General features: G+C 41.2%; 1 protein-coding gene across 1 annotated transcript; it reads right to left on the bottom strand.

Annotated features, from left to right (window-relative positions):
- Positions 1-18,039: 18,039 nt before the first annotated feature.
- TPH2 (tryptophan hydroxylase 2) lies at positions 18,040-67,679 on the bottom strand (the record flags this gene model as incomplete). The annotated part of the gene is made up of 11 exons (XM_082003704.1): positions 67,496-67,679; positions 64,125-64,277; positions 62,175-62,358; positions 61,966-62,066; positions 58,120-58,187; positions 53,495-53,691; positions 51,591-51,726; positions 46,065-46,191; positions 25,705-25,800; positions 18,301-18,434; positions 18,040-18,214 (listed from the first exon to the last, which is right to left on the bottom strand). Exons 1-11 carry the CDS (start codon positions 67,598-67,600, stop codon positions 18,040-18,042), a joined length of 1,476 nt encoding a protein of 491 aa, XP_081859830.1. The 5' UTR covers positions 67,601-67,679.
- Positions 67,680-72,089: the final 4,410 nt, after the last annotated feature.

Here is a 72,089-nt window from a genome sequence, read left to right as displayed (position 1 = left end):
ATGTGCATTTGTTACAAAGGTACCAAAGCTCAAGCACACAAAACTACAGTATTTGTACCAGAAGCGTTAGAAAAGAGACCTTTCATAGAATCATAGAATCATTTAGGTTGGAAAATACCTTTAAGGTCATCAAGTTCAATCGTTAACCTAGCACTGCCAAGTCCACCACTACACCATGTCCCTAAGCACCACATCTACATGTCTTTTAAATACCTCCAGAGATGGTGTCTCCACCACTTCCCTGGCAGCCTGTTCCAATGCTTGACAACCCTTATTAGTGAAGAAATTTTTCCTAATCTAAACCTCCCCTGGCACAACTTGAAGCCATTTCCTCTTGTCTTATTGCTTGTTCCTTGGCAGAAGAGACCAACACCCACCTTGCTACGGCCTCCTTTCAGGTAGTTGTAGAGAGCGATAAGATGTCCCCTCAGCCTCCTCTTCTCCAGCCTAAACAACCCCAGTTCCCTCAGCTGCTCCCCATAAGACTTGTGCTCCAGACCCCTCACCAGCTTCGTTGCTCTTCTTTGGACACGCTCCAGCACCTCAGCATCCTTCTTGTAGTGAGGGGCCCAAAACCGAACACAGTATTCGAGGTGTGGCCTCACCAGTGCCGAGTACAGGGGCACAATCACTTCCCTACTCCTGCTGGCCACACTATTTCTGATACAGGCCAGGACGCTGTTGGCCTTCTTGGCCACCTGGGCACACTGCCAACTCATATTCAGTCGGCTGTCAGCCAGCACCCCCAGGTCCTTTTCTGCCGGGCAGCTCTCCAGCCACTCCTCCCCAAGCCTGTAGCGTTGCATGGGGTTGTTGTGACTGAAGTGCAGGACCCGGCACTTGGCCTTGTTAAACCTCATACAGTTGACCTCTGCCCATCAATCCAGCCTGTCCAGATCCCTCTGTAGAGCCCTCCTACCTTCAGGCAGATCAACACTCCCACCCAGCTTGGTCTTGTCTGCAAACTTACTGAGGGTGCACTTTATCCCCTTGTCCAGATAAAGATATTAAACAGGAATCATAGCCCCCAAAAGTGGCCACTTCTGTCTCATTCTGGCTACAGACCATGAGAGGTGCTTAGATGGAGAGTCCCATCCAAGTGACGTGGAGAAGACCATCTGACTGCAGTGTATTGAAAACCCCTGGGAAAAGGTGAGGGGAAAAGCAGGGAAGAGGGGAGAAGAGGAGCTCTTCTGCAAAAACACCTGAGCAGGGAAGGAGCCACTGTGATGGAAATGAGGCCAAACACAGACTGGTGCTCTTTGGATACAGGGCAGACAGAAGGTCTGAGCATCTGTGGAGCCTCTGGGTGTCAGTGCCAATGCCAACGTCTCCAGTTAACAGTGCTCATACTCACTTTAGACATACTCACACCGATCTCCATGATGGCTCAGATTACTAGAGCAGAAAGAGTGGGACAAGACAGAAGGACAAGAGGCAACCAGCTTGCTTTGCAGGAGAGACAATTTCAGTTGGCTTTGGGGAAAGGTTTCCGCCTTTGGCAGCAGTGCAACACATGAAGGCACTGCCCTCAGGAGAGGTTGTGACAGGTGAGACGGCCAGAGATCCAACTCCCTTTTGCTCTGCAGTCACCAGAGGGGCTCAATCCATCACCCACATGCAGAGGATGGCTGACGCCGCCTTCTTCCTTTCTGTATCATTGCTCTTCTTGCTTGTGTGTTTCCTTCCCTGCATGTCCCAACATGCCCCTTCCAAACCTTCAGGTAAAGCACTCAGCAATAAAGCAAGTGGCACTGACATTGAGTGAAACCAAGGAGTGTGGAGCTGGCACTTCACTGAGAGAATGGGGTGGAAAGTTCACGCTTTTCTGTTAAGGCTGTCTGCAGACTCAGGCAAACATTACATTAATTAGACTGTGGGAAGTTTTCTTGGCAAACAAAACAGAAATTCACTTGTTTTAACAGAAGCTTAGATTTGCTACTCTATGACACAGACACAACAGTCTTCTTAACTCATCAAATAGCTGAGTCTTGGACACAAGGATGTTATTTTACATGGGATTACAGAGAAAAACTGTAGCTTCTCCCTAAACAAAAGGAACTTTTCAGACAGCTCCAATCCATGCTCTTGTCTTCATAGTTCAGTACTGATCTAAGAGCAGTTCTAGTCTGAGGATTATCTTTGCAGAAAATAGCATAGTCAGACTCCATATTTACAAATTTTCCAGAGTCTTCCAGACCAACACACCTTATAAAGTAGAAAGAACTTTTTTTTTTGCCCCCCCCAGACTACTTGTCCTCCAAATTCAGCCTGGAACCTAAAATTCAAAAAAAGGCTACTATAGCTTTGGTTTTCCACTATCTCAGGAATCATCAGTAAGAAGTATCTAAAACATAGTCAGGAGTTTTAACCATCTTAGTCATTACTGTTGTTGTCCCAGGGTATGCGGGAAGACTACAGCCAGCCTGTAGGTCCTTTCCATATGGTTGCAAGGATGCATGTGTGGTTCTGCTGTTGCTGTGCCTGCCTGCTGCCGCTTGCTCTTGTTAGCGCCCGTGGGGCCTGGTGCACGTAACGTCACGGAGCCTGCCGTATTGACAGCCACACTCCTTTTCCCTGGCTCTAAAAATAAAGAGTTACCCTTTCCTCCTTCATTCCTGGCTGGTCACAAGGTGGACTCATCCAGCTGCCAAACTGCCAGTATCTCCATGAAACAACATACAGAATTCACTTTTTTTTTTTAATCAGGGTAAGACAGTTTTCATGTTAATTCAAATTCCCACTGTACCTCTGAGAGGAATAATCACTCTAAGCAGTGGTAGCTAAGCTAAAGGAAAAGAAGTAGAACCCAAGTAACTACGTCCTAACACCAGGCTTCATCTTGCCCCCTCCAGTTCTTGATGCACACTGCCAGAGTTCTTAGCAGAGATGGACCATGCATCAGTGGCTGGGATGTCCAGCCCAGATGAGAGGTGCCGGGCTCTCTTCTTTCAGGCAGAAGACCTCTTACGCTTTTGATCAGTTCTGCTTCCAGCTGGCTACTGTATTTTGGAGGGGGAGGGGACTTTCCCTGACTGAGTTTTAAAAGGGAAAGATCACACACGCCTCATTTTGTGAAATTAGTCCTCCTGGTTCCAATCAACTTTTTCATTACTTTCGGGAGACTTGCTCAGGGAAATGCCTGTTTGGGAATCACAGTCAGACTTATGCAGTCGCCTAATCCTGCAATGGCACTTCTGGGTCCTTCCAGAAATTTAGGCACCAGGAAATTCCAGAGTCAAGCTTTGTGGCACTTAAGGAATTCAAATACCTCTAGGGTGTAAGCAGGAAAGGAGATGGAATTTTCCATGCTTTTCGACTTAAGTGTCTACACTTCGCCTAAACTATACTTTCACACCCTCTATTTTGGCACTGATGCCTAAATTCAGGAAAAGACCTGTTGAAGACACAAATATTCTCCTACCAACTGGCTACCACTTTAATTAGCTCCTACATGAACAGAAAATTGACAGCCTGATGTCAATGCTGATGACATTAAGGTTGACAATAAGTGCCTCTCCATTCCGTAATGAGACTGATACTTTATTCAGTGCCTGGTGAAAGCTAGAGAACTGGCCAGATTAGGCTGGTGGAAGATGAAAATGTTACTGGGAGAAGCAATCAAGGAACATTATAAAGAAGCTTTGGATAGGAGCATTACTTTGGTTTGCAACCGAAAGGCCTGGTTAGATGCCCAGCCAGCACCTGACAATTATGTAGCTGCATTAGCTGGCATGGGGTCTCTCAACTCCAGCTGGTCAAGAGCTTGCAGAACTACTGTCGTTACATTTATTATCTCCTGATTATTCTATTTACAACACGTTCTCCCCAGGGAGTCCCCTGGAGGCCCCTGGAAGAGCTGCTGCAGAAGCACCGAATGCAGCAGTTGTACTGTGGAGGTACACGCCTTGGGCATTCAAGAATCTGCACTGGCAAGCTGTTAGTTTTCACCTATAATTACCAAAATGGCTTGGGATCTGCCTGGCTGCGAGACATTTCTCTCCCCAGGTGATCAGACTGTCACAGCGGCACTCGGAGGATGTGCTCAAGCTGTCGCCTTGCCAATTTAACAAAGAGCAGGACCTGCTTGCGATGATTTTGCTGAAGAGGGCTCCGAGCTTTGAGATATTTCCCCTTAGCTAGAACAGAAAGGTAAAATTCCCTGGAATCTCTTGACTTTCACAAGTACCCTATAAAATCTAACAAAGCTTTTACAGTGATGATAGCAGTAGTAAAGAGGGGCGTGCAATCAGTATTTGTGGGTTGGACAGATTATTGTTTACCTACATTTCACTACTCAGCACTTAGTCTGTAAATAAAAAGGACACCAATGGATTATGCATCCAAACTGGAAAAAATGAAGGACTGTATCTGTTTTGAGAACTTTAAGGAGAGTGGGGGAGGAAGGGAACACAGGTCACTGACAGAAACGAATCAAATTGGTGGTAAAACTTGCACTGGCAAAGAGGTTTTACATTTCAGAGCGAGACACGAGAGCTCTCCACATTTTCATTAACAAAAGAACTCATAACCTAGTATTTTCAAACAACCTGCCCACAGTGTTCAGATCAAACACCCAAACTATCAACACTGTGGGAACAAAAAATGTAGCTTGAGCTTAATTTGGTTCATTTTTTTCCTTTGTAAAGCACCACACATGTTAGCCTGATATTCATTTGCCCTACAACTCTCTACCTGATTTACATTCATTGATATACCTGCTATCAAATTTGCTCACACCATTTCCTTGTAGACCCCAAGAGCTGAGCACAGAAAGTTAATGCTGGTATTCAATGCCATGAGAGGGAAAATTAAAAGCTGCTCTCCTGGCATGAAATTAACCCCAGCTTGTTTGAATATGAAGTATATAGCAAGGGGTGAGTCCTTTAATCCTTATCAGACAAGTGAAATATAATCACATATACAGATATTTAGATTAGCATGAATTTACATAAAAACTGTGTGAACAATACAAGTACACACTGCCCACGGGCAGTATTCAGTAGGAATGGTCACATTTGTTCCACAAGATGGATGAACAGCAGATTAACTGACAGTGTTTTGACACTAATTTTGAAACAGATCCTTGAAATTAGGTGAAGTCTAGACAAAGAGGTCAAAGAGATTGAGTATATGAGCTATACTGAGTCCAGATAATAATTTTCTCAGTTTTTACCCCATTCATAAAGCCATATCCCTGGTGTACGTCCTACTGTGCCGCCTCCAGAAGTTCAGGAGAATGAAGTCTCATCTGTGGCTCTGTGGAAGTTCCCCTAACCCAAGAGATTACCAACACCCTCAGAGCAGGGTAAAGTGACCTGGCCTTTGGACTTTGACACCCAAAGCACTAAGAAAATTCTGCTGATCTTAGTCCACAGTGGGAGGATCTTCACAGGATTTATTTGCTGAGCTGTAGGGGCTGTTAACTCTGAACTCAAAGCTGCAGCTCACGCTGAGTTCTTATAAGAATAAGCAAGCAACAGGCTTACAAACTAAATGAGCTACAAGTTGCTGCCTTCTTTTGCAACATTGCATTCCTCCATGCAAAACTTTGTTTTACTTTACCTGCTTAAATTTGCTTTAGCCATTTATGGGAGACCGGAAGAGATCTTACTCTGTTGGGAACAGAGCTTACTGGTTAACAGCACTGTGGACCCTTCCACAAAAATGAGATGCAACCTGCAACTTGTCCACATTTGGCTTAGAAAGAGATGGCAAAGCTTCTGATGGAATTACTATTACAATGTATTAGCAGCATTTGTGAAATGTCCTGGTCACAGTGTCTCAGCGTAGTTGAGGCTGGAAGCGATGCCTGGAGATTGTCTGGTCCAACCCCAGCCCAGAGCAGGATCAGCCAGAGCAAGTTGCTCAAGGATGGGTCCTGCCAGATTTTGAGTACACTACTGTCCCTGGGCACCCCTGAGAGGAGTCTGGCTCCTTCTTCTTCATTCCCATTTCCCATCAGGCATGCGTACCTATCGATAAATACCCCCAGAGCCTTCTCTTCTCAAGCTCTTTTGGTCTCTCTCAGCCACCAGATACTCCAACTCTTCATTTTCTACTGATCCCACAGCAGTGTCACCACTCTGAACAAGCACAAGATCATTTGATGATGCCAGTATCTGTATATATGCCATATATTTGTTACACTTGCCCCATGCCTCACTTTGCTCCACTGTGTGCAGCACTGGTCGGTCCAGCCCTCAGCACCCTGCTGTGCCCCTGCCCCATGCAGAGCCTCCCCACTCCCCGAGATGGGCTTCCCTCCTCCTCCTCCCTCTGGGACGAGATGGCAGCCAGCCACCAGAGCAGGGCTGTCACCTCAACAGGGTCGGTGAGTGCTGGGAGACAGCCTGTGCTGGAGTTGTACTCCACATGAGGAGTGTACTCCACCCAGGGCATCCACGTGAGAGGGCGGAGAGGAGAAGGAATTCCTGGTGCCACCCTGTGCTATGGCACCTACCATGGGTGTAAAACCCATCCTCTCCTTCCCCCTCCTGCCTGCCCAGACCAGGACCAGACAGGGAGCAGGAACTAAAACGCCACTCATCCTCCGCGCAGGTACGGCTGCATTGACAGTTTCACAACAGCAAAATACAGCCCGTGGCTCTGCCCCCGCACGCTCCCGCACACGCTCCAGCCCTGAGATGTTGCTCAGGCCAGCATTTTCCTGGCCTTGCCCCACGCGACCGACTGACCTCCAGGGACTCCCACGGGAGAGGCCCCTGCGCACAGCCTGAGGCCACGAACTGCTCCTTGTCATCAGCGGTTCCCTCGGGTTAATTACCTCCCTTTAACAGATGAGCTGTAATTTTTTCAGGATTTTATCAACGATGCTTGTCTTCTTATCTATTGAAGTTCCAATCTAGCCCCTCATCACCATACTTTCTGGGCTGTAATTATAACATTATTAATGGTTATCTATCCTCTGTGAAGTAAAGTAATCTTGACTACACCAGTTAATCAATACTTGGACAAATGAACTGAGCTTTTCCCTGGGCTAGGACAAGTAATTGTAATCATGAGGTGTGATCAGCTGGTGAAGTACAGTTAGTAACACATGCATTTGGCAGAGAAGTGGTCTTAAATATCTATCAAAAGTCTCTGGTTTCACAGAGACAGCATTTCTTTAAGTCGAGTTAAGCACTTGTCAGAAACCATTAGCTTTAGCTAATCAGTTATCATCCTTCTGAGGAATGACAAGCAAAAGTCTACTGGACTGGCTGCTGAGATCCCTTGCTGGCACCACTGTCCATCTGTCCGTGCGAGCACTGAGCAGAAGGCATCACATTCGCAGCGAGGTCACAGGGCATCAAAGGGAAAAGCATCAGAAGGCAGAATGGATACGGACCAAAGAAAACAGTAATTTACTGCGAGTCTTGAACACTTTGAGGCATCTGGTAGTCAATATGGGTTAGTTACGTTATGTTTGCTCTCTTTTCTGCATGAGAATCACACGTGCAACTTCACAGAACCCTGGGCAGCAATTATGACATAGGAGACCATGGAAAAATCTGCTCGGAAAACAATCTGTCCTCTTTTTAATTTATGCATACATACATAGGCACACTGAAAAACTGTATTGCCTAACTGAGGAGCCACACACAAGATTAATTAGGGCAAATGGTAATTTAAACACAGAAGGGAAGGAGGGCAATAAAATATCAGTTTGCTTGCTTGCTTTAATCTTCTAAAAAGACTAGAATAGGTTAGTTTTGCTTAGGGCTTTACAGATCCCAGTACTGGGAAACGTCCAACAGTGAAGGGTCTGTGCAGGCTGCAAGCACTTAGGCAAATGTGTGAAAGTAGATGTACTGTCTGTCATCTTACAACAAAACATTTTTCAGGGATCTGCAAGAAATAAAGGTCCTTTCTGCAGTAGCAAGGATGAAGCCATCTTCTGAAAGGGAAACAGAGTCACCTTTTGCCATGCTGCAGTGCCCCAGGAAACTGAAAATAAGGTTGCAAGAGGGAATCACAGGGAACAAATTCTGTCTACAACAACTTCTGGTGTGAGAGTGCCAGGGAGGCTGGAATTGGAGCAACCACTCTCTTGAACTTGGTGCTGGAAAGGGAAGGTTTCTGTTTGCACCACTTGCTTACCAACAGAGGAAAAACACTTTCTGCCAGTTTGTGGTTTCTTTCCCTTCTGCTATGCCCAGTAGAAAGCAGAAACTCAGGACTTTAAGGGAATCCAGAGAAATCTGCTATAGCACCCCGGTCACAGCAACAGCTTTGTGCAAATTCTGCCCAGACTTACTTTAAGACAGCCCTGGGGCCACTGTGTTTTATACTTCTTAGCTCAAAGAGTTACCTAACTGCCAAGGACCATCACAGCACGGTAAAACTCCAGGCAGATTCCTCCTGCTCCTCCAGATATGTGATCTATTCCAAAGCTAAACAAAATGGAAGGTTTCACTTAGATTCAAACCACTGCCAAGGTTTGCCTGGAACTTGCTAAGGTCAGAAAAACACGGGGTGAGAGCCATCCAACCGAACGGAGACACCTGCTGATGCTGCATTTGCAGTAACCTACCCAAGGCTAACTTTACAGAGAAACGCATCCACAGGTTACATTTCATATCGTCCTGAAGTAAACACCTTACAGGAGAAATCTGCCCCTATTGCCCCGGATTGACTCCTGCAATCCAAAGGGAATGCTCATTTCTCCCTTTCTCAGGGCGCGGATTAGCTGTACCACCGCAAATCCCAGCCGTGAGGCCAGTGCTGCTGGCTGACCCCGCGAACCCAGGCCCTGCTTCCAGCGCGGGCAGCAGTCAGACCGCCCAGAGACTTGGCAGGCATTTAATCAGGCACCTCTATCCCAGAGTCACTGAGGAAGGTAGCCCTGGGACTGGCTCTCCTCCTGGGCACGGACAGAGGTACCGGTAGCTTAGGATTTGTAAGAAACTAACAAAAAAGGGCATTTTTCTTCCGTAATATGCTAAGTTTAGGTAACTCTTCTGCTATTGATAAGCTTAAATCTCTCTCCCCTACCAAAGTTATGTAGGCTGTTTTTGTCTAACATTCTCTCCCTTCTCCATTATATCAATAGGAAAAAGGCAGATACTTTCCCTCTGCTATGCAGAGTTGCCCCTTGGGTCTCCAGGAGCAACGTGCAAAATGGGTGCTATGAAATTTGTGCTTTTCAGTTGCTCTGAAGCCACTGACGGGTGCCATTACCAAGGCAGGTCCCCTCTACTGCCTGCCCTACCTCCTCAGTAGGATCCCAAATTTCAGCATCCACATTGACTGCTGCTGCTGCCATCAATGTAAGTGGCTTTCAGCCTAAAAGCATTTTTAACATCAACTTTATACTCATTGTTTATGGAGAGCATAAGTGGTAGACTCAGATTCTTCCATGAAGTGAGTCTTATCACCGTCTAGCAGAAAGGGCTGCAACAGGTAATTGCTGCTACTGAATTCTATTTTTTTTTACATTTTAGCTATGCAATTTGAAATAAGACTCCCAAATCCTCAACTATGCAGGTTGTTAGCCTTACTAATAGTTTCCATAGTCATCTTTATAGCCATCACCTTCCTCCACCCAACCCATTGACTCTCACTGGATTTTAAAAGCTCTACTGAATTTACACTTTGGGACAGGGACTGCCCTTTTACAATCTCCTTCCAAATAGCCCTGATAAGCACTACTGTATCTTAAATAGGCAATACTAACAATTAATTACACTCTTCTGGAAGGCTTTTCCATTCAAACACCCTGGTCCCACAAGCAAGAAATTTATGCGGTCAGGGCTGGCTCAACAACATTTCCAGATTAAAAACTGAAACTCCTTATAGTCCAAGTGATTTCTGTTCTCAGTAAAACTGGGGTTAAAGGCAGAAAAATGCCATCCTGCCTTGTAAAGCAGCTTAGCACATTTACCAAGCACCTCTGGAGAAGCATCCCGTTTTCACCAGAGCTTTATGTGGCCAATTCAGCTGTAACAGTTCTGGCTACTTTACTACCGACAATTTGACAAGTGGACTCAAACAGGAAATGTTTTGTGATCTCCTTTCACAAACCTGGGTGGGGAAAACGTTAAATAGAAATTGAAAACTGAGTTCCATTGGCATTTTTCGTTTGGACCTATTTTCCCAGGGAACTTAACTACATTTTTAGAGGAGTGTTCTAATGGACCGCTGGAAAGATAACACTTGCTTCATTTCCCTTCTCTCCAGCCTTAAACAACCAGGATTTATAAAGTTATTTTTATTCTTTTCAGATACCACTGCCTTGCCTGTTTAGAAAATGTAAGAGGTAGACAGATAATTGTACTATTTCACTAGTAAACAGGGAACTGAATATGAAACTGAACTCAGAATTGGAAACCCTGTCAGAGTGTTGGTGAATCATTGTATGAAACAAATTGTTCACTTTCTGTTCAGTCCATTAGCTACAAGGATGGAAAGAATTTCTCTCACAATGCATAATGCTGCAATTTCCTATATTCACTTAGCACTTCCCCTTTCCCTTCTGCAAATCAGAGGCATTACATTTGAGATTTAATTCGCTCCCTCTAACCACATTTTCATTCCCAAAACATTTCCCACTCAGACAAACCAAGCTATTGCTCGGTGAAAATGCCACAGCTTTTACACAGCATTCATGAATAGAGTGCTCTTCCTCTCCTTTGGAAATAAGTTAATGGCAGGAAAACAGAGAATTACATAGAGGGGCCCGTGCCTATCCAGCTGCAAACAGACCCCCTTTTGAGTCTCCTGAGCTTTTTGAGAGATGGCATATCAAAACTGAATTCACATGAACCCCATGTCATTTGTATGCCAGATTTTGTGCTGACGTTGTGATGAGAAAACCAGTATTTGCCTACAGGTACCACACGGTTGACCATGCCCTCTCCTCCTATTTGGAAGTCTGGGGGAGCTGTTGACATTTTTAATATTCCCCAAGTGTTAGGCTTCCTAAGAAAGCTATTTAAAGCAATCCTGCCTCTGAAATGGGGCGAGGAAGATTGTATTGGTACAACAGAGAGCCCTAACTCTGCCGGAGGGCTTCACAGCAGCGATGAGACAGGGCTCGCCGCCCCAGGCGGAGCGGAGAGCTGCCACGCTCTGCTCGCCCCGAGACCCGCGCAGGGCTGCCCGTCTCTGCGTGGCCACCTCCTGCGGGGAAACGGCCCAGGGCGAGCGCAGCGGTGAGAGCTCACGCAGCCCTTCAGACCCACCATTCGCCGTGCCCGGCCTCAGAGAAGAGGGGGGCCACGCCGGACGGCTGAGAATGACCACCCGCACAGGCGCTGCAGCGTGACTGCAACGGGAGCCAGGCCTGGGAGGGACCGCTTCATCGTCTCCGCTCAGTATTTACAGGGGTGGTGGCTGGTGGGCCTCTACCGTGCATTTTCTGCAAGCAGAAGCCGGGTATGACAAGGAAAGGTTTGAAAGGAGAGCTATGAAATAAAAGTCTTGGCACTTTTCAACCTCTCTACTACTCTTCTTGCACATGTGACAGCATACATTAATTGATCCTGCTACACGGACACCACGGACAAAGCCTGAGGAGTTGCTCTGTAAAAACAAGTCACGTAAGACAAACAGTGGTCATCTGAGGCCACAGGAGCAGCTGGGAGTGGGAGCTCTTCTCTGGGACTCAGGTGGCTTCTTAACTTCTGTCAGTCAGCATGGGCCAAGAGTCTTCCCTTGGCTGCGTCAGCTGTGCTGACCAACACAGGGAGGAAGAAATGAGGTCTCAGAATTCTAAGATCAGACCTGCTTCACCTCCGCACCTTCTGCACACTGCATTTTTATTCTGGAGACAACGTTGCAAAAGAGGCTTTTAAAAAATGCCCGCAAATGAAATAAGGAACAGGCCCTGGATGTCTGACTTACGGCTCTAGCTGCTGCCCTAGCAGACACAGATCTACCTCAGAAAACAGCGTCTGGATTGAGAGCTGTAGGTAAAATGTAGCCTTTCAGTCCTGCATCTATTTTGAGCTACTTCTAATTGAACTGACTGGCACTGGCACTAAAATGCCTCTTGGAACATGTGCTGGTTTTGCAGCAGTTGAGATTTTGACTCCTCAGTTCCCATCTAACATGAGACGCTTGCTTTTTCATAACTTTACCTGCAAGTGACCTATGAGGGATAATCATTAAAAGGGAATTCAACCAAACTGATCCTCCAGACAGATTCTGCTAGAGTGGCAAATCCACCGCGTGCATAACCTGAAACTCATTTACCATTAACTGGCCTCGTTCACATCTCTGAAGTTAGGAATTCACTACAAGGAGGGACGGTGAGAAAGGGTAGCATTTTAGGTGTACCCATCAGTTGTCAAGCCCTGGGAAATGACAGCATCACATCTTCAGCATTACACTACTTTCATGTGAAGTAGCAAGACTGGGTAGGGAGTTTGGTGGCAAGAAAAGCTTGAGGCAGGAAGTGCTAAGAACATTAACCATTCCATAATTAACACATCTCTTCATAATCCTTATGGAAAAAATAAAATAGTAACACATTTGAAGAGGTATTTTTGCAAAAGAAATAGAAAAAAACCCTGATTTAATAGGAAATAAAAGTGATTTTATTTGTGCCATGCTGGTCTCAAATCACCACTTTGTCTCCTGTGGGGAAGCAGGGCTGTTTGGCTCTGGAGTGCTTTATTGCTATCAGAATTTAGTGCTTTATTGTTATCAGAATTGTATTCACGCTGGAGCTCACACAGAAGCCAGTGATGTAGGCATACTTGGGTTGTGTTTCAGGTCATGTGCCAGTTTAACATGGACTGAAATCTACCTCCTCCTGCTTTGCAAACGCAACTGTTTTCCTCCACAGGTGGAGTGTGGCCACAACAGCTTCTTCTCCATTATTTTTCCTGGACATTTGAAATTTCTGACTACCTTTAAAAAATGTCCACCTGAATATCCATCACCCACTTGCATTTTAAAGCACATGACTATGTAACTCATTTCACACTTGTTCCACCTGAATAGTCCACTCCAGATGCCAGCACTTATTTTTAGTCTCACCTTAACATCTCAGCTGTTGGCAAAGAAATATGAATTCTTACTCTAAGGTGTTGAAGAGCCTTTTTAAACTAAACATAGTTATTGCAAAATGTTTTGAATAGACATCACCGAATTCTGATTATTTTGTGTTTACCTACCTTTTCTCTAGGACCAGATACAAAATGAAACAACACAAGTTTCATGGAGTATTTCAACTGAGCACGACATTATTTAGCCTCCAAGCTCAGTTAAGTTACAGGAAATTGCCACTAAGGATGCCAAGGACATCTCTACAGCCTTCACTACATCAACTAGAGGGACTCATTACTAATAAATATTTGCTAGTATAACCAGAATATCTCTCAGCTCTGTGTCTTAAACATACTTTGAAGCCCAGAAGAGGAATCTGTCACTGTTGACCTATTCTTCACTGAGAAGGCAAGAACTTGTCTGTGAAACATCTTCAGAGTTGGAGTGATTGATACCACAGAGTATAGCCATTATATAACAATACCAGAATTACTCCCTTTGCAAATTATTTGGAAATATTACAATGGTTCCTACTGAGATAGAAGGGAAGCTGCTGTATTTCTAAAAAGCCATAGACCGTCCTGCTGAAACAAGAAGAGAGGATTCCAGGTAGGGGTGGAAAGCTGCTTTCCTGAATGGAAAAGCATTGCATTGATCCTCACCTGGCCTTTAATGTGACACTGGGCTGAGCAGCAGGTGCGGTCCCCAAGTTCCCTGGTCAGCTATGTCAGGGGCCTGAACCAAAGCTCCCTTCCGGACTACACCAGTGGGTCTCTTTCCCTTGGAAATCAGGGGACATAGGGAGAACAGGCTGCTCTGTGCCCAGACTTCACCAAGACACAAGGTTGATGTGTGGCTGGAGCACTCAGGCTCAGGAGCTTGGAAGAGCTCCAGTTCTCCAGACCATTCAAGGGAGCACACTCTTCCTGACAGCTCAAATGCAGGCACAGATAGGATGAAATATGCATTTCTATTTCGTTTCTAAAGTTGAGCAGCTTTAAACTTGTTTACAAAAAGGATAAATACTGGTTGCTCACTATCAGTCTTCTGCCTCTGGGTAGCTGTAACTAGCAGGTAACTCACACAGAGCTCTCTCAGATGGCCTCTGAACTTAAAATAGAGCACCATAGTCAGCATTTGGGGCTACACTCAGACTATGGATCCTATTTACTCCGTAAGGGAAGACAGAAAGATGAAGAATCACCCTTTAGGGTTATTGAAAAACTGAAGGAGGAGGCAGAGGGGCAGGTGATGTACAAACGCTTGGCAGTGGTGGCTGTTGACCATTACTGCTTTTGTGACCCAGCTGGAGCCCTTCCATGAGCAGGCTGAAGCCTCTTCCAGGCAGTTGCTCTAAGGGACTTCAAGATGTTGTATAGCCTCTCCCCTGGTCTCAAGATGGTACTGACTGTGCTAACATCATTCCTGAGAGATAGCAGCCTAACCTGTTCTCTTAAAAAAACAATGGAGGCTCTGCTGTCTCCCTAGGCAATCTGCCCCCATGTTTCACTGTTACATAACTTAATGCTCCTTTCCTGCAATTTAAGTCCATTGGTTCTTGAGGCCAGAGAACAATTTGTCCCTTATGCTTCTCAGCTACTTTTATGTGTTTAAAAAAGGTTGTAACACCTCCCCTCAGTCTCCTTTACTCCAGACTAAGCAATCCCAGCTTCCCAGTTCATCACACAGAAGCCAGGCTGCTGCTGGCTGGTGATAGCTTTCAGTAACTGCTGACTGGGCTGGATTTGTACCAGCAGCCTGTAGGTGAAAGCCTTCAGCAGCTTTCTGAGCTTCAGCTCTCTGAGCCAGGCTGTCCTTTCAAAGATGTGAAACTTTCTTCTGTAATCCATTACAGCATATCAGTAAATATACATTACAGTACAGTAAATTTCTGGAATTTTCTCCATCACATTAGGATATCATAACAAGAAGAAAGGAAAAGACACCCTCTTTCATTAAAGTGTACTGAAGGCCTAAACTTAAAACAGGGTTCTAAGCAGGTCTTGAAGTATAGAGAGGGAAAACACAGTATATTGTGTCAACACATACCCCACTCCATCCCTTCTGCTGAGCAAATGAAATGAAATGCATGAACCATGTCTTGGTTTGCAAATGAAACTTGGTATTTGTATTTGCTGCAATGTCTCAGTGTTGTTTTTCATTTTAGACTTTGCGTGGCAGTAAACACTGCAATGCTTTACATTCATTAAGTTCGGGCCCATTTACTCTGTGCAGGCAAAGCAAGTGCATGTCTCTCAGACCCATAAAGCATCAGTTCAGAATTACACAGGAAATAAACGAGCTCAAGCCAGAAGTCCAATTTCCAGAGTCCAGCTCACTAAAGCTAAACAACCACCTTAGATAAATATGGGCTATTTTAAATGAAACGTTAGTGTAATTTGATAACTGTCAATAATTCCCTCATTATGCCTAAATGAGCTTGTCATCCAAGGAGATTGCTGCATGGCTGATCTTAATTTGCTAATAAAAACCACAGAGAAGAATTTCAGCTAAGCTGGAACTATTTGATTCATAAAAGTGCAACAGTGCACTTTTTAAAGCGTTCCTTCCCAGTCCTGGCTCCTGACTGGCTGAAGCCCAAAGCCACTTTGCTCTGCAGCCTGTAAGAAGGCAGCTTTGCTATGTAAGAACAATGAGCAATTGCCTCTCTAAATCACTATTATTCCTCAGCCCATTATATTTAATTTATTTTTAATCATGTTGTATAATAGAAATAAAATCACTGGATTAAGCATATATCTAGCAGCAGGAGCCCATTATCCTTTGACAATGTTCTGTTTCATTGACATTATATCTTCATTGTAGACAGTTTCCTTGCCATCATTAGTTCTAAAATGACTATTGGATTTCAAGGGTTTCTCCCTAATCCATAATAAGATTTACTTGCTAACAGCACAAAACAAAACACAGATATGCTTCTATTGTTTTACTGCTGTGAAATTCTTATTTTAAGCTATTCAGAAAACTCAAGAATCAATCCAGATATAAGTATTTAAAGTTTTCCTGTGTAATTCTGATTCAAGGGACAGCCTCAGTAACTTTGCAAGCTTTGGATCTTTGTTACTCATTGTGGCTTTATTTTACTTAAGCAAGCAACAACACTTTGTCAGTTCTTGAACTGAGTAAGAAAGATTTACTACTCCTTACACAATGATTTTTTCAGACCAGTTAAAGCAAATCTCAGTACAGTCCATTTATTCCAGAAAGGGTTACAAGGGGTTCCATCAGATCCCATGGGAAGAAAGAGGGAGAAACTTCCAGGCCAAGGCTGCCAGCGATACCTCTCTGGTAAGTGCCAGCTAACGGAGTCAGCACAAGTGTCAAGAAGTTAAAAACTACTCCGGCAAGTTGATCCCCATGGGATAATTCAACAGCTCTTCATTTGTACCAATGGCAGTCACAGTTAAATCTAAAACCAGATTTTTCCACACCCTATTAACAGCAGCATTAGAATGCAGCATGGATCATCTAGAGAAAAGAGCCTTTTCTGTTATCTCATAGTTATCTTTGAGGAGGTGGCAGATTTCCCTGTGAAAATTATCCTTATAGATTGCCTCTTATTTAAGGATATACTGGTACTATGAAGTGGTGCTCTTTTTATGCTGAAATTGCTAGCAACACTTAAGAGTATCTGCATGACTCTCTCAGCTGGCAGAGCAACTTCAATAGATACCTATTTTCCACATGTGTAGACAAGCTATGACACTTCCACCCATACTGACATGATCTGCATAAGCCATGTGGTTTTCATTAAGAAGGGTCCACACAATATAGTCAACTCTCCATTATCTTGGCTAACAGGAGAATAGAATAACCCAGTTAAAGAAAAGACATGCATAATTATTGCTTCCAGATAAGAGCCGGCTCAAATATTTCTGCACTGTGCTGCCCAGACAGAGCTTGTACTTCTGTCAGAGCTTGCTAACGTAGTTTATTAACTCAGGCATTACCTGCATCCATCTGGTACAGCTAGGCACCTTGGGTGTCTCTATGATTTAATCACCCCACAAGTAATTTACTAACTGATAATCGTCATGGCTATAATTAAATAACAACTTCCATATTCACTCCTTTATATGTGCTGATACTGATACAGCGTAGAGCCAGTCATGCATAGTCATGTCAAGGTTGAATGTGGCATAATGAGGAAAGGCAAATTATGCATGAAATGCAAGGAGTACGTTCCAAAGACAAGGGAATGTGGAAGGCACACAGTGATGTAGAAGGGCTTTACATTCACATCTAACAACCCAGAATTAACACAAGCACTTCCACTCTTATTCCCAGATAGCACTCACAGAAGAATTATGCTCAGGACTGACACAGGTAACACAAGCATGAACTAGAACTACCTTTCTGCATGAATTGTCAGAGGGTGGTTTTTTTTATTGTGTTGCAATTATTCATCCACGTTGAACATTTGTCAGTTGTGATTTCTCATAATCTGTAATCCCCACAGATCTTTTAGTACTGATACATAGCCTTCCTGATCTCAGCGCTGGTACATAAATTGCATTGTTCAGTCACTGGAGACACTCAGTTCTGTTACAGATATGCAGGCAAAACATTGCCTTCACTGCTATAGAAAGAAATACAGATTCTCTTACAAAGAAAATGTAAAGTGTTGCAAATAACGTTTTTTGGATTCTTATGAGAGGAAAGGTATTAGAAAGAAATAAACTCAGACTTAATGAAATCAGCAACACCATTTCTTATACATTGAAGTGAATCCTCTTAAGGAAACCAAACCATTTTCAGGCAAGTTTTTAACGGTGTACTTGTACATGACATTGTGTTGAGGAATTGATGATTATATTCTGCCACATTCCATGCTGCATTTACAAATTAGCATTTCCTTGGTTTGTCTGCACATTACAATTAGACAGAGCTACACAATGATGCAAGCCACAGGCCAAGCTGTAAAGGGAAAATTGATGGGTTTGAGAAGTTAGCCATATCATGTGATGTTACTGGACTGGCTACAGAAAAAGCAGCTGACAGCAAATCACAGTGCCACACATATCAAATCCCTAAATATCTGTTCATTTTGCTTAAAGCATCACATACAGTGTTTAGATCACTGCGGAGGTCCTGGACGACATTTTCTATACTCCTGGTATCCTTCAGAATCTCAATGCTTTGCGTATATGGATTAAAGTACACAGAGAAGGGACGATTGATTGATTTGGCGAAGTCCCTGAAAGAAAAAAGAAAATTAACACCTCTTTTTTCAACCACTCCAGAAGAGAAAACTAGATTTTTGAGTCAAGGTAAATAATTTACCTCATCTTTTCTTTGGCTTCTTCGAAACTTTCTGAAACAAAGTAAGCTTCCTGGAAAGTAGTGATGAGGCATTCTTGCAAACATGTTGTCTTTGGATCGAATGTTTTCACATTGGCCTTGTCAGAGAGAGCATGCTGCAAAATACACCACAGGATCTGTTAAACCATATTTTGATACTGCTGTGTATCTATACCATTGTACATATAAACAGCTTTTATATCACTGTGCTGCATGTTTCCCATTAGCTGGTAGCCTCTCTTGTTTTACATACAGTGTATGCTTTTAACAGAATAAATCATTTGTTACTTAAAAAAGCTCTTTTTTATGAGCAATTTTTTTCCCCAAAAATAATTATTAAAATAATGAAGAGATTAGAAATGCATCTGCCATATAGGCATACAGACTTAAATCTTCAGCTGGAAATGGGAAAGTCATCAAATAACCATTCCTGAAAAATTATCTGTACAACTACAAATACTTATGCCCCCCAAACGTCACTTTACTGGCAGAATTGATCATCATTTTGGTGGGTGAATTGAGTCTGACCAAACCATTCATATAATCTGTGCTTCACATTTCCAGGCAAAAATCATATACTATTTTCCTGACAGTGAGTTTAAGAATGAAACTACGTACCTGAAAACCCATTAAATAATGCCCATTTATTGCATGCTAATGAAATGCATTACCTTTCTGCCACATACACCTGAGCAATAATGCTCCATGGAGTATTGCAAGGAAAAAACTAACTAAATAAGGAGGCATAGGTAAGTACAGAGCAAGCACTGGGCAGATGAGGCATCAAATGCTGCTACCAGAGAAGAGATTTCCGATTAGCCTTTCTCTTTACATGACTGGCACAAGCCACTAGAAAGGACACAGACATTTCAAACCTGAAAACCAGGTACTGAGACATTTTACAACAGAATCTTTTTGTAGTTCCCCTTTCCACTTGAATACTTGTGTTAACTTTTGGATCTACCTTAACTGATGGAGCACACATATTTTCATTCTCAGTGCTCTGTACAGCAGTACAAGGTAAGGAAGGAGAGCATATTTAGGTCAACTTTTGACCTTCTTTAGTTCCCTAATATCTATCCATAGTGACGATGTACATGAAAAGCATAGAGAAATGACAGGGAGGGAGCAGACCCCTGAGGCCTGAAGGTGCTTCTTATTTCTTCATTTTCTTTCTGCATGGACATTCTTTACAGCAGAGTAAGGTATTAACCTTAAGGTATTCACCATACCTTTTATCTGAGCTCTTCATTATGCTCATTCCTAAATCCCTGTGAAGGGCTCTGAAAATATCACAACGGGTATCAACCTGCAGCCTCCAAATAACAGGACATAAAACTGGAACAAGAACCTCTTCCTCCCACTTCCTCTCTCTCAAAAAATAAATACATGAAAAATTAATGCATGGTGTCTTAAAATGTCAGGGAATTAACTTTCTTTAGTACACGTATCTTTTCATTCTCACGAGGTTTGCTGTTTCTAGCCAGCCATCAGTTAAACAGCTTTGAAAACCAAAATCAAAAATGGTGTGTCTTAACCAGCAGCCTCTTCTAAATGGACTGCAGGAACAAGCTCACCTTATTTGGCCCCTGTCTATGTCCCTGCTGTCACTTTCTCCTTGCAGAGCCATGATGTGGTTGAGTACCTGTAAATTTAGGCTTTACCTCCTTCTATTAAAATGAATTTGTTTTTCTTGACTGGGAATTATAATAGGCTCCCTGGGAGGTTAAATATAGATAAAAACAACTCCTCTTAAGGTGCCTTTGTACTTCCAGGTGAGACATGGTGCCTCAAATGTTTAAAGAGCAAAGTTTTAAAATACTGAGTGGATTGAATGAAGCCCTGTGCAGAGAATCAAGAGAGTGATACCGGACACGTTTTCCTAGGATCTAAATCAGTAGGTGACCACTTCTGGCTCATGGATTCTTTCCTGTACTGTGACAGCTTCAACAGAAAGAGTGACAATGTTGTCCTCTCCTCTTCTCCTCCACTCACTAACAGCCTCAGCTGGGCCAGGCCTACTCCTTGGGATTGAAGCCATCAGAGGCGAGAAGGGGTTCAGCCTATAGCTCCTACATCATGAACAACTGCTCTAATCACTGAGCCCTAATTTTATAAAAGGGGAAGAGTTTAGAGAGAAAGAAAAGCTAATTCTTTATCACAGTGGATGTCCTCTAAGAAAGCCTTTCTCGTTGTTCTCCTAATGACTCTAACTTCTGGATCCCAGTTTCATTCACACACGAGCAGAGCTGTTGCTTCACAAAGCAACTCTGCAGAGACTGGGATGTGCAGACACCAGGAAACACACAACCTGGAAACAGAAGGTAAAGAATTCAGACATGCCCTCAAAGTTAGGTGACAACTGATCAGTTGTTCTTAGGATTGCAGTTTGGGAATAAAGTGCCTAAATTCTGATGAATTCCCACCCAAGATACCCATCTCCCTTCTAGGATATCGTCTTTTGGCTCATGGATCAAGTAGGCATTGTCAGGGCTACCAAAGCAATGGGAAACTTTGCAAATCTGGATAGTGTTTTCAAATTCTGCAGCCTGGCACCTGTAACATCTACTATTGAGTTGATATGCTGACACCTGCAATGCCAGAGTTCAGCAACTGAACTGACCCTGCAGACAAACCTTCAGACAGACCATAAACTGCCTGGTGTGCACTAGGATGGTCAGGACACTGACTCAAAGCCAAACTAGAGGTTTTTTCAGAAGCATTACAGTGCTCTACAATGTTGGTCCTTGGCACTCTCAACATTAGAAAGCACAGAATCGCAACAAAAAACTTCATCTGATGAGTCCAAAAGCTTTCAAACTCGGGCCTGTATTTTTTTTAATGAATGCTGTTCACTTATGTTTTGGTTGGACATTCAGTTCTTCAGTGAACTCAAATGAGTAAGTATGGATTTCTCCATCAGAAACTTCTTCAGTTATCCACCTCCATCGAGATGTCAAGGCTAACAATCACATGGAAAAGAGCTTTTGGTCATCTTGTGAATTTGTGATAACTGTATCTAATGGCCCATTCATACAAATTGTACTGCTGATGCTAATACAGTTGTAGGTGATTCTCCTTCAGTTCAAGCAACAAGAGTTTAGAGTGAAACTTCCAAATGAATCCTCACTGATTCACAAGAAAAGCAGCAGTATCAGACAACTGGACAGCTTAAGAATTAGACAACTATCCATATTGGAAATAAGCATAACACTGAAGAAATGCCTCCACTCCCACATAGATCAAAGGTTAAGAGAGTGATTCAGGTACTTAACCACAGGGTGCATCTGTACAGGGATGGAAGATAAAGCCCAGGACTTAAAGCCTTATGTGCTTCTGGAGTGGCAGCTGCAGAGCTGGTCAGATATACTGGGGCATCTCAGATGGCACCAGGCATTTACACTGACCAACTGTGAATCACTTCCTAAGTGACCACTATCACTGACGCATGAAAAAAGAGCTTAGTCTTGTAATTTGTCCTCTGAGTATAAAAATTGAGTGTAATAACAGAACTCAGAGCTTTTCAGTTTCACAAAAAAAAAAAAAAGCAAAATCTTCAGCCATCAAGGGGAAAACTTGAGAAGAGTTATAAATACTGCACTGTCTGAAGAGTACAGAAGGGCAGAATAAGAACACAGGTGAGAAGTTGCCTGTATGCCAGTACTTATTTTATAGCCTTGTTATTCTGTGGTACAACACAGAGTCTTGGAAAACCTGCTCTTAAATGTTTTTCTGCTTATCTATGACACAGGACACTTTCAGATTTATGACTTGATTTTACCACAACTTTTTTATGTTATCTGTATAATTTTCTATATTGTAAAAGACTCACTATTTTTAAAAAAAGCACTAAAATGAGCATCTGGGATCCAGGAGTTTTCTCCATCATCTTCATCTTCTTCATGAAACAGATCCAAAATTTGTATTTGAATCTTTTTGGTTATAAAGGCTAATGTTGCCTCTTCTTAACATAAACTATCATCAAAACAAAACATGATTGGATATTGTATTTGACTTAAAAAACCTATATAGAAAGATTTGAAGTCTACCTCTGTTAAATATAGAAGCATGTAAGAGGGACTTGATCTACAGCCAACTGAAGTTGACATGAGACTCCTTTAATGAAAGAGTTCAAGAGAACGACATACAAAGTAAATGGATTAAAGTTTCCAAACATTTGGACTGCCTTTTAGAAAGAGTTTTAATAATTGAAATGTATATTATTTCTACCTTATCTCTAAGCCCCAAATATATACTGTGTGCTAGAGTTAACCTGACTATATTAGGCAGAACATTTTATAACTACTTATTGTATTATTCTTTCCCCCTCCCCAGGCTTAATTTTTAATCTTCTTTCTCCTTATTTTTCTGTGCTTTTAAATTTTTTTTCTTGACGCTTCCATAGCACGCACATCAGGAGTTGCATTTTTCAGTATCCAAAATTCAAAGTCTAAATACTGAGTGGGGGAAAAAAAACTTGAAGGGAATCCTGTATTGACAGGCTGGTGCCCACATTTCTCTAGCTTTTATAGCTCTTTGTTGCTAAAGCTGTTGACCAGATTCGCAGAGTGGAGCAGTGTAATACAGAAATAGGGATGACTGAACAAGCCATTCACACATTTGAAATTCCCAAATACTTCTGGCCACTTCCATCCTGCAAACAGGGCAACTCATTTTTTTCCTAGAAATTTCTAGAAATTACACATAAAATTGGCCACAGTTCTGTTTTCTGTGAATACTGTTGCATTGAAAAGAGAGCAGGGAGGGAGGGAAGCTGGAGAAAGGCTTTTCTTCTTGCTGACAAAAGCATATTAATATCAAATGCCTGTAAAGTCAAGGTAGCAAAATTCAACATTGAAACAAGATCCACCTTCCTAGTGATGAGTATAAGTAAATATTTTAACTTCTTCACAAAAGGGACTATGGGCCCACAATCACTGCTGTCAAAAATGGCAGTAGTTATTTCTGAAAGGACTTCTTCACTCTGACTCCTATGGGAAGTATGGGGGTTGCACACATACGGGTCAGACTTCACGGCTGTGCAGTCTGAGGCTCCTACTCACACCCACTCACCACAGAAATAGTCAGTATTGTTCTCATAATTTTCAGAGCAATTGCTGCCATCCATTAGGATTTCAGTTACAATCAGGATATTGATATCATCAGGATCTCAACTACAGTCTATTATATTAGCATTATCTTTCAAGCACCTTCAGGTCAAGGGAGACATTTTCCCTCCCAATAGGTGCTAGGAGATAAGGGAGGAGGTAAGGGAGGTTGCTTTCCCAGGAAACATCAGAGACTGGCAATGGCTTGATGCAAGGCTGTGCACCAACATCATGGGTGCCCAGACGTTCTCCTTCCTAAGCACCTGCCTGATGTATCTCATTGACAAGAAGCACACTCACTGCCAGGTTTCTGGTCTAGAAAAAGCTTCTTCCATGGTCAGATTAGCAGAAAATTTAGTAGGTTTTTTGCATTTTTTTTTCCTTAGCTTTTACCTTCTTTTCTACCCTGGAGCACTGTCCCACAAAGACTTTGTGAACATTTTTCACCTTATCAGTTCCTTCATGGATACCATGGCTATTTGTGGTATGGTAGCGTTCTGTGCCTGCAGCACACAAGTGCTTAGTCTCTCAATAACTGACATGTCTAACTTAAGTCCCTAAGCTCAGTATATGCAAGATCTGGTGACCTTTAATAGCTTATGATACACAAGAGGTCAAACCAGATGATCTAATAGTCCCTTCTGGCTTCACATCTATGAAATATATATGTAGTGTAATAGAAAAGTGTATCATATTATTGATTTATGGCAAAAATTATTATGATATATATATGTCCATACCTCTGAAGCGGATCAAGTCCATTAATGTGCACATTATTTAATTTTTACTGTTGCTTTTCAAAAGGATTATTCTTTGCATTTATACTCTGAGATTATTGCCGAGTGGAGAACACAGATTTGGGATCACAAATGTGTGGTAACAAAATATGCAGACTTGACAAGAATAATGTGCTTGTTTATGACATTGATGTTAGAAGATTTATTATGTTCTTGACTATTCATTTCCTCACTTTTACGCCCTTAGATTTTGTAAATGATGTGATAGGTATTTTCAGGGTTATCGCCTAATGACCGCAACAGTTATTTTAAATAAAAAGCTTGATTCTCTGCAGAATCTTGCATGGAGTTTGGGACTCAGCACTCAGTGTTGCTGGGCCAGAGGAAAACAAATGGGACATGTTCATCTCTTTGCGTTTAACCACCTTTGCACTGTGGGTATAAAATGTTGCCAGGCTGATACAGAATGCTTCTGCGGCTGAAGTATGCACTGAACTTGGGAGAAACTGTAATGCAATCAAAGGAAAAATCTTGGAGAAAGTAATTTTCTTTGACATTTTTTCTACTAATCAAAGAATAGCAATTTGACTAATGAGCTTCACTATTACAGTTGAAACGAACAGCAAAAAGAGACTGAAATACTTCTATTAAACTGCCAGGTAGTTCACTGAAAGCCAGCCCAGGAGGGTGGGAAAATGTTTAAACCCAAATAAACAGCAGATATATTGCAAAACAGTTTGTAAATACTATTCTGTATATGCTTTCTAAAAACCAAATGTTTACCTGAAAAGCCATCAAGAGTTCATTTGGGTCCCAGAAGCATAGTACTCCTCCCTCTCCTTCCCCTTCCCTCCCATCTAGCCAACAGAGAGATGTAATATGTCCCAAAATACTACACTTGCGACAAAGTACCTTTTGACTGTTCCCTATGTTTTTAGGCATAAAAAGAGGCAATAAGTGATCCACTAAAACTACTCACACCATACAAGGTTAAACACTTTCACCTTTATAAGAATAGGGCTCTATGTACTGTCACATAGGCATGTACTTCAAGTCTAGCATGAGTTTATATGCATTCCTTACTTTTAAATATGATTAATCTACTGAATCAGGACCTTAATAAATGTTGTTCTTTTAATATCAATAATTGAAATACATTGGATTACTTACAACAGAATAGTGTCTGATTTCAAAATTTTTTTTTGTCTATTAAAAGTATATGCTTTTCTGTTAAAGCTTTCAGAGCCCAAGGCACCCTTACCTGTTAGAAGGTATAAGCCTCCTTTTACAAGAAATGCAAATTCAAACAGAAATAAGTTTTGTAGTTTATAGTTGCTTTGGCAATTCAGTCCTTAAAAATCCATTTCATGCTTCAAGTGCCAGCTGATATTTCAAACAAAGCTTTTAGATCAATATCACATTTTTACAGTAAGCTTTTTAGCTTGAGAACTTTAACTGTTATTTGAAAATCAAAATATTTACATCCAACTATTATTTTGACAAGATTAAAAGAGAGTTGATTCTGCTTTAAGGGCACATACCTTTAATTCACCAATAGAAGACAGAAGTCCTGCCCCGTAAGCACGTAGTTGTCCTTCTTGCTTGCAAAGGCCAAATTCAATTGTAAAAAAATAGCACTGTAAAATATACAGGTATACAGATACATATAATGTAGTTGCAAACAGGCACTTCAGCAATGACAATCGGTACCATATTCATTTGATTGTCACACTTCTTCAGAATTTCATGTCTTTAATATAAATTCAAATAAAGTATCTTATTACTGCTAAGTACTTTAAATGTCATAATCTGCAGTAAGGGAGCTTTGTAATAAAATGTGAGATTCTGTTTTTTTCCTGGGCACCCCAAGCACTTCACCGGAATGGCCAGTTAGGAACAGACAAGCAAGTTCATTTAGGTGTCAAAGGTCCTGACAGTAATCTGCAGAGATTTTTGAAACTTTCTGAAATAAATGAGGTGCCTTAAAATAAAATCCTAGAAGAGAGTCGGTCTGCCTGTCTAGGAACCTCTGAGATCTAGTTCAGAGCACTCAGCTGTAAGCTCAAGATGATGCCACTTTAAAGTCTGGCATGTATTTAAGTGCTGTCTTGAGTTAGAATGAACTTACTTGTATGTATGTGCTTAAGAGTCTTCCTGAGCCGAGGCATTAGTCTTCACTAGATTTTACTCTGTCATAAATGAAGAACCAATATGCCACTTAGCTTCTTAAATTACAGAAAGAAAATTACAGTCAGTCAGTCAAATGAGTTCACTTGACCAATCCATTACAATTGTTCTTTAGGTCTACATTCAATCAGGTAACATATCTGAGCTGTAAAACTGATGAGAAGCTGTGAGAGAGATGTGCTAAATCAGCATAACAGTACTGTATCTAACTTTGCTGTATCCAACCAACAAAGTTAAATGTTAGGAAGACAGTAAGAAGCACAGTTAGCTAGCCCATGGTCTACTAAATGCAAAAGATGACAATCACTTCTGCTGCTATGGTACTGAGTTTTAGTTTGGTTTTGTTATGACACATCAAGTTTGCTTTTTGTTGTTAGATCAAACAGATGAGATTACACTAGTAGTTATTTCACAGAATCACTAGGTTGGAAAGGACCTTCAAGATCATCAAGTCCAACCATTAATCCAGCACCACCATGCCCCCTAAACCATGTCTTGAAGTGCCACATCCACACGTTTTTTGAACACTTCCAGAGATGGTGACTCCACCACCTCCCTGGGCAGCCTGTTCCAATGCCTGACCACCCTCTCAGTGAAGAAATTTTTCCTAATATCCAATCTAAACCTCCCCTGGCGCAACCTGAGGCCATTTCCTCTTGTCCTATTGCTGGTTACTTGGGAGAAGAGACCAGTGCCCTCGTCGCCACAACCCCCGTTCAGGTAGTTGTAGAGAGCAATAAGGTCTCCCCTCAGCCTCCTCTTCTCCAGACTAAACCACCCCAGTTCCCTCCCTTCATATATCTATATATGAAGGTTTTAAGAAGTTGATTTCTAACCTATACAAAAATACTGCATATATACACACACACACACCCATATATGTGTGTGTTTATTATATTATCTGACAATTTCAGGTTTTGCACAAAGGGACATAACTCCACTGAACTTAGCAGATTTACATGTCTTTGCAGGAAATAGGAATTTAGGATAAGAAACAACCCAGTGTTTGGTACTAAATCTTAAGTTTTTCTGAATAACTTGAGAATGGATCCTAACACAGTAGGGGTTTTTTGTCCATTTCCTCCTTACAACCACCACTCTTTCAGGCTGAGTATCATACTAAATGCAAAAGAGCAGAAATTAGCAGCTCTTTTAAGTTCAACAAATGTTTAGAAATTGTGAAATGATTCATTTCTCTGCCTCTCATAAAAGTTCCTGTAGAGCTAGTGATCCATGCAGCATGGCTCTATGTAGAAGTGTGTAATAAAAAAAGAATAAAAACATGAGCCCTGTGTCTGATCCAAACCTGCTAGGTCATCTAGGAAGAAAGAAAGGTTGTAGTGACTTCAAATGTCTTGAGTCAGATTCCACCACAGCAGTCAAAGGTACAGATGTCCACAAGAGGAGGTGAAAGCACAACATTATCAAACAAAAATATCAGAGTTCCACCTCTGGCTTTGCTGTTGTCTTGGATAAGCCAAGCTGGCATACAATTTTTCATTAGATGCAATGAGCTGATGTCACCACTTCGAAGGCGGCCAAGACAACTGGTTTCCCAAAGAGACGTCTCAGGAATAGATACACAAAATGACACAGGCATTGCTGTAGGAGTGATGAGTGCAGCTGAGACCTACCACCAAGAAGAGTACAACCTTCACTTCCCTTCCTAAGTATTTTGCCAGAAAAACCTTCAGGAGGCTACAGTCCTGGTTCTGTCCACGCTGCCTCTGTCAGTAATGAACCACTCAGCTTTACCCTTAATTTCCACTAATGTCTTTGAATTTGTACCCTCCCCCTCAGATCTCTTAAAAGGGCCCATCAGGTTCTTATGCCTTAAACATGAACACCCTGACAGACACAGCAGGACTGAGCTCCTCAAAACACAGTGATCACCGTCATTTTCATCCTTAAACAACAGCTAAAAAAGGGGGGGTCTGGTGTTTGTCTGTTACAGATCTGTAAGAGCAGACATGACTTTGTCCCCATTTGTGGGACACCTTTACTGTGGACCTTCCCCATGTTGAGGAGGACCAAAGTGATGGCATGCTGCTGCCAGGAGAATGCCCACTTGGCAATCTATAAGGCCAGTGGAGAGAGGGAAGAGAAATGCTCTCCAGTTCCCTGAGGATGTGCACTCACGGGGAAGGAAGGGGCAGAAGGCAGAGAGCTAACATTGGCACAGGAGAGAGCAATCTCTGCTGCCCAGGGGTAGGGTGTTCACAAGACAGAAGACCTCAATTTCACTTCCTCCTTGATGGATAGACAGCACAAAAGAGGGAGCTTTTTTTAATTAAGTTGGAAAATTATTTATTATTGTTGTTGTTGTTGTTGTTGTTACTATTATTATTATTAAAGGGAGTCATATTTATGAGTCAACACTTGCTGATGAGAGCCTATCTTCAGTATTGATAAGACTTGCACTCTCAGTATAACTCAAATAAAATGCATACAAAATGACCAGATAAAATACATCTGCCTACTAGTAACTTGTGGTATTAAGCTATAGCATTACGAAAAGCCCTTCAAATGAAAAGCTGATTTTTTGATAAATTTGCCATATGCAACAACTACAATTTCTGTATTTGAGACCTCTGCTTAGCTAAGAAAATGAGATAGCTCACCCAATGCTGCCATCTTCAGATCATTAGTCAGCAATACCCAATTCCTCGCACCCTCCCACCCACAGACAGACACGCAGAGGCAGCTCCCTGCATTATGAGACTCTCCAGCCTTTGGCAAGCTGTGCTCACAAGTCTACAAACACCAAAGCATACTGATAAGGAGGTTAAATATTAACTATATAGAAACATTTTTTATAGCCCAGACACATAAATACCTGCTATATGCTTCTCTCTGTATGGCAAACTGCACTTGTTATATACAGGATAACTGTGCTGGAGTGGGAATGGCTGAATGAAGAAATAACTGTTGAGATTAAAAATTTTTTAAAGCCTTCCCTAAAGGTAAATAGCTGGCTATTACACTGTTTTTAAGTGTAGGCTGGTGAATGTAAGTGCAAATGGGGGCATGTGGGCTCTCATGTTCTGATTTCACATCTTGGACCTGTCTCCAGCATAGTCCCCAGCCTGCGGACCCAAACACGTCTCCCTTACAAGCTCCAGCAGTGACCTGTCATCTGCCTTTGCTTCCAGTTCCACCTCATCTTTGAGGTGAAGCGTGGCTTTGCTACAACCTATAGGTAGGCTCTTGAAGTAGGAAAGGTGACTTTCAATGTTGTATAAATTCTGTATTTCTTGAAAAGCCTTCCACTGAAATGCCATTCTGTTAGCCAAATCAGCAAAATAAGATGAAGAATCAAAAGGCCAAATGAAGGATTAAAAATAACTTTTAAGCCAATAGACATCAATGTAATAATCAAGACTGCCAGGAGCATGAGACAGTGTAGGATATAATTTTAAGTTATTTATCTTATTTAACTGAAGTATATGAAAGCTAATTTACAGTCATGCTCATGAAACACTGTCTACATCAGTTCAAAAATTATGAAATGGATCCATGGAAGAAAATCCTATTAAGGGCTATTAAATACTAATATAGCAGATCTCTTCCTTCAGAGTCCTTGAATCAAAACTCATTGGCAACTAAAGCAGTATACCAGGCAAATATCACCACTGTATGGCTTTAGATGTCCGCAATTTGCCAGTGTCAGAGACAAGATACTGGGGTATCTAGTCTGGCCCAGTACATGTACAATTATAAGAGTCAGATCAGCTGTCCTACTATTGACAGGGAAGATACAGAACAGCTCATACCCTGACAAACTCCAAGCCTATTCTCCAGGGTAAACACAATGTCTGTTCTCCATGTTCAGGCACTGTCCTGCATTATAAACTGGACTACAAAAAGCAAAAAAAAAAAAAAAAAAAAAAAAAAGATCAGTGACAGCTATGACAGCTAATAAAGAAAAAAAAAAATCATTATTCAAGTGTGTTTAGAATGTTCAAAGGCAGGGAAAAGCTCAACTCTGCTCAACTGGCTGGTTTCCAAGACTTTGAAAAATCACTCTTCATATCACATCATTTTGCGTTTGGGAATCTCCCTCCCGGGACTTGTGCAAAGAGCTTGCGCAGGGTGTTGGGTGCTAATGTCACAGAGTCAGTACTTCAAAATCTGACTTGTCCATAAAAAGGCCTTTCAAGCCATTCCACTTCACTTAGTTTTCTTATGGTATAGCTTAGAGACTAATATTTGTGTTCACTTGGCAATTTCCAGCATGATGTATAACATGAAATTTTATCTGTTCTCTAAAAGTACCTTGAAAAGATGTTGTCAGAACGAGTCCTGAGAACACCAACCATGTCAAGAGCTGATTCACTTGCACTCCCTGTTGCAAGGGGGAAGAGGGAAGGATTGAGTAACTGCATGACTGCAACCCCAGCACGTGAACAAGAATATTCACCACTACAGGAACTGCTAATGGGATGGGGCTACAGCCCCAAGCTGACACATAGCAGCACAATCCATCACTTTATTACACGCATATACAAAATTAGTGGCAATGAAGACAATGCAACCACCAATGTGTCTAAATACTTGCAAGACCAGGGCCAAATAAATATCCTCAAGAAAATGTCTTTACATTCTTTCTACTGGATTTATTATTTCAAAGGATATTTGAATGGACCACTCAATTCAGATGTGTGTGATATGGTCACAATATGCAAAGATTAATTCCTTTTTCTTCAGGAGAGAAGGAAACCTTTGATATTTTAGCTCTAAAATTATTCACCTAGAGATTAAATCTCTCATCTAGTTGTAATTTTCTTGTAAGAAGATAGTTATATACAACTGAGAGATTTTTAAAAATCACATTGTTAGCAATTAATCCTAAGAATTAATGAAGTGTTTTCTTTCCCCCTTTAAAAGTTGCAAATACTGATTCAGATATATCAGTGACTCCATTTGTGTTTTCTTTCTTCATTCAGAGATGGCACAAGTAAATTTGTGAGTAGTTGCTTATTTTTCAGTCTCAGAGATATCAGTAGTCACCAGAAGAAAAGCTGGCATTTCACATTTGACTGAATTATTCAAAATTCAGTCTGTTGAGTAGTATCAAGAAAGCTCCACTACAAGAAACAGATAGATATAACACAGGTAACCCAGGCAACTAGCCAATAGAGCCCAATGTTGGAGTCCAAACATCAAGCAATACTGTCTATTTGACAGCTATTCATGCGGGAACATTATTGAGTAGAAATGCAGGGAGACTTTTGAACAACAAATAAATCTCATGATGAGCTTGTGAATAGATCAAAAGCAGAAAAAAAGTAAAATTCAATGGCTAAGTCTTTCATTATAGATGATTCGCCTACATCCAAAGGCAGTGACCCCATTCACAGCCAACAGCATTTCTAAATAAGAAAACAAAGATTAATTTTTCAGTTACCTTCCTGAAGTATTTTGTCTGCCACTTTGAAATGTATTTAGGCTCACTGAAATGAGGTTTATTTTGGAGATTTCAAAGTGTATATATTTAACAATATTCCCCTTTTTCCCTCTGGTTTGCATTCAGACCTTTCACCAAGGGTGAATGCTTGGGAAAATATCAACAGAACTTTGAGTAGATGTGGTGCCACTCATTAGACCACTCTGGAGTAGATGCATACCAGCCTCCACATTTCTGTTGACAGCCATAGCATACAGTATCACTACATGCAAATTCTGCTAATGCAGAGGCTTGACATGCTCAGAGAAACCATGCAATACAGTGAGCACAGTGGGGCTTAACCCCTTGTGAATAATTTGAAATTATATGTTTCTTTTTTCAAGAGTTTCTGGAGAAAAAGTCATAATGGTCACCAAAAAAAAATTGTCATCCTGAGTTTGTAAGGAAGCAGAAAATGTAGCTCAAGGAACACAGCTCTACAGTGGTAGCAGTAAGGAGATAACTCTATACATCGAACGCTGGGGAGCCCAGCCAAGACAAGACAACATGTATGGCGGTTGCCTACCTTGCAGATGCAATCCATTTTCTGGAATAAGATCTGGAGGACATTCCTACTAACCTTTGTGTCTCTTGAGAGAATGTGTTATTCTGCTGTCCACTGTCACATGAAGGAGGCCCTCTTGCTACTCTAAAGAGCGGGCAGAGAGAATGGAGGATGAAGCACTTCTGGGATCTTTCTGCTGCTGCCGCTCCAAAAGAAGTTAGTGCCCACAGAGTTGGAGCCACTGGAGATATCCCACTCCATGTTTGAATTACTCCTAAATAATCTGAATTTAGGCTTGCTCTGCACAAAGCTGATGTCTGTTCATGCCTCTCATTTTATCTCAGTTGAAAACCTTAGAAGCCCTTGGAGCTGCAGAATCGGGAACCTCAACACTTCAGCAGAAAGTGTTTCTGTGTAAAAGGCTGGTGTTTCCTGGCAAGGCAGAAATTCCCCTCCGTGAGAGCTAGTAGTCAGAGATGATGTGAAAAATAATCCTACAAAAGCACACTTGCTCAACACTGTCAGGGAAAAAACTCCTGTTTTTTTCGACATAATTAACTAATAGTGCTGAAGCTTAATATGCAACTATCAGATGAGACCACTGAAACTAAGAACTGCTGCTTAGATCATTTGTTAAACATAAGGCACTGAAGCCCTAATGCTTTATCCTTCCTATTTCCCCTTCCCTATCATTTGACTCTTATCTTGAACAACTTCTAAAACCTGGGGTGTTAAGGTTTATTAATTTCATATGGAGTTATTAAGAACAAATGATGTGCAATAATGGGCCATTCCCTTTCCACTTTATTTTACAACATGTAACGTGAATTCATGTTCAGCGCTCTCTACGGTAGCTGAAGTGAGTATTTGCTCATTTCTGTTGCAAGCTGTTGCTTCAAATTTCAGCCATCTAGAGGTTTCACACAGTTAACATGAGAGGCACAGTCAGGTCTTTTGACATGTTTAGCTGGGTCTCGCAAGAGGTGGGGTCCTCTGAAAGTCAAGCTGAAAAGAAAAGTTAAAAAGCTGAGTAAACATATGTCACCACCATTCCACCACATTCCTCAGTCTATGCTGCCTCATGTGGCACACTTGATCCACCATGGTACTTCATAATTCACAGGCTGCAAGCAAGGACTGTCTTTAGGCCTCTGCCATTCCTGTTTTCCAGATATTTGTTCTGCTACTCTTTCAAATGAGGACTTTGCATTAACAAAACCTATCAAAGCAAAAACATTCCTGATTTTATACACTGCATGGGCAAGGGCTGGCACCCCAGAAGTGCTCCCTCAGCTCTGTGGCTTATGCTACAGCTTGGAGAATATGACTCCTTTAGCAAAAGGCCAGGTACTTGAACACCAACAGGCTGGCATGACCCAAGCAAGAGCAGAATTTGGAACAAATACACGTACAAGAGACCATTTAGCTGTCCTTCACCTGACAGCATCCCCATTTTGTGGGGGGTCATCAACCCTAGGACTGTTGCCCCAGCTGTGAACTGCATTGCTTGGAAGAATACCCAGAAAACAGACAAGAACAACCTCAGACACTTTTCTTCCTCCCACATCCAAAGCCAGCATCTCTATAAAAGCCTAGAAGACCTGTTTCCCACAATTACCCCAGCACTGGTCCAACATAGTTTCCCCTTCTCTAAAAAGACCAACTTCCACTCTCCAGCAAGCATGTTAAGAAGGAGACTCAGAAGAGAAGGCATCAAGTTGCAACGTTCCCTGAAATACCAAGAAAACCTCTCCAAGCTGAGGAGGCTGAGCCTGTCCTTTTTAACACGCTGCAATGCTGTAAGGAAACTGCGTAACTGCAAAACTGGCACCGGGGCCTCTTCCACTTATCTGGGAGACGTTCTTCATAGACTGGTAAGGTAAATCCACAGATAAAAAGAAGCAAAGGTGCAGCAACAAATCACAGTACAGGCAATCCTCATTTTATAAGCAGAGAGTTTACTGAATCACCACCCTATGCCAGTCCACTGTCAGAATTAATTTCTGCGGGCTGCAAGACCTCTTTAATATCTTTGGCCAGCCCAGAGGCAGACCCCCAATGTTCTCCCTGACTAGCATTCCCCTGGGGAATGCACCAGGCACATGTGGTGCTTCTCATGATGCCATTCCCTGGAGCAGCCTGTGCCCCATCTAATCGCCAGGCCAGTTACCACGTATGGCAATTGCACTGCAGGGAGTGATGCAAGAGAGTCACTGAGCCCCCCATGACATTTTAGCTGAGAAGGAGTATGAGGTTCTTGTGTACATGATCAGCAGCAAAAGTCCTAATGTATCTGCTAATGAGGGGAAGTATTATCTTCAGAAAGGGAGGCAGCCTCCTGGGGCTGGAAGGATCTCAGAACTTTTGCAAGCTCTGAAACTGTGGGGGCAGAAACACACTGAAGAGACAGGGACAACTGGCCAGTGAAGGTTTAAAATTCTCAATTCAAGGAAAAAAATGCACTATTTCTTCACAATCATAGCCATTTCAAATTAACGTTTGAGGAGCAAAAAAGGATAGGACTTAATTCCAAAAATAACAGCATCTCCACTAATTTTCTAAACATTTAAAAAAGGAAATTAACTTTTTGCATGTATTTACTGAACACTGATTTAATAGCTAAGACTTGTTTTCAAACTTCACTGTTTCCAACAGCAACACTGCATTTAAACTCAATGTTCTTTTAATCACATAAATGCAAAGAGACTCCCAAAAGCTTTTGTGGCTCTTGATGCATTTGCTTAACCTGCCTTGCAAAAAAACCAAAAAAAAAAATAGTAGGCATCAGCACAAAAGTGTAAGTTCTATTCATGTCAAGCTGACAGACAGATCAAAGAAGAAAAGGAGCTCAGGGAATTTTAAATATCTATTAATTTTGCTACTAAAAATACATCCAAATTGAAGATGTTTTTCACAGCCCCAAACAATCTTTTTCAAGTATAGTTGAGCATCTCCTTGTAGCTCCCTGATTCTCAGCAGTGAGGGCACGTAAAATGAATCTATCATAACCACAAAGTAGTCAACTGAGTCACCACTAAGTTACTTGCCAGAAGTCTGTAAACACAAAGCAAATCACATGAACACGTATTCAGCAAGGTGGACAAAAAGTTATACTGAGCAAGTACCTGTGAGCAAAGAGATCACAGCTCCTCACTGAAGTCCAAGTAATTTACAGTGGCTGTGGTCTAGGAGTGACTTACCAAATGTGGAGATCACTCTGAAATGGTCACTAGTGATCAGGATTTCTGTGTTTCAGGATTTTAAGATTTTTGTGTTTATATAGGTCCTAAATTCATTGCAGATATATAGTATGGATGTATACATAAGGTAATATGTTTATTCAAAGTCAAAAAACTAATCCTATAAAGATCTTTACATTCTAGAAACATAAAATATCTTGTTAAACTATAATTCCAGCCACTTTTATATAATATATAAATATAATATGTAATATATATTACTATATATTATAATATATTATAATATAATGTATTGCTATATTATTATATATAATAATATATAATATATTGCTACATAATTGTAACAATTACAGCCTACAGTTCAAGGGAGAGAAGAAAAACCTTTAGAAAAAGAGTAATATGTTTTATGGGGGAAAAGGGATAATCTGGGAGTACCCACTCTTTCCAGCATATCTTGAAAAAAATCTCTGCATTCAAACTGCTTTATCTAGTACTACTAGTAGACAACATCTTTATCAATGCCAGAATGATGATCTATAGAAAACTCTCTATAATGTACAGAAAATATAAAGCTTACAGATGCTAAGTGAAAGAAGGTTGTCTTGTCCAAACTAATGCTTTGTCTGATGCAAAAGCAAAATCCCAAACCGACCTTGAACCTCACAAACAGATTGATGTTGGGGGGTGTTCAAACTGTGCCTGAAACGGCACCATCATGTTGATGTTCTGTTGACCTTGCACTGAGACAACTTCAGCCACAGCTGCAATCAAACCAATACAACCAAAATTAACAGACACAAGGCCCTTCTCTATAAACTTTTCTTGGGCTTCAATGGTGCTCCCAGGTCTAGAGTATTTGCTTTAACTTTCAAAAATCATCAACAAATCAAAAATATATGTATACAACAACATCAGAAGGCCTGACAGCGCTAAGAAGTAGACAACAGAATGTGTTGCATGCTGTACCATGTGAGCTTGGTTTGGACAGATACACACAACTGCAAACTCACATGTCCTCCAGAGTTGATTCTTTCCTTGCAGAAACCCATATTCCTAAATAACAGGTTTTGGCAAGTAAAATATTAACATTAATTTTACAGCAACAAATCCTACCATCATTTGCTTGCGTACAACCATACTGATTTTTAGACTCTGTACATGGAAATGAAGGTGGTACTTAGCCCACAGACCTAAACTCATTGAAAGCAATGGCAATCCTCCCCTTGGCCTTCTTGTGGTGTCAGAGTTGGACCTATAAATATATAATTAAGATATATTTACAAAATCATTATGGTAGATCACTCAAATATCTCATTAAAAATTTATGGAAACATATCCCCATCCAGCACTTTGATACCATTTGATGGAAAGATGATGACAGGCACAAGAACCACTTCTAAAGCTGCAGCATTAAGTAATTAAGCCCTGGGCATAGTTAGCTCTTTATGGATACCAGTGATATTTTGTCTTACTTCCATACTTTCATCTGTGCATACAAAGAAAATACAGGGGAAAACACTGTGTGAGAGAATTAGATTGAGCACATGCAATATGCTCAGTCCTTGAGCCAATATTTTAAATGATTCAGATTATGCACAGTTGTGAATACTAAGTTAGGATCTTTTCAGCTCTGTGCAGACATGAATTTTAAGACTCTTTCCATAAGAAGATGGTATTTGGGTTATGCATAACAGCTACATGTATGAATGTCCCTTCTGGAAGCAAAATTTACTGAAATATTCCAGACAATAAAAAGGTAAGTGAATGGTTTGAGGACTTTCTTCATTAAGCGTAATTGGTTTGGTTTCTGCCTGAAAGCAGAATCTCCTGGCTTCCTTCTCCAGATGGGCCCACTGACCCCCAAAAGGAGGGCTGGGTGTGCAGGGTCGCAGCCACGGTTGCACTGCAGAGTGCACCGATTCCTGAAGGAGGGAAACCTGGAGCTGGCCCACCCCAACAGCACTGCAGGTCCCAGCCAGATAACCCAGCAGCTGCATTCAGGGGGCTGCTCCTAAGAGAACCCCACGTGTAGTCATGCAAACTTTTTTTGCACAGCACTCCTCAGCTGCTCTGGCTCCATGGAAAGCATGGATAAAGCCAACTCCCCCACCTGCGCACTCACAGCACAGACATTCCCTTGGTCCTAAGTGAGACCTAGACATGGTTGAAATGACTTGCCACATGCTGAACTCCTTCACTTTCCCATATACCCGTGTGCTGCTGCCGGAGGATCTCCACGTCGTGTACAAATAACTCAATTACCACTCTTTGTTACAGAATCTTACAGATTTAAGTAAAAATAAATAAATGCAATAGAAAAAGCAAGGAGCATTATAAAATCCACTTTTTTAGTTTGCTTCAACACCTATATACTCCTCTAAGAATACTTCTTCATGTAGTATGGGATGTACCATGGTACACAAATAAAGCGTTAGCAGCATGAGATCTCCACAGTTCTGAACTGTACATGAATGCATTTTAGAAGTGAGTTTACATGTATATGCTATGACCAAAGAAAAATAACTGTAGCAATGTCAGTATGAATGGTATCTACGCAGAGCCTAGGATTATCTCTTTCCTTCAACATATTGGTGAAGGCACAGGGGCAGTTGGGAAGAGCAGTAGCAATATATTCTGAACCTTTCTTCTACTGCTTTTTTCCCCCATTTTCTTTATTTAAACCTTTATTCCTGTAAGTTATGTCCTTTTTTTGTAGTTATTACCCAAAACACTTGTGCAATTATTGCTCGCTGAAAGCTTATGCTAGGTCCTTTCTCTTGTCCCAGTTACAAATGTTCTATAAAAGATGCTTTATGCCTTTTTGCTAATACATTTCCTATTCTAGGTCAAAAGGGAAAACAAATATGCAAAAAACCTTATCAAAATTCATAGACTCCTTCCATCTATTCTTCAACCTATCTCAGCTGGATCCAACAACAAAATGGCAGATGCTTGCCACTGGCATGCACTCCTAAATTCTACACACTCTTCCTGACCTCTTTTTTTTGAGCCTCTGTTGTAGCAGAGCACACGTTCAGAGTGTGAGCTATTGAACTACCAGCAAAGATTACTATTGCAGAATCTGCAATTTCTTAATGAAAATGAAGTTGCTTCTGAAAATAAACAAACGTAATTAGCAAGCCAGTGCTGCGTGAAATTTGCACCATTCTCTTGTTAACCTACATGTCAAAATATATTACTTGTGTGCATGTAAATTTGCATTTGCAGTTCAGTAACCTCACAGATTATGATCTAACCACTTTTGGAAACATAATGCTACAAGAAATAAAAACAACTCCAGTGTCTGGCTGTAATTTGTTATTTTATTAGAGGCTTTTTCTTTAGTGTTTCTAACTGCTTAGGGCTTGATCTTCATAAACTGCATCCTGTTCTAAAAGCAGCTATATTATTTCTAGAGAGAAATTTCTATTTCCTTCCTTGCTCCCAATTAAGCCAAATTAGTTCTCTCTTGGATCTAGCTTCCTCATTACAGGGTTGGGCCCAAGCATACATACATACAAGCACGTTATAGAACAACACTATTCCCAGTTAACTAGTTATTTCTAGTTAGGGCAACCTGAAATCCTCTGAAGAAGCAGGTCACTGACCTGAATAGCTGAGCACCCTCATACCAACAGGAGAACCCTCCTTCGCATTCTGAACTTTGAGTGACACAGTACAACGCACGAAATGTTTCATTCCCAGATGTAACATGTCCTATGTTGACCTACTTACCTCAGAAACTACTTAAAGCAGGAGGTTGGTATTTAAAAATGTTTTGCAAACCAGTATTTTATAGCACCCTCTACAAATGAAAAAAAACACAAACACTACAATTCCACCATCAGTAGTCCAGCTCCCCACCTTCACCGCAGTGGCTGATACATCATTTCTTCACCACCTAAATTACTTCTCCAGTCCCCTCACAGAATTTGCAGCAGCAGAATCACCCCTTTGTACCTTCTGCTGATCAAAAACTGCAGGGACTTGCATCCTTGAATAGCGATGCTGGTTCATAAAGATGGATCCACTGAATCCTACTTCCCTCCTGCATGCAGCCCGTTTCTCCTGTCCCTAAGCAGCAAACCATGTCAGCTCTACAACATCAGGTCCACTCTTTCTGCCATACAAAAGGCTCCCACTTCTATAACAAGCACACCAAAAACTGGCTTAATTTGATACTGCTGTTAACCCAAATTCAGATCAGGGTTTGAACTCTTTCTTTACCCCACTCCCCAACCTGGTGATTGAGGTGTCTTCTCTCTTTCTTTTCCAGTTCTAGATGGAAAGGTGGAAAGGGTTCAGGGAAGGAGTAACATGCTCAAAGTTACAGAGCATCTTCCACGTGATGAATAACTAAACAAACGATTGCTTTTCAATCCAGAAAAGGAGACAACTAAGGGAGAAAATGAAACAGCTATGTAAAGTCATGATGGCATAGAGAAAGCACACAGGGATGATTTGATCATTCCCTCTTCAAATACAAAAAAAAAAGCTAGTAGGAATCAGGTGAAAAACAACAGAAGGAGACAGTTCACAAGACAGCGAATAGTTGAGCCATAGAGCTCTTTGCCAAAGTTACTGCAGGTACTAAAAATTTACATGTCTTCGAAGATAAACAGCTGTCTCTGGACAGAAATCCATTCAGGATAATTAAATACATAGAAACCACATTTGGCTCAAGAGTTCCTTGAGTTTGAGTAGTCAGAAACTTGGAAAACATTTGAAAAAAATCAGATATGCTCATCCTGTTCTTACATCCCTCCTAAGCAGCTATTTACAACTGCACTTTGGCACAAGGCACCAGCCATGTGGCCTGACCAGCACAGCAATTTTATAGATCCAAACCTGAAAATAGACTCTCTCCAAGCCTAGAACAAAGGCCTCAACAAACTGTCACAGTTCCTGCAGAAAACACTGAGTATTTGCTCCCATTTCAGCAGCAGAACTCTTCAAAGTCACCCTGTAGTAACTACTCTGGAGCGCTAGCTTATTTTTATGTAGTACGGAGCCATTTGATTTTGAGCTACAAAGCTAGTTAGATATCGCTGCTGAGATTTTGTTCTTCTGCCATGAATCTCTGATGTGATGACCATGAAAACTCACTGCAGTATTCTAAAATATTAAATATTGAGCCCTGGAATCTACAAGGGGTTTCTCCCCTTTAGTCTTGTATTGCTAAAAAAAGTATTGCTGGAAGAAACCCTTAAAAAATTGAGACCATTACCTGTTATTAATTCCTTTAGAACATTATGCAGAGCAAAACCATGAATTAGGGCATGCTTTTAAAGCAGCAGTCAGTGTGCCCACCAGCACCTCACCAATCAAAGGAAAGTAAGTTATCAGCAAGTTATCCTTCTCTCCTGATTCAAACAGACCTGTACAATTTCGTAATGATTAAGAAAGCCGCAAGGTTTCATCAGCTTTCTCTTCTGCTTCCTGTATCAGTTGCAGGTTTTGCACTTGGGCAATTTCCAAATACATCCACACATGGGTGTTTTTGCCAGGTCAAAGTCAGGAACACAAACAGCCCAGGCCATCTACTGATGAGCAATATAGATCGCAGTATTTCCAGTCTCATGCTGTGTGGCAGGACAATGCCTGGCTATAGTGATCCATCATACCTGATTTCAGCTTTATAGTCCTAGCTTTCACCCTGGGAATTGGTTCATCTTCCTTAAGTGACGCATCCCAAATCAGAGTCATTTCATATGTCTCCCGTAAGTCCATCAAAATTTACTCAAGCAGTTTATAAATCATATTTACTCCCAGCTCTTCATGCTACAGCTCCTTTATTCACTCACTACAGGGGTAGCTGGAAGCAACTCCTTTGCAAGAAACTCCATTATGTGACCACTGGACTTAGGGTACTCACCATGCTCACTCTTGGTATTCATCACACAATCATGGCATGCAGCTAGAATATAGGAAAAAGGCCAAGCAGAGATTTGAATGTTAAACTTCAATATGCTCGGTGAATGCCATAGCTCTTGAGTTGTAATCCCAGGTTTCAGTTGGCCAATACATAATTATTTTCAGATGGCACAATAGCCTCAGCAGGGGAGCTGATCACAGACTTACCACAGCGCTTAGTTCACTGTCTATCGTTTTTCAAATACAAATGAGAAACATTCAAGCAGTCTTGATTTTTCAGATGCACAGTGGGAATGTTCAAAATCTCAAATATTTTCATAATTTTCTTCTCAGCTCCATTTGTTCATTCATGGAGGAAGACAGTAATCCAGTTCACAAGCTGTACTTATGGCCTACCACTATCAATAGCCCCTCTGGGAAATCTAATCTGTTGTTTGTGAAGATGAGAGACTGCAACAGTCTGCTCTGTCTAGTGAGACTGCAAACACTGTGTCTACCCGAAGTTACCAAATGCAACTCAGTCTTTATCTGCAACATTCCTGTTTCTTCCATTCTGGTTATCTCCTCAGAAAACATAATGTGTAATTGTCCTGAATTATGTGCCGGTTTTTCAGCGTCGGAGAAGAACTACAATGAAGGCAACAAGACCAGATAACATAGATCCCAAGAAAAGACAGGCAAGTAAGCTCACATGAATTACCACTGACTTCTCCCAGAGAAGCGATTCTGAACGTTGTTTTTATCCCAACGTATATATCGAAAATATTTTGTTTGTGATACATATACAGATAAATCAAAGTCAGCTTTAGAAATAAACGATTGGCCTCAGTCATCATCCAGACAAGGTAAAACATTTAGATTCATAACAAGCCTGAAATGCATTTACAAGATCTCATCACACATAATTCCTTCAATTTCATAAGCAACTCACTATTGTGGTTTTCTGCTTAATAAAGGCTAGAAAAAACAAGAGAAATTTTTTTATTATTACTGTCCAACACTGTTAAAATACCAGAAAAAAAATCAAGAAAGATTAAAAGGTGACCACAAACCACAAACACTCTGCTAACCTCCTCTTTTCTGAGCCACCACCAGTTAACGTGCCCCCCCCGAATTTCATATACACAAATACATCCTATACATACTGCATCACGAAGGGGTAGGTAACATGAGTTGCACTGAAACAACTCTGCAGGAGCTGGGAGTCATTTCTGTCATTAGCAAGAGAGACAGGATCCTGCTTATCAACTTACAGTTTTACAAAGACAGCTGCACTCTAGCTCCCAAGTCCACAAATGACAAGGTAATAAAGGTAAACCGAGGTATATTTTTTGTACAATTTTCCTGGCAAAACCTTATGTTATGTGCTGTTAAATGTGTTGTAAATGATATATTGTATAAATTAATTGAAACACCTCATGTCAAGTCCTCTCTACAGCTTAAGGTTTGATAGGTAGGCAGAAAAGAGAGTCTTTGTTTATTTTTGTACTATGTGAAATTAGAAAGACCAGGCATGCTTGAAAAATTAACTCAAAAGCATTTTTAGAAAGTCACACAGGGTAGCACAAGACGTTAGTGATGATGATGATAATAATTAGCACGCAGACATGCATCACCAATATTGTATTTCCCCAACGAGGAACCACATTATATAGTGATACATATTGTGCTACAAGCAAAAAGTGGATTGTGCAAATATTTTGTTTTGTTTCAGTAATGTATCTCTGAGTCACTTGTTTTTTGTGTCTTCCTTCTTTCCTACTTTCTTAAAACACTGTAAAGAAAACTGTATCTTTCAAAAAAACACTGCAAAGATGGTTGCTTGGCTCTTTCAATATTCTACTTCCCATGGTAAGAATGCTTACTTTTAAAAAGGAGTAGAAGCCATTCCTTTCTCCTTACCCCAATCTGACTACCAGAATCAAACAAGAGGATGAGGGGTACTCCCATCTTTCCTTTTCATCCCTCTTACCCTGCAGCCGTCCTTCCCCTTCCAGCCAGCCAGCACCAGGGCCTCTGCAATGCTCTCCCATTTAATCCCTGCCCTCAGTGGGGCTGTACAGATGTGACTAATTGTAATTTAGCAAACAATTCTAGTCTGCCCAGGGACCAGGCTGCAGCTTGCTCTACATCCACTGTGTCAGCTCTGCAGGGACAAAAACATCTGCATGTTTCCTTTGCAGTTCAGGACTGACGGGGCACAAGGAGCAGATCTATCAAGGCTGATACGTGGTGGCTTTTGAAAGCAGAATGGAGCGAAAGATGACGGAATCACCTGTAATAATTCTTCTCTTTCTGTCTGAATTCCTAAGAGGTGTTTTCCTCTCTTCCTAAAGCCATTGTCCTCTCTGTAATGGCTCAGCTGTTAATGTCACTATCTTTTGAAATAGGTCATGCTAATGGCAAGCTTGCTTTGGGCATATTGCTTCAAGCTCATTAATATGCATGTTCTCTCTCCGGTCATTTGTTTCTCTATTTACTTTGAAGTTGCCTCACTGGAACCTGCACTGCTTTTCTGTGTTAAGACTCTTGGCTGGTATTTCTCAGCTTGCTGCCTCTCTGGTTGTTATCTAGGATGGAAATGGGACCGAATGTTGCAAAAGTCAGTTAATAGCACCTCAGGTGACATTTGGTGCTTAGCTGAATTAATTTCTTGGCCTCCTCACTCTCACTGCTGGGAGATGTTCTTTCTACTTGCTCTCAAGTCGACTCTTTACATTGCTAATTTTAGGGCAAGTAACATCTCTGTATTTGTCAAGCACCTGCCCCAGGGGAGTACAGCCCCCCCATTGTGCTTCTACAAAAAATAACACCACCTGGGTTACCTTAAGTGTCTCTGTAAATGTCTCTTCCACCTGAAAGAGCTACTTCCAGCATGGGAGGAGAAATCAACTTTGACTCAGATATCAACTTCTCAGTGTGATAAGGGAAAGTGATTCAGCTGCCTTCTTTTATTTTTGGCTTTGTGAATCAGGAGCAGCTCATTGTTTGGATGACATAATCAGTCATAACTGGGAACTTGTGTGAGAGGGAGGAGTAAAAACCTTTATGTAATATTCAGAGGTCACTTTATATTAATAATTCTCCCCAAACAGATCAGTCCCAACATTGACGTCTGCAACAAGGCCATGATACCCAGGGTTATTTTGGGGTGAAAGACTTGGACATACTATTTTCCTCAGAGTACCTATAGGGACAGCCAGTTAGGCAGTTTCTCTTGAGGCTTCAGGTTGTGACAAGGTAGGTCTGCTTCTTACTAAATCCTTTCCTTGCAAATGTGCAAACAGACACACAACTTCCATGATTCCTCCATACAAACAACAGTTTCTTCTCAGCAAATACCCATTAGAAAACCACGGAACACACCCTACAGCATGTGAGAGGAATTGGCCATGAGAAGATATTGAGCCTGTCTAACTAAGGAGTGAGGCCCATTTGATTAAATAGATTTGGTGGTCACTTCTGGAGAGCTATAGGAGAAAAAGCTAACAAATGGCTACAATCTCCTTTTTCAGCAGGTGGGACTCTGAGCCAGTGCATCGAAACTATTACAGTGTAACTGAATCTGGTTTGAATCCGCCTTCAACACTATGTCCAAATTATTTCCAACGCTTTAAATACCCACTGCACTTCTCATGTAGAAAAGCAGTAGTATGCTGGACAAGATTTAAAGTAACCAATTCTTTTGCTGATTGTCACAGAGTTTTTCATGAGATAGATAAAATATTTAAATATGGAGTTGTTTTTTAATACAATATAGTTAATTATTTGCGGCATTAGTTTTAACAGGAACCACAAAAGGAAGCATACAGTAAGTTAAAACAACAGAGCAAGTGGTACAGGACAGGGGTCACCATCCTATGTCATGATGCAAAGGGCTGCATACAAGTTATTTGGAAATGGCAATACAGCAGGGCTGAAAGGTGGGCAGGAGCTGAGAGTCCTGGCAACTTGACAGGGCCCTTCAGTGCAACCTGAGTGTCCCTCACACAAGGGCCAGGAAGGCTCAAGATGAGTCCTTAATAGTGTCTAACGTCTTTAACACGCAGCCTCTTCCAGTTCACACTACCTACTGGCCTGTGCCTCATTTGATGCAACATAAAATCCATCTCACAGCCACTGGTTGAGGCACTTGACCTAGGTCTAGATCTACTGCTGCACAGCCTTGGCTTAATAACTACATATTCTCCAACAGGAGCACTAGCAAGGATGCAACATCATCTCAAAATCCATCACACACTACAATATAGTGAGCAGCTGCAAGACAGAACAGTGAGTACAGAAATAGCAGTGCTAAGATCCAAAGTGGCCACCTGTGGAGGAGCTAACAGCACAGAGCTAAAAGCAAACACCAAAATGTTGGGGTTTTGGTGTGGGTTTTTTTTTTTTTTCAAAATTACCTTGCTTACCTGTTTTCAGCACCTTCAAGTAGACAAAAATCCATCTCAGCTAGCCCCAAAAATTGGTGGTTATTGCACATAAAAAGTAAAACTGACTACCTGAAGACTAGTATGTTCAGCTTTGCTCTTATTAAAAACAGTGTAAAAATACCTAAAGCTCTGTGATTGTCACATCATAGTCATCTGCAACCTGAAAATGCAGCCAGCTCTAATAAGACAATGCACATCACTTCATCAACTGAAGAGGAGGACAGATGAGAGAGCATGTCACAAAAAGATTTTGACTCACAGTGGCTAATTTCTGAACATCTTCATCAGATGCTCCCAGTGAAGCAAGTCCTATCTCTTGTGAAAACTGTGCAAACTTGGGATCAGCAAGTAGAGGCACATGTCCCAGGAGCTCATGACACGTATCCCTAAGGGAATGGAAATTAAAAGAGAGTCATTACAGAAATTAATTCCATAATCATTCCATAATTAATTTAACATAAGCCATTTTATATGAGTCTGACCTCTACTTTAAAAGTCTTACCATGAACCATGTTTTTTACAGAATAGTTGTTCTTCCCTGTGTATGGTTCTGTAGAAACACACAGGTTTGCTTCTATTAAATGGGTTACATGTCATTTAACCCCACCTGTTCTGTGATTTCTCCATCATTTCCAGATTGAGTGGGAGGGCCTGATCACTGCTGTGTTCCAGGCTTAGTAGAATGAAGACTGAACTGCCCAAAGGGAAGCCAGATGTCTCACAAGTACAGTTTTCAGCATTTCTTTCCCCATTAGTCAAGTTCAAAATCCGACATGTTCCCTCTTCCTCTTCTCCATTCCCATTTCTGCACCTAGGTACAGCTCCACAACCAAACATTTTGCCACTTGCCACGAGAAATTCAGGGCAATATTTACAAAGGTCTCTGTGTGCTTAATTTCTCATTTAGTCCTGACTTCCTACTGCATTTTCTGAGTACTTTTGTTACACGGTCAACTTTTCACCAAGAAGATTTCAGAAAAAGCAGAGAACCCAAATCATTTTAGAAAGAACTACTGTCCACACCTGTAAGTGTATTATTAGTCACAACAAAGTGCAGATATAAGTGTATCAAAAAGTGCTAACCAACCTAACGAAAGTGCACATGCATCACCTCCAAAAGCTCTCAAACAATTCTGAAAGTTTTGGTGCATTTGTTCACGTAAAATAATGGACTTTGTAGTAAAGTTCACTTTAAAAATTGGATCTGACATTTCCTTTGCTTTTGTCTCTTCAAAGACATTTCTCTTTTTTTTTTTCCCCTAAGCTGTAAACAAATGTTTTAAAAGCAGGGAGAAAACATCAAGTTTTCTGCCTTCCATCCAAAATCATCCAATTTGTCTTTTATAAACTATTTTTGTTTGAAAAGACACAGAACCTGACATTTCAGATAAATCATGAACAGAAAAACAACCCTCTATATAATTTAAAGTCTCCTTACTCAGTACTCTTCACCAAGAAGTCTGTGGCAACTGTGTCTAGGTAGATAGTAGTTCCTGAATGCATGCAAATGAAGTTTAGCATTTTTGGCATTCCTAGTTTGCCTCACCAAAAGCTTATCAAGTATAGTTCCAGTATTGGAGGGTTACCTACAAGTCTCTCTTCTCAGCCCAGATGGCCTCGCTGACAGACGCTTACCAACATTTGCTCATGTTACTACAGTCACAGTTTTTGGTGAGACAAGAACTGCTTTGAAGTTGTGCATGACAAGTTTAAGCCAAGCTCATATATGGAGTAATTCACTCAACAGTACAGAGGAATCACCCAATCTCACTTCTCTTCCTTCCTAGACATATGTATTTCCTAAAGAAGCAGGGGAGGTAAACAAATACTCTTTCGCCTGACATGATAAAATGAACATGGTCCATGGACATCGACTAGAGATTCAGTGGTAGCAATATAGGCTGAGTGGTCAAGCTTACTGTGCGCCAATATTTTCAGTCAAGACCCATGAAACATGTTTGATATGTACAGCTGGCTAGGAACAGTATCAGACATCATACTTAAATAAGGAAAATTGTTTGCATTTGTTTTTCACTGCCTGGTAAAGCTTGTCCTTCTCCCTGAAAGTCCGATTTTTCCTGCCTTGTTTCTACATCATTGCATGTCCTTTCAAAGCCTGGGAAATACCCAATTTCTTCAAAAGTGGCCAGTAAGAAGGCTTTTCTTTTATGATCTCCACATCCCTTTGGTGATGCTCTGAGTCTCGCAAGATGGTCAAAGTTGGCTACCACAAGACCTGAAGCTTAATACTACTCCATTCCTTACTGGAGCTCAGACTTGAAAAATTGGCTGGCTTCTGCATGGTATCCATCTCTTTGTTCAGGAGGTGGTTTGAATCACTTGAGTAGATAACCATCAAAGGTGAATGACCCTTCTTTATTTATTCAGTTCCAGTCACAATTTCTTCTGTCATCTCCTGAAAGGTTTAGCTTGCTAATGATACAAAGGACAGCAGGTAAATGGAGTTTGCAGGCTGGTGGATATACCCAGAAAATTCCCAGTACCAAACAATTCACTAGAGGAACCTGACTCCTCCAGCCGTCACCTTTCAACACAGAAATGGGCTACAAAGCCCATTCTCTGGAAGTCCAGAGTTCTAACTCCACGTTCCATCTTCACTAGAGAAATCAAAACTGATTGCTGAGAACTTCACCTATGCTTCACTGCATCAATCCAGATATATTTAATGTAACTTCATATCAGTAGTTCAAATAGCAAAAACAAAGACAATATAGTGGAACAGGCTTTAAGTTTGTGGCTTCAGGTAAGAACACTTGTCTCCAGGCAGGTTTCTACAGCAGCATTGCCACTATTAGCAGCTGAGTGTCTACAACTCTATTTTCCTGTGCTGAGGTAACAACTCTCAGAAACAAGTAAGTGAAGATGCATTGTTCCCAATTCTGCACTGGGACACAGGCTCTTTGCGTCACTTCCACCCTTGCAGACAAAATGAGAACAGACAAAGCCTAGCCCCATTAACTTGTCTCTCCTGGCAAGGGGAGGAGGATGAGGAGGGAGAAGATATTTCCTTCGTGCCTTTAGCTTGTAGATTCTTCCATTAAAGCTATGCAAAGTAGTATTTTGAATGTGCAGTTATAAAAAGAGCTTGAAACAAAAACATATGAACAAAAAACCCCAAAAAATCAAATCTTCCAAGCAGAACCATGAACCAGCATTTGGGATTGTCATTGGAGTCTCTTAGATTTCCCTGCCAGTCTGGCCCTTTATAGATAGCCTGAACAGTATAATTCTTCACTTAACTACCAAGGCTTGATTCTTTTGTTTTGTTTTATTCAGAAAATAATTAAGTTACTTTAATTTATTCACACACATTGCTCAGAGAAAATAAGATTTTCGTAATGCGCTTTTCACAGCAAAAGATTTTTCTTGGAGTAAATTAGTTAGCAGAGCAGAGGAAATCTATATAGCTCTGTGAACGTAGTAGAAACATAATGAAACTCAGGAAGAACTGTTTTAAAATGCATATAGTAGTGATACAGATCAACCCAAATGAACTCTCTAATTTGTATCTAGCTCTATAGCCTGGGTGTTAAATCTGATGGAAAGCCCACTGAAGTCAAAGGGAGTCTTTTTACCAGGTTTATATCATTGAAATGCAACATTCACCAAGCCAGGGACCCACAGCAAACCTCATTATGGCCCCATATATCAACCAGCAGATCTCAGAGCATTGCAGCTACTCCGGAAGATGAAGAGCTGTCCCCACTCAAGTCAGTTTAGTTTTTCTGCTGATTACAAAAACATCAAGATTTCACTGTTCCTTTCTGGTAACACTTACTATATGCTCTATCTTATGAAAAAAATTTAACACATTTTAAAAGGGATGTCTGCACAAGTAGGTCTGCAGGAAGAGAATAACATCATTTGAAAATGACAACTTAATTCCTCTGTTAGTCATATGTAGAGCTCTTACGACCATAACATGGATTTTTAAGTTCAGCCCGAATAAGAGATCAAGATCTTCATTCTAATTGAACTAGTATTACTACATAGTGACTTTGCAGACACCATGACAAGAGTGGTTACAAAAAGTAGTTTGCTGTTACTACTAAGGATCAGCTATGATACACAGCATAATTCCGAATGTAAGGAGCATCCTGAAAACTATGGGGATCTCAAATATACAAATCAACAAACCAGAGAACATCAGCATATAACATAGACTTACTAAATTGTTTCCTAGAAGACGTTCCTTCCTTTGTTCCTGTTGGAGTTACGTATCTAAATCCCCCATCAACAGATGAAAATGCTCTTCTAGTTTGTATTAAGCTGATAAATGTCATTATTCTTTTGCTGAGCAATGGCAGGCGCTGCAATCTGAGACGTTGGCATCCCACAGGGGAGGAAATCATTGGGGCAAAACCTGGTACTTCCTAAGTATAATTTCTTTTTTTGAAATATCTACAGATATTTTCAGATAGACCAGAAGAGGTCCAGCATCATATATCCAAGCCCTTCTTTCAGGATTTTACATTGTAGCAATTTGCCTACAAATTTAAGAGATTAAAGTTCTAATTACAGAGGTTACAGAAGTGACTGAATTCCTTCACAGATTACCACCTTTTTCCCAAAAAAATACACACACAAAACTTAGCCTTAGAGCATTTTAGCCAATACTTTGCCCAGTTCACATGCTGAGGAAAAAAGTAGATATGTGTATAACAGCACCACCTGGTGACTTCTGCCAAAATAATGTTAGAGCATTTTTAGGGACAGCTCTATATGAAGTTTGATTAATCCTTTTATATCCAAAAATATTATTCCATGGTTTCAGCAGCCTATTAATGAAATCAAATTTAGGGATGGGTCCAAGTGTTTACAGGACTGGAGTTGAATATATATATATATATATATGTGAACACTTCATGTAAATTTTGGCAAAAATAAAATACACCAAAATAATGCAAGCTGAATAAATAACAGTTACAATTTCATGCTAACCATCTGATGACTGATGCACTGCAAAAATGTCATTGCTGTGGTTGTAAGAGCAGTGGAAGCCTTTGGTGAAACTACCTCCATATTATCTGACATGTATTGTTCTGTTATTACTGCACAGAGCACACAATATATAATACAAGACAAGAACTACAATCGCTTTGATCTTTTTTTTCCCCCACTTCTCATCAAGAGACCAAATGCCAAAATATTTCATCCAAACTTGCAATATTCTGTTTTGGAAAAGCTGTCCTATGAAAGTCATAATTAAAGTGTCTCTTATTTCTATCATGCTCCCTGTAACAGGCTTCATATCTAATACCCTCTCTGAATGACAGAACAGTACCTCATGACTTGCTTGCATTGTGTTATAGGAGAGAAATGAAGTTCAGCTCTGGAGTCTGGCCCAAAAATATAAATGAGGGCACAAGAAGACCAAATTATAATTCTGAAAGCATTTTTTTTCAAGGGATTCAGGGGTTTTTTCCCAACTTTTTTCCTTAGTTGTCCACCAGAAAATAAAATTTTTTATACCTTTTCAAAATGTTTAGTTGAAAACTCCATTTTCTACTGAAAAATAATCCAGATAGAATTTTTTGACCCACCATATAAGTAGCCTAGTCATTTTTAAAAAGTAAAAAGCCCAAAAGCAGCCTTTAAATTAAATTCTGGGTCACCAAAGTGAAGGGTTTTTTCATCAATGGCATAACTAGATTTTTACCATGGTGGGAGGGTTCTTCTTTTCACTCTTGACAAATTCAACTGGGTCTTTTAAGAAACCAGTGATCTTATTTTTTTAAGCACTAAAGCAAATGTAGCAACTTACGGTTCTGGTGTGTAGAGGGGATCTGAGCCATGTCGTATGTACTGAGTACAGTGAAAAACTCTATATGCTAAGCCAGCTAAAAAATCTCGGGGAGATAGGTATCCAGCAACTGGTCTCACTGTGAAGCCAGACCTTTCTGAAAGTGAAGGAGATAATAAAAGACTATTATTATATATCCCTATATCCATTTCTGAGGACAGGTAATGATCTGTAGTTAATTATTCTACCAGAAGCATGACACAGAGAATATCTTGGTTTAAGATCACCACACATCGTTTTCACCTATTATGTACAAGAACTATTTTGTGTCACTAGCATATGTTTAATGAAAACAGCTTGAGGTGTTTCAAGGTTCGTTTTAATACCCTTGTCTAGAAAAGATGGTAAGGTACCATAAGTGATGTTCTCAGATCACCAAGTATCTGATTTTCGTGTCTAGTACCAAACAGGAGAGAAGTTTCCAAAACAGAAGATGACCTCTGTAAAATACACTAAAAACTAATGGAATATAATAGGATTAAATCAAATCTGTCCTTATTTTTACAGATAAAACACTGTTTGTGATAGTAAAATATCGACTTTCACAGTTGAGGTCCTTATTTATTTAAGAAAGTGTTCCTTTGTCAAGACTAGTCTCAGTGGGGAATTATTTCAAACTCAGTGACTTTGAAAAGGACTTTTCTCTCCCAAATTCATTCTTTACTCTTTCCAAGTGTTTACAGGCAAATGTTCCAAGTTTTTCTTCAATAGACACTACTGTTGTTATATTTAATCTGAAAATGTATTTCTGAAAGTGTGATGTTTTGAGTTTTTAGTTAGGGAGAAAGAACCTGTACACTTTGGCATCATGCCTTAGAGACCATAACACAACAAATGAGAGACCCAGAAGGACACAACCAAATTCAAAGAGTTTCTAGTAACTGCAGGTGTTTTACAAACAAGAGTTACAGATGAAGCAGGGACTGGGGAAAGTAAGCCTTTCATTACAAATTTTGTATTTCTCTTAGTTAAAAATTTTCCATGCACATTTGGGACAAAACATTTTGCTATTTTTTCTCATAACATTTTTTTCCAAATAGCTGAATTTTTATAATATTTTGTTCCTGAGCTCCAGAAGCTCCTGAGCAAGAGGATTAAGGAACAAGTATATGTATCTGAAGAGACCCCTGAGGAGAAGAGAAATTTTAAGTGAACATTTTGGCAGCTTTTCCTCTAGGTTAAAAACTGGAGGTTCACGTCTGCCACTTCTCCTTCCATATGGGATACACTTCCACGAGAGATGGAAAAAAAAGGGTATTTTCAAACTTAGATATGTAATAACCTGATCCTTTAAAAAATGACATGAAAGAGAAGTACCGGATTACCTATGGAGTTCCACTGAGTTTTTTCAACATACAAATACAATGACTAGCTTCATGAGGTCTTGGGCACTCAGGAAAGCCTCATATTCATCAAGCTGTACAACATGCCAAACCTGCTCTCCTCTTCAAATTCAGTTATCGTGGCATTTTATTCCCTTTTTTACCTGCCTGGATATCTGGGAGATATCCACTGCCGTTATCAGCACACCCACCCTGTGGGAATGAGACGAGCAGAGCTAACTCTGCTCTTTCCTTTGATTGTACCAAAGGAATTTTCTCCCTGTGCAAGATAACATCATGTGATACGTGTTCAGCTGTTTAATTCCTCTCAGCTTCATACCTGCAGGTACACATATATACAACTGCCTTGACTCAACATACTCTCTGCCATGGAGAATGTCAAAAACAGAATACTTCAGACTAAGCCGAAGTCCACTGACAAAGCTGGAAGTCTTTTCATTCAATGTGCTTTGTATTTTGTACTAACAGAAAAGAGTGTTTTCATGAAACTGTATCTATTGACAAACCAAATATGAACCTTACCTTTAAGAAAAATAGAAACATCTTCCAGTTGAGGCACATTATCTTCTCTGTATCCACAGTATTTGGTCAGCAGAGGAAAGTTTTTTAAATATTCACGACAAGCGTGGGTGGGATAGAGTTTACTGAGTTCCCTAAATACCACCCCCCATGTTTTAATTTCTTCAGCTGTGTATTCCACTCTGGGAATGGGTTGACCACTGTAAAAAAGTAAAATAATACAAAATACATTTGAATACAACCAGATTCAATTCCGTCTAACTTGTAGACTCAGTAAGACCATCAGCAGACTGCATGCTCTATGCATTCTTTAAAATACATAATAGTCACACAGCATCATTACCTAGCATTTTACAAAGTGAAGATTAGGTAACTACACCCATGTTTAGAAATGTGTGGATCGAATTTAAAAATACATATTTATTAGATTGTTGCTTACATGTGCAGATATGCTTGGAACCCCAAATTCATGCAGGACTACATCATGAGGAATCTCACCTCAGAGCCAATGGCCTAGCATAGGTGAAACTAAGCTTCTAAACAAATCTCTTTGGGTTCTTTTTATCCTTCTGTGCAGGAGGAGTTCCCCTGCCTTCTTCCCCTTACACAAATGCACAGAAATTGCAATGCAGGAGCCTTCCAGGGTACCTGCTAATCTGTCTCTGACATCCAAGATTTGCCTTGAGTGGTTAAAGCTAATTCAAAACTGACTGACAGTGTGAAGAGTACGAAGGGCTCCTTCTAATTTGCACTGCCTTGTATTTAGCTGTAAGGAATTTCCCATGCCATGGTCATGGGCCATCATCTCACATTATGAATTCTGACTAGAAACTTTATAATCTTTCTCTGGATTTAATGTTCACAATCTACAATATGTAACCTGTGCAATCTGCTTTCTCCTCAGGTATCCTCTTTTCCCACACTGTAACCAAGTACAGACTGGCAAAGGGATTCTCCGGATCCCCTTCTACCTCATCAGTCCCTACCTCCCACTCCCCTGCCACAGGGCTGGCAACATGGGCACTCTCAGCCCTGTGCTGCAGCTTCCCAGCGTCGCAGACAGCAGCTGAACAGGAGTATCAGGCACGGGGAATCTCACTGCAGCAGCGCTGGGTTTTTGCTGGGGCTTGGCTCTCCGTCTCGACTGTCACTGGGCTCATAATCCTGCCTCCATCATACGCGGTAACAAGGAATGAGCCCTCATGTCGCATGTGATTGCTGCTACGCAGTCCCTACGTGCACAAGAGAAGAGCATCCACCCGACGTGCATTGTGGTTGTCCCCTCATCTTCATTGAAAACTTACTATTTAATCCCCTTGCCTTTCACTATATCAAAGTATTTTGATCCATGGCAGTTATCTGTCAGTCAAAGGCCACTTTGTATGAGGTACTTGTACTTGTTAAGGACTCACTGAACATCCAATACATCTGCTAGTTCCCCTTCAGCCACTCTTTTGCAGACATGACAAGAATTGCAACAAATTTAGTGAAGCATTTCTCATCAATAGAAGCTGCACTGGGTTCGTGCACATTCTGCAGTGGGAGTCAGTCCTTCAGGTCTAGTACCTGTCTTCACTTTTACACTTTATCAGCCTTAAGCTGCCCGCCGGCTCACGGAAAGCATAATACAGATACTCTAAATTGTACCATACATGACAGATACAAGCACGTTGCTACTCCATCCACCTGGGGTTGCCAGAATACTGTGCAGTAGCCTCCTCCCTCTTCCTTAGACTTGACCTCTACTACAGGTCCTGCCAGTACGGGTCAGCATTGGCCCAGCAAAGAGGAAGAAATGTGTGCACCAGTGGAAAAACTCAGGTTTCTATTTAGCCTGTCACTAGAGAAGTATAAACACAATCAAGGATCTGAAGCCTGTTCACTGCTCACTAAAAGGTTTATAACTTAGTTATTCATTCAATTAATTCATTAGTACTGAAGTAAGGTTCACTGAACATTAATTCTTTAATAGGATTTATGCCTGGGAGAACTGATCTTATTTCCAGCTGATCATGATATTGCTTTCTTTATCAAGAGGATCAAGGCAGCCAGACTTGAGGGAGGACCTATGCTGCTCTCACTCAGCTCTGCCAACCCCATTTACCTCACCCTCTTATTCCAATAAGCAAGGCCCACCGTGTACATTTCCATAAATAATGGCAATGGCCAGCCTGCACAGCCAGTTTTCTTGTGGCTGAGAAAGATGACTCTACAAGCAAACCTATCCTGAATTTTTATTTCATCTTATTAAAATAAGGTCTTTCCATTTTGCCATGGTCATGACCTATCAACTCATATTATGAATTCCCTCTTAAACCTCGTATTTTTCCTCCAGATTTAATTTTCTCAACACTGTTAGAATCCCTGATCAGTCTCAAAGGACTAATTAGCAAGATTAACATTTTCACTTTCTTTAGGATAGAAGCTAAGTGAAGGAGGAAGGAATTTTTTTTGATCCGTTTATTTCATACAGCTGATTTTAACTGCTGTGAACATGTTTCCCTTTAACACCCAGCACCAGCAAACACCTGCTCCTGCAAGTTCACTTCTAGTGTTTTTCTCTCTCTCCTTGCTTACAAGAAGCCTCTTTATATTCAACCAAAGCAGATCATGTACCACATAGAAGAGTAGCAATTCATAAAGGAAATGCTGATCAGGGATTTTCAACTCAACATTTTTTTTACAGAGCCAATTCCTTGCAGCCTGTTCTTTGTAGCCAAATCTCTCTGTTATTTTTTTAAGAAAACAAATTTGGGGGTTTTTTTACACTGGAAAATGAAAAGTAGAAATGCACCAAGCCTCAGTAAATGATTATGAAGGTCATTTACCTGGAAGACACTGAGAAGTTCAAGACAATGCTCTGAATTTTTCCCTGAGGGAAACAGTGTTTACAACAGAGCTGTTCTTTTTGTATAAATAAGTAAAGAGACATTAGACCACAGAAGAGGATGTGATGAGACGGCAAGGTAGTGTCAAGGCACCTAAATTAATTCTGAGCTCCCCAACACGGGTACAGCTTAGCTGTAGCAGCACAGAGTCGTCCCTGAGCTGATTTGCCTTTCCTCAGCATGGCTTAGGCTGAACTGCAGGATGCTGAGGGTAAACCTCTCCCAGGGCTGCAACAGACATCCCTGGAGAGAGACTGACTGCACAGCCCAGCAGACATGGCACATCCCTGAGGTTAAGAAAACCACTGCAGGAGACCTGAGGAATATGAATGAGATTTTGCCACATCTTATTAGGTAATTGCCCTAATCACTGGCCTCCCAGCCGTTTTGTGGTCCCTAGCTAAAAATATGTGAAGCAACTTGTCTTCCCTCTGTTGGTAACAACAGGAAGAGTTTGAAATCTTTTGAAGGTTTGAAAAGATCAGTGGAATGAAGGAGTACTTCTGAGCAGTTTTGCTGAAGTACAAGATTTGGCCCCACAAATAACCTCTGGTTTAGGTTGTTTGACTTTTGTAATGCGCCTGCATAAATGATTCTTGAGCCCTCAAAGTCTAAAGAAGGAAAAGATTTTTCCTTTCCTTTACCTGTTTTTCTGGGAATATGCAGGATTACTCTATGTGATTTTTCCGAAAAGACATTTCTCATGGTTTCGGGGCAAAAAAACCCCTTTGTAGTAGAAGGCAAACCACTGCTTAGTGACACAGCAGCACAATCTTTCCAGCACTTAGGAAGCTGAGAGGGAGAAAGGAGGAAAATATTTCGTGCAATTTAGCAGCTGTGAAATGCATGGCACTATTGCTACCATCATGGGTAAATGCAGAACTATCCAAGATTACCTATAGAGCTCTAGGAGCACACACAGTCTGTGTTGTTTTGTTGTGTTTTATATTCTTTCAACAACATAGGTAGAAATCTGAAAGGAGGAAAATGAAAAACCTGAAGAAGTGTGGTAAAATGGAAAAGAACATGAAATTAGTATGTTCTTTCCCTTGAGAATGAGGGCTTAGGCCTGTTGCAAATAAAACCTACAGTATGATTAGAATTACTTGAATGCTTCTGTGACAAGAAAATTGCAACACAGTAGGTATTTGTAGGTAGCACAGAAAGTTTTCTGACTGCCAGGGATGGTAGCAAATTGAAAATACTGACCTGACATGGAAAACAAAAATCAAAATGAGAAAACACATGCAATGTATTTGTGCACAGGCACTAGCTCCACTAACTACAGAAAAATCAGTTGACTGAATTCTGGGAAGTGTTTGCAAAATTGATAAATGGCATTTTGCAGTGTCCACTATAGTAAATACATGAAAAGAAAATAATAATTTTTGTTTTTAGTGAACTTGTCCAACTATGTAGGGATGTTAGATATGTGCGATTCCGCAGTGCATCAGTTTGTCATTAAGACACGCAAGCATTTGTAAAAGAGTTTCTTAAGTTTAAGCAGCTATGAACAGAATGCTGAAGAGAGTTCTTACCTTTCAAATGCTTTACTTGCCTGTATCTGTACTGAAAATGTAACGGGATTTCAAGCATCAGGTTTGTTATTTATAGCCTACACTAAACTAGTCAAAGTTTAAAGGATGACTTTGTCTACTGCTAAACTTCACCTTATAGAATCAAGTAGAGCATGAATTCTAACTAGTCAGCAGCACAGGAAAGAATTATGCCAGTACTTACTATTTATAGCTCATGGCAACATCCACAAAGTACTTTCTTCTCTGTCGATAGACATTGTCTTTAAATCCCTTAAGCAAGGAAGAAGAAAGTAATTTACAATAAGGATAGAAAATTAGCTGTAAGAATTATAAAATAAATCATTGAAGTCTTTATTTAGTACCTAATTATATTGTATTTTAATTCACACTATCTACTGGACTGCAAGAGAAGATAATGATTTCTTCACATTTTTCCCCACCAAAGTCCTACAGGAGTTTTTTCAAGACAGGTTTGTGCATAGGTACATTCATCAACGATGTTGAAAAAAGGAAACCTTTTCCTTGTCATTACATCCCACTCAGGTTTTTCTTAATCTGAATGGACTTCCACACGCAGGCACAAAGCAGAATAATTTACCTATCCTTAATACATCTTTCTTCACTAGAAGAATCAAGGACCCAGCATTCACACACAACTCATTTTGAAGATGCTACTTCAGCAGTTGCCATCTTAACCAACACATTAGGGACTGAACCATCAGCCTCCAGCAGCAAATATGCATATTGCTCCAATCTGAGTTACAGAGGAAGGGCTTTACCTCATGGGCTACAGTAGGCTCATACCTCTTCAATATTAAGGGCAAAAGAGCTATATAACACTGTCGTGGTTTAGCCCCAGCCTTAGCAACAAATAAAAACATCAGTGTGTTATCAATATTATTCTCATACTAAATTTAAAACAGCTATTAGGAAGAAATTTAACTCTATCCCAGCCTAAACCAGGACAAACACATACATACCAGCCAGTTACAGTCCTTTTGAGCTATTCAAAACTAAAACAAGATCTCTTCTATACCTATAAAAGATGTAGACGCTTCAGGTTTTGGACTACAAAAAGTTATCTATTTTCAAGGCAGAACTGCCAACCTCTTGAAGATGAAAAAGGGTAAAGAGTTATCTAAGTTCCCCAGTTAGTAGCCCAGAAAGTGCATTGTTCCCCCTAGTCAGAGTTGAAAAGTAAAATGCATTTTTTCCTTACTGCTCGCATACACAAACGCAAGTCACTGAAGGGAATGAAAAGATAACATTGTTTGATTTGAAATATTTGTATGAGCTTCCAGAAAACTCACAAGACATTTTACTGCCCCATAGCCAAAGCTGTGCTGCTGGGGCAGCATAAGGGAGAATGTGAAAGGACTGCAGGCAACCTTCAAGCCTTCACTCCTACACAGAAAAGCTTTTTGACCGGCAAAAAAGTTGCTGTAATCTGGGGGCATCTCCTTCTCTACTTAATATCTTTTGACAGCAGCACTGAGTTACTCAGCTGCAGACCGTTCAAGAGCTGAAAAGTGATTCAAGACACCACAAGGGATTTAAAAGCTTGCAACGTGTAGTGAAACTGAGACTGAAACCGTTAGCCAATATGGAGTGGGTTAGGGCTATGATGCTGAATTCTATAATAGGGTAATTCTCGTTGGCCCTCTGGCACCTACCCACCACTGCTAAGGAACAGGGCAGGCACCAGAAGTGGGCTTGAAAACCCAGTCACAGATTTTACAGTTTTTCCCCCCACCTCTAATACATAGCATGCTGCATAGGCTAACAAATGGTGTGTAAATTATGTTTATAAGAGTTCTCCCAAGTGTAAAATATATATTCATATAATGCAAATGTCTTTTTTCATTGTCTGTAAAACTGAAGGCAGGTTTTCAGCAGAGCACTCAAGTATTTAATGAAGGCACTAGCTCAGAACATAAAACAGTATCAAATGGCTTGTCACAGTCATCGACTCAAGGCTAGAATGAGCTGCCACTATAGCCTGTCTGAACCAAATTACTGTTAATGGTTGCAGGTAATCAACAGACTTTTCCGTTCTGAGAAGGTGCGAGGTAAATCCTCATTTGTCATCAAGAAGTACATGGCAGAAACGAGGATCCAGGAATGTGCTCCCCAACTGCGGGCCACAGTGTGGGAAGGGTCCCCACACAGTAGCAGTGGCTGAAAACCAAGCGAGGTGATGATGCTTATCATGGCTGATAACGTGGGCCAGTGACACCAGAGACAGGGAAGTGGGGCTGCCAGGGGACATCATGATGATGTCCGTTTGCTTGTATATGCAGGCATGAGGGTCTGTGCCTAAGCCCCCGCCACGGCACAGCAGCTGTAGGAGCGGTGGAGCGGAAAGGACAGAAGGCAGCGGTCCAAGTGTCGTTTCTGCACTGACATGGAGCCCCAAACCCAGGGCTACCAGGTGTACTTGGCTGCCTCTCCTCAGCCAAGGCAGTCCCCAGGTAGGAGTCTGCACGGGCGCTGTAGTACCGTGGTACAGCACAAACGCATCACTAGAAAATCCCTTACACCAAACTCATCTTTCTGCAGTCACTTACAAACTCTTCAGGGCCATTTTTCATCATCTTGGACAACACCAACAAAAATGTCTGTGACAAGGAGACTATCACCTACAGCTAGGGTTTAATCTAATCCTATTACAAGACAGCCTTAAGGTCAGATACCTGAGTTGGTTACCTACTTCCTTTCAGCTGGAAGTTTCCTACAAAACCATTTCAATCCAGCCTGTTGTTATAGGATCCTAGTTCAGATGGAGTCCACTGTATGGCATCAGGCCACAAGCGGTCAACTTTCACCTAGATACTGATGAACTTACACTGAACTCTTAGTGACATGAGGGAAGGCCCCAAAACCAGTGTGAATCAGAAAGATAAGATAAGATAAGATAGCCACATCCACCAGCAGAAGTTGCCTCCTTGAGAAAAGAAAAAGAACAGCTCATCTGGAGACAGTGAAAGGGTCCAATGAGGAACAAGGAGACCCCAGACCCAAATACTCCAACTGGACCAAACCATCTCATGAGGGGAACTTAGACCTCAAGGGGATAACTGCCCAGAGATTCTTTTGTTCAGGGTCCCTCTCCGGAGGCACCCAGCTCAAGCTGCTCATCACCACTGTACCACCTAATAAATTCATCTGGCGTACGTCATGTGGGAGATTCTGCTTCGGGAAAAATAGGGTCGAGCGTGAGGGAAGAGGAAGCACCCGACAGCGAGTAAGTGAGTGTGTGTGTGTGAGAGAAGTCAAAAGGGGCACCCATCGGCTCACTGGAGTCACCCGCTGCAAAGGGACTTTCAGCCAAGTGGTCCAAAGGTAGAAACTTGGATTCATACCAAGTGAAAATGTTGTACCGCAAATGCTTGCAATCATCTGCCATCTAAATACTCAGAGGTTAAGCGTTTATGGACGTCAGCCAAAAGTAATAAAAAAATAACAAATTTTTTTTTTTTTTTGGCATTTTGCATTGAGCATTGGGCTCTACTGCAGTACAGCTTGCGTGAAAGCAGGCTTGTCTCCTGTCACCAGTGTGAGACACCTTCCCATCTGTTGCATTCATGCAGAAACAGGAACATGTTGCTTTGTTTTATTTTGTAATTATCTCCTGAGTGCCCAAGGAAGTCTTCCTTCATAATTCTTTCTTCTCTGACACCTAGGTTAATATCAACTCTTATCTAAGAGCTCCTTGTGACAGAACCAAGGGTCACATTGATCTAAATTCTTCAGGGTTTGAAACCTTTCTATCATCTTGTTAATTACAAAAAAAGATGTAATGAAAGTAGTACAAAAGGGGCCATAGTTGTTCAAGAGTGAATAAGTCTTCTGGAGGATCTCCTTTTTGGGTGTCCTACTACAGAAAAGAAAAATTAATTCACTGAAACTACTGAAGAGAACTAAATCCCCACCTTCTGAAAACTATATGCTCAAAAAAGTACTCGGAATCAGCAGTCAACAGGCTTTTTAATGGACTAGCAAATAACCTTAACAAATTATCTACAAGACAATTTTATGTTACACTTACAGGGTGATCTGCATCCAGCTCAGACCCATACATCAAAACTCTCTGTGAGCATTTGTCCAATTCAGATATCTTCCTGGGGAACCAAGGGACACATTCGAGATCTGCAGAAGACACAATGTGAGTTGAATGTACTGGAGTGTAAAACTATGGAGATACCGGTGCAAAACATTTGTCAGTGTCTAAACCAAGTGATATAAAAGCAGCCTTGCCTTCTTCATCAGTCCAGATGTTTTCTGGTGGATTGAGAGATACAATATTAGTTTGAAACTTGAGCAACTGGATTAGTTCATTAAATTCTTTCTTACTGCAGTCGCAGTCGACAAAAATTTCCACCTCCGAGCTCCTCCTTTTCGATTTTCGTGATTCAATATGAACCATACTCACATGCTTCTCCTGTGGAAAAATGAAATAATGGATGAAATACAGACATACCAGCTAGAAGGGCAAGACTGATGGCATATTCCTCAGGGAAGTTTTTCCCAGTTATTAAAAGGTGTTTTCATTGAAAACATTTTCATTTTCATTTCACTTTGTATTTACATAATTAGTTAGTGATGCTTAGTAAATACTGAAAGAAAAAACTGTGTACTGAAAGTAAAAATAAAACTATTATATTTAATTTAATAAAATTTAAATTATTTAATTTTATCTACCAAGACAATCTTTTACAGAGGACAGTGTAACATTATAATTTTTTAAAAGAAAAAAAAATCTAATGCAATTTCATATTTACCTTTGCTATAAATATTAAATTTTAATGCAAATTTATTAGACAATGTATAAAATAATAATGTTAATTTAAATAGATTTGAGTGTGCTTCTTTAAATAGATGCTATTAAACATGTACTACTTCATTATCTCTTATGAACACGTGAGGAAGAAAATATTTCTGGATATACATACATAATTCTTTCACTGGCATGCTCCATAAGGTATGTATATGGTGCATCTCCTTAGCTAACCCATTCATGTAACAAATTCACTCTGACCTACCTTAGGTGGAGTAGAGAACAAAACCCTGTGCTCCCCCTCACAGTACTCAAACTGTTAAGTGACTACGCGAATGGGGGTAATATCTCTGCAACATCTTCCAGCCATGTTTTAAGAGACCAGAGTGAATTATATGCCATTCCCAGGAAGGGGGGGAGTTGGTGTGTAAATCCAGGATTTCAGGTATGGATCTATTCAAGCATTTAAGTCAGAGCTGCAGTTAGACACTTCACCCTTGGAGAGAAGTTGCATTGAAAACACGCCTCCTTCTGCAACTCCTATCAGCTCCCTTAGGCTTCCTCTCTTTCCATCTAACACCTTGGTTTCTGGCAGCCTCCCTCCTGGGGGTCTAACTCACCCCTTGTTCCTTGACTGGGGCATCTTGGTATCTACATCAGCCTTGGGAATCTGCTCCCAGAGCCAGCCCCTGTGAGTCAGGATTGGTATTGTGCAGTGCTCCCACACTTAACATGCCTCTGATGGTTTTGCCTTAGAGGTAGGCTCCAAGCCACCTCCTAACTTTCTCTTCACTGCACTGCACAGACTGAACAGCCTAAGACTTCATTATACTGCTTTGCTTTAACTATCTTCAGACATGCCTCCAAGCCCTCTCAATGTATTCATAAGGCCAGCAGACTACCTGCAGTACCAGCAGTCTGACAAAAAACCACCAACTGCATGGGGATCTATATGGGAACCAACACTTCACAATTTATGTTCTAGTTAGACATGTAAGGCCCCGACTCTGCAAGCACTTAAAGGTGCATTTAACTTCATGACCAAACATTGTCCTGCAGCAAGGCTGGCACCACCATCTGACTGTATGTCATTTAGATTCTGAACTGCTCTCTGAAAGTGCCTCCCTTCATTGTAGCTTGCACAAACAACTTCAAATCTAATTTACAGGGTTGACAATCACATGTCAGAAATCTACAGTGAATGGTGTGAAAATGAGTATCACTGTTAAACTTTATTCCAGAAAACCCTTCATAGGCCCAAAATGCTTTTGTTGAATAGCTGATAAAATTTTAAGTTACTTTTATTCAATTCTGCAGAATGTAACTGCACCCTGTTCCTTCCACCGTGGTCCACAAGATTTATACCAACAAACCACCTGACCTTGGTAGCCTTCCTCAGTCCGGTCCGCATAATGATTTGTAAGCTTTACCTGGAAGAGTCGGAGAGCTTTCACCAATCCACCAACTTCATTCTTCAAGGAAAACACCACAGCTGTCTTTCCACCTTCAGAAACAGATTCACTTTTCCCATTTCCCTTATTCCCTTTCTTTTCCTCATTTTTCCCAGAACTCGATCTGTTCAGCTAGAAATGGATAAAGAACAGCATCCTTTCAGATGCAAATGGGCATTTCCTAAAATTAAGTGTTTTTAGGCAAAGAGAATTTTTTATTAGAAAACAGCTGAATGGAACTCATCCAGTCTTAATTTAAAAGGTAATGTATTTACTTGAAACCAGTATCACAGGTCAAACGCTGCTGTTAGAGATGATTGTGTAAGAGGCCAGTCCATTAAAAAAGCATAAAGAACAGTATATGAACGTTTGGGATACAAATACGATGATATTATTAGGGCAACACTATCATTAGGAATAAACATGAAGCAAATGGAGATGGTCTGAATTACTGCAAAGCTTGTGGTGATGCTATTCTAACCTGAATATTGCTGCAAAATTGCAGTGATGCTATCCTAACCTGTACCAGTCAATTTATGGCGATTTAATGGTCTGTATTTTTGTATGAACCATTACATTTAAAACATAAAGTTTGTGTTCTCCGGTGTACCACAATTAATGTTGGCATGTAATGTCATTTTTCCCGAGGAAGCCTCTGTTGATTAGACAAATGACAACAGAAATACAAGTTTAGACTGTACAGCCCATAGAAGGTGAGCTGGCTGAGGAACTCAAAAAAAAATACAGAAAATCACACCATCCTTGGCCACTCCTATATTCTTCTCACAGTTTGGGGGTCAAAGACTGCTTTAAGCCAAACTTCAGCCAGCATTTTCCAAAAAAACATAATTTTATCAGCTTAAATCTTGTTGAGAGGCCAACAGTACAGTTTTTATAGACAATTTTTATAAGATTGACTAATCTCATAAATGAAATCTCCAGTGAGCTCCTAACTGCTTTTTCTAAAACAGTATCATCCATAATACAGTCACCAAAAAAAAAAAAGTAAAGATAGAAATTAAGAATCATATACAACTATTCCACGTGGATTAATTATTTTCTTTGGTAAATTGTAAAGCAGCACAAAAGGAAAATAACTTTTTCAACAGGTCTCACAACACTTGATGACAGCCAAGTTAAATCTGTATTCTTATTTTTTTGCTTACAAGGAGGTTATCCCACTTGCATAATGTCTGTGGACCTGCGTCAATGGACTTTAGCAAAGAGTGTCCCTGCAATTCTAGAAGATTTTACAAGATTTCATCAAGTGCTCTGTGACCCAGCAGAAAATTAGTAAGCTTCAGCCTGATTCCTTTTCAAACTGGATTACATAAAATTATTTTCTTAAAAATGGGTATCGCTGAGAGTGATGAGGTATTTGCATCACATACAACTCTACGCATCCACGTGGTTCATGTCAAATTGGTTCACTTTTTTACCCGATCCCAGTTGACTCTGAAATATCCACTGAACAGAGAGCCCGCAGCTCCCAAGTCAGCTCCCACTGAATCCACTGAGGTTTTTTTTTAAAGGTACAAGAATGCACTGAATTAGAGAGAGGGCTAGTTAAAATGCATCCTCTTACCAAAAGCCACCCTTTAAATAGGTTAAACTAGCCACACCTAAAATACTTACTGGACATGCTAAAAAGTCTCTGTGGTCTTTTCTCATCGTTTATTAGACTACACAGAAGTAATCTGGAAAAGCAATTATGTTTGTGGAATGATATATGAAGGGTTTCAAACATGTTTATTTTTTAGTAATTGAGCTTATATGATTCTGCTCAGTAGGAGGTTCGCTCAGGGATAGTTTAGGAGAAGGTCACTTTTGGTTTAACTCCAATAATATTTGGGATTTGTCTGAGCCCTTTTCACATACATCAAGTACACAACCTCCGCATGAAGTGACAAAGATGCTATTTTTAGAGCATCTGTGATTTTTCACTGTGTGCCGCTTTCTGGAAGCTATGTACTGAGGATCATGTACTCAATTGAGCATCTGAGAATCTCAATACCATTGATTCCTCTGGGAAACGAGAGCACTTGGGATCTTCCATGACTGTCACGGATTCCCTAATATTCCCAAGTGAGCATTACCTGAAGTGATGACTGAAAGTCTCCCTCAAGCATTTGAAAACTAGGTTAGCTAATCGATATGAGCCCAGTAGAAGAGGCTGTGATATTGTAAGAACTCAAATCTTATCAGTCATCCTCATTAGTATACTTCATAATTAAATAACAACTAGCAGATCAACCTTCCTAATGAAAATGAATTATGTGGAGCAAGCGCAAGTACTCAGGAAAAAAAGTCATCAATATCAGAACTCACTGAAGAAAGTAACTCAAATATAAAGACAGTAAAACAAATTTATCCCATTTAATTTAACATTTCCAGTAGAAGCAAAGCATGTACACATAGGAATATTTCACATTTTACCATAAAGACAATAGGCCACTTCACAACTGGTACAAACCGGTACATTCTGTTGGCTCTACTCAAGTGATCGGAATCTTCATGTGTTGCAAAATTTTCTAGGAAGCAAAGTCTTCGTAATCCTAAATATTTCACATATTCAGAGCAGGTTACATTATTGCTACTCACTAACATTCTTTATTCTTATTGAAGTACACCTGTTGAAATACGTTTACTTGTAAGCATGCAGGAGTTTATCCCGTGCTTGAAGTCACCCAACCACCCCCTGCACCCGTGTCACCATCGTACAGAGAACCGCTTCTGCCTCCTGACAGGGTTTGCAACAGGGACGTTGCACATCCTCTGCACGGTGCTCCAGCATGTTCCACCCCAGGCAGAAGCTGGAAAACCTTCAAAGCCAGCCGCTCAGCAACGCAAGTGCCACAGGCACCCACGCAGCGTAAGTGCACGCGAGTTGCCCATCGCCAAAAAGCTGTTAGAGGTCACGCGGTGGGGTTCGCAAGTGCCTGGGACAGGCGCGCGCCGGGCGGCAGGGCTAATCACAGCCTTTCAAAATCCCAGCGTTTTGAAACACCTGAACTGGAGCCCAACGATTTTGTATCACTCCAAAAGCAACAGGGTTAATTTCGGTAGTTCAGCTTGCATTTCTAATGAAGCTTTCACCATTGCTTGAAGGCACATTTCAGGCAGCGTTTTGAATGAGGACCGATTAGACCGCAAAGTTAGTTCCACCGTTAACTGCCGAAAAACCCTTCCCCTGACCTTAAAGGTCAGAGGAAGGGGGACGACTCCCTGGCACCGGGCCGCCCGAACCCGACCCACACCTCGCAGCTCCCCCGACGCAGCGGCTCCCCCTCCTGCCCCCGCCGCGGGGGTGAGCCCGGCGGAGAAGCCCCGCTCCCAGCCCCGCCACTTACGGTGAGGCTGCCGCCGGCGGGGCGCTCCTCCGGCAGGGCCGAGTCCAGCGAGAAGCCCCTCCGCGCCCAGTACTTACTGGAGAACATCATCATGGCGGGCTGCATGAGGCCGGCCGGGCGTGGGGCAGCGCCGCGCTCTGCCCGCCCGGCCCCGTGGCGGCTCCTTTTATACGCCCCCGCGGAGACTGATGGAAACCCGATTAGGGGAGACCTGTCGCCGGGTGACGAGAGCCGCCGGCAGATGGACGCCCACGGTCTCCGCTTACCTCAGCCGCCGCCGCGCAGCGCCGGGGCGGGACGGGAGGGGACGGGGAGCGGTGTCGCCTCCGGGCGCTGCCCAGCCCCGGCAGGAGCCCGCCAGGGCCAGGAGGGCTGCGGGCGCCCCGGGGGAGCCGTGCCGACCGCAAGCCCGCAGGCCCCAGGTGCGGGGCGGCTGCCCCCCGCCCGCCCTCGGGGGACGACACCGCCTGCACCCATCTTCGCCTCAGGCCGCCGCTCGCCTCGGCCCCGCGGCGGGCCAGGCCCCGCGCCGGCGGCGGTCACCCGGCCCGGCCGCCTGCCTCGGGCAGGGAAACACGTCTTCGGCTTTCAACCCACGCCGGGAAGCCGAAGCAGCCTGTCCTCGCCCCCCACCGCGGGCAGGGCGGGCGGCAGGGCAGGGCTTTACAGGCCAGCGGCACGCTGCCCGAGGCCCCGGGGCTCTGGGTGGAGGACTAGGCCCAGCGGGGACACGGGGACAGCATTGCCGAAGGAGAGTAGGGGCTGAGTATCTACACAGAAGAGTCGCGCTGAGACTGATGTGGGACGTTCTTTGGTGTAGAAACTCGTCTCTCTCCCTTTCGTCGGGCACTGCTCTGAAAAACACAGGCTGGTTCAGAGAAGGTACATTAAGATACCTTGTAATGAAAGACTTAACATGGCCAATATATTGAAGGGTGATGGGTGACATGCAAAGAGTACTTCCACCGAAAAAGAATGCTTAACTGGAGAAAGCTTTTTAGTCGAGGCAGCAGTGGCTGTGGTTTCTGCCTGAGCTGTGTAAGGGCCAGACTCCAAACATAAGACTCTCTTCTAACCACAACATCAAAAAAGCAATTAATCACCAACAAAGGTAAAACAACCCCGAACAGATCCTGGAGGTCTTTTATATTTATATGGATGTGACAACTTCACTTGTCTCTGAAATACTTGTGTCTCTGGGGTAAAGATTTATCTAGGTTTTTTAAGAATTTGTTTATTTAATTTCAGACTACTGTTAGCTCAGAAATTTAAAGTGATCAGAAAGCAACTGCTGCAACAGTAACTGGACTGCAGCATTAAGGTAGTGTCTCAGTCTCTCAAATCTACTTGTGAAATTGTTTTAGGATTTTTAATTTCTCTGACACTAACATTCCAAGGTTAAACACTCATTTTGTCATATACCTGTCCCTATAATTTTCCTCCCTTGCTTCTCCCATTTTCCAAACCTTTTCCATGATCTACTTAGAATAAACAGGCTACCTTACAGAGTGTAGGACTGACTGAACAGCACATCTGGATTGGGAGTACTAGTTCAGTAAGTTTCCTTCAAATACATGCACAGTTTTCTGTGTTCCGACGCACCAGGAACGGTGGTGAAAGCGAGGAGACCATCACTGCTTCCCCTGGAAAAGCACCATTGGTGACTTGCCGTGCAGACTCCCCAATCAGGGGCAATCTAGCTGAATGTGACAGCTGGCATCACGTGGCCTTAATTTGGTATACATATGGATGACACAGATTGAGAGGAAAAACTTAAAACGAGATCCACTGAAGCTGAGACACTGAACAGGGAGCTGCATGAGGCAAGTAGCAGGAGGTATCACTCACAGCACTAAGCTTCATGTCACATCTAACTCAGCTGCAGACCACCTCCCTTCACAACCTCAGTGCCTTTAGCTGTGCTAGGCTCAGCATCTAATAACTAACCTTCACATATCTGCATCATCAGCAAATTCGTTTTGCTCTTAAAAAGACCGACACAGAAGCACAACAGAAGATTTGAGACCATTTCATAGCTCACATGGAATATCTTGGAATCTTACCATCTATCACAATTAACAAAAACCAGCAAAAGCTTGCAGTCTAAACTGGCTGTTGTCAGTCAAATGACCCCCATCTTAAAATGGATGGTCATGCTCAATGTTCAGGACCAGGATGGGTTCACTGCTGCCTGAGAACTTGTGGGACGCCTGAAACAAACCCTTTTAACCTCATTTTATCAACATTTCCTATGTGTAAAATGTAATAAGGATCCTTTCTTCTCCTTTGACAATAAGATTGTAATATTATTTTGTTCCTCTACCTGCTCAACCACTTTTGTTATGCTAACCCACAAAGTTTTAATTTTCCCAGTTAGGGGAAAGCATGTCTATGTGTGATAGTTCAGTCTCATATACTAAGTTATCAAGAGAGATTCTCTGTCGTGTTTATTCATTATTTTTAATAATGGGAAAGCAAGTTGGAGTCTTTACTTTTATATTCCTACCTGCTACGCCTGAGATACCTAGACACAGTTCCTGCAGCTGAACCATTTATGAGAGTGAGATTGCTTAGCACTCTCCAAATGCTCCAATGATGAAACCAAGCTCTACTGAGCAGGCTTTGCTCCTACCAGCATGACAGAGCATGATTTTATCTACTGTGAGATGCTAGCTCTGCAGCTGGGACATCACACAAATCAGTGACCCTACCCTGTAGCCTTGCTATCTATCACAGCTCTGTGCGGTAACTAGAGCACGGCAAAGGTTTTCTGTCTCTCATAGCCTCTTCAGGATGACTCACGACTGCAAAACAAAAAGGTACATTATGTCGGCAGGTCCTGTATAACAGGCAGGGATGACTCAAATGATTCAACTAGTGTAACCACGCTGCAACCACGCTGCCTGCTCGAATCCCACAGAGAAACTGATTCTCCCTGGGGAGGAAGTTCTCCTTTTGTAACTTTTATTTTGTAGTTGGACTTTCCCATATCAGTGCCAGATTAAAGGACATATATTTATGGACTGAAAACATTTATGTCTTCTTTGTTCTACCTACAGTAGAACACAGCTGGTATATGGCTCTGGGATTACTGCTAAACTACAGATTTTGTTTTGGTTTTTGTGCCATAAACGTAACACAAGTAAACACTTAAAATCCCTGGCCAAAAAATTGGAAGTTCATTGAAGCAGCTATTAAAAAATATCTGGTTTAGAATGTATGTCAGGGTGCCACACAGCAGTCTTATTTCATTTTGGGACATGGAGTTAATGTTGATAGAAATAAAGGTAGCTGTCAAGCACACAGAGATAAGCTTACTTTTATTTCTAAAAGGCATTTTATTGCCTATAATCAGAAATCAGAAACTCCAAAGATCTTCTTTAGTTTACACACATACGTTTTCCACTCCTCCTATGAGAGAACAGAGTCACCGTTGTCTGAACTCCTAAGCTATGCACTTTTTAAGCTTAAAAAATGCAGAATTCTCAAGTGGAAATTTAAATCTGAAGCAAATCTGAGAGTGTTTTCAGTGTTTGAGTCATTCCCCCACTCCTACAGAGGAAAGCACACCAACTCAAAAGTCCATTTCTCTGAGTGAGATAGGTCTGCTGAAAAATCCATGATGAGAACATAGACCTGATTCTTAAGTCACAAAGATATGGGAAGCACAGGTTTTCAAGCAGCCAGCAAAGTCATCCCAAGTTCTAATAGCCCTAAGCAGATTTTAATCAACCAACAGCTGTTGGGAAAGGGTATCTACCAAATGATAGACTGTCTAGGAATATCTGGGAATACAAATGATAAATTTTAATACTGGATTTGGAAAGAAACAATGAAAGGAGAGGCTCTGGTAGATTTGATTTGAGCCAGCAGAGAGGGACTGGTTGAAAATATTATGCAGAAGGTAGACTGCGTGAAGAATGAACGTAAAATGAATTAATGATCCTCAGCCAAAAAAAGTCAGAGAAGAAAGCAGAAACTGACAGTTTCAGAAAAGAGGACTTCAGTAAATTCAGTTATTACAATATCCAAGGGGAGGAAACCTAGTACAGAAAAACAATTCTTTCCTTGCTTCAGGAAAAAAAAATAGGATTTCATCAGGAAACTGTTTCACTGTAGAGGAAGTGTAGTCTTCTACTACACTTCTACTTAGTGATATAAGTCATTAGTTCGTCATTACCTTCAATTAAAAGAAGTAGCTTACAGGAGACAAAAACTAGGACCAAGCTACTAAGCACAGGCAGCATAACACATTAATGCATAGACAAAAGCTGTGGTAGAAAATTCAAATTAATTAGTATAGGACATCAAAAGCAATTTTTTCCAGCAGCCAGAACATCTAATTCCAACCCCCCTGCCATGGGAAGAATTGAAGTATTAGACCACTACTGAACACAAGGAAAGGAAAAACCAGAAAAAATTTAACATGATCTAAGTATTTAACACTTTTTTATTTTTTTTTTTTACATCATTCTTTGCTAAAAGAATCAACTGTGACCAGGGGTCTATCATAATTAATAGCACAGGCAGAGAGGTAAGACCTTAGCTTTTAACAAGATAAAATAATGTTGGAGAATACTTGAGATAAGTCTGA

Source organism: Phaethon aethereus, assembly GCF_964289735.1.
Source record: "Phaethon aethereus genome assembly, chromosome: 1".
In the NCBI taxonomy this organism is placed as follows: Eukaryota; Metazoa; Chordata; class Aves; order Phaethontiformes; family Phaethontidae; genus Phaethon; species Phaethon aethereus.
Note: the sequence above shows the minus strand (reverse complement) of the source record. Positions and strands in the feature narration are given on the sequence as shown.